The 70,552-nt window shown below is 43.5% G+C and overlaps 3 protein-coding genes and 5 non-coding genes across 14 annotated transcripts in view; 1 reads left to right on the top strand and 7 right to left on the bottom strand.

The window, feature by feature from the left end:
* Positions 1-912, bottom strand: part of ADIPOQ (adiponectin, C1Q and collagen domain containing) — a 2,669-nt gene extending 1,757 nt beyond the window's left edge. The window contains exon 1 of the mRNA XM_057739498.1: positions 702-912. Coding sequence (XP_057595481.1) covers positions 702-912 — 211 coding nt within the window. The remainder of the gene's footprint in view (positions 1-701) is intronic.
* A 32,644-nt stretch (positions 913-33,556) lies between these two features.
* RFC4 (replication factor C subunit 4) lies at positions 33,557-45,249 on the top strand. Of its 4 annotated transcripts, XM_057738570.1 has the most exons (12): positions 33,557-33,808; positions 34,766-35,013; positions 35,222-35,364; positions 37,217-37,295; positions 38,864-38,943; positions 40,823-40,942; positions 42,729-42,872; positions 43,065-43,185; positions 43,695-43,820; positions 44,728-44,808; positions 44,889-45,002; positions 45,093-45,249. In XM_057738570.1, exons 2-12 carry the CDS (start codon positions 34,939-34,941, stop codon positions 45,186-45,188), a joined length of 1,179 nt encoding a protein of 392 aa, XP_057594553.1. In that variant the 5' UTR covers positions 33,557-33,808; positions 34,766-34,938; the 3' UTR covers positions 45,189-45,249. The 4 variants fall into 4 exon arrangements, with proteins under 4 accessions (XP_057594553.1, XP_057594555.1, XP_057594554.1 ...); XM_057738572.1 differs by lacking the exon at positions 34,766-35,013; XM_057738571.1 differs by lacking the exon at positions 44,728-44,808.
* Positions 45,248-51,621, bottom strand: EIF4A2 (eukaryotic translation initiation factor 4A2). 4 transcript variants are annotated; one of them, XR_009054275.1, is made up of 12 exons: positions 51,501-51,621; positions 50,624-50,669; positions 50,408-50,540; positions 49,977-50,116; positions 49,029-49,197; positions 48,819-48,928; positions 48,428-48,571; positions 47,980-48,117; positions 47,640-47,729; positions 47,338-47,417; positions 46,779-46,889; positions 45,897-46,037 (listed from the first exon to the last, which is right to left on the bottom strand). XR_009054275.1 is itself a non-coding variant. In XM_057738568.1 (11 exons), exons 1-11 carry the CDS (start codon positions 51,527-51,529, stop codon positions 45,893-45,895), a joined length of 1,224 nt encoding a protein of 407 aa, XP_057594551.1. In that variant the 5' UTR covers positions 51,530-51,621; the 3' UTR covers positions 45,248-45,892. The 4 variants fall into 4 exon arrangements, 2 of the variants coding, with proteins under 2 accessions (XP_057594551.1, XP_057594552.1); XR_009054276.1 differs by having other exon boundaries at positions 46,783-46,889; XM_057738568.1 differs by lacking the exon at positions 46,779-46,889 and having other exon boundaries at positions 45,248-46,037.
* Positions 47,474-47,612, bottom strand: LOC130856220 (small nucleolar RNA SNORA4). The gene has a single exon (XR_009054512.1). It is a non-coding gene; the product is annotated as a small nucleolar RNA SNORA4 (small nucleolar RNA).
* Positions 47,797-47,928, bottom strand: LOC130856203 (small nucleolar RNA SNORA63). The gene has a single exon (XR_009054495.1). It is a non-coding gene; the product is annotated as a small nucleolar RNA SNORA63 (small nucleolar RNA).
* Positions 48,195-48,373, bottom strand: LOC130856235 (small nucleolar RNA SNORA81). Its single transcript, XR_009054526.1, has one exon. It is a non-coding gene; the product is annotated as a small nucleolar RNA SNORA81 (small nucleolar RNA).
* Positions 48,645-48,771, bottom strand: LOC130856204 (small nucleolar RNA SNORA63). The gene has a single exon (XR_009054496.1). It is a non-coding gene; the product is annotated as a small nucleolar RNA SNORA63 (small nucleolar RNA).
* LOC130856238 (small nucleolar RNA SNORD2) lies at positions 50,218-50,286 on the bottom strand. Its single transcript, XR_009054529.1, has one exon. It is a non-coding gene; the product is annotated as a small nucleolar RNA SNORD2 (small nucleolar RNA).
* Positions 51,622-70,552: the final 18,931 nt, after the last annotated feature.

The following is a 70,552-nucleotide window of genomic DNA, read 5'->3' as shown; positions in this document are numbered from 1 at the left end:
TTGTGACTGGCAGGAGGTACCAGTAATATGGCTGAATGCCACTGGATGGAATGGGAATTAAGGGATTAAGGCAAATAGGAATATGAGCAGACTGGGAATAGGGATGGATGAGGGTGGGGATGGAAAAGAGGGTGGGGAAGGTGGTATGGGTACTTGCTTTTTAAGGTACCTTGTGTGTTTACCCCGGAAGGCCAACCCAAAATCCACTCAGGTTGCTTATGGGTCACATTAAAAAGCTTTGTTTCTTCCCTGTGCACAGGCCTTAGTCAATAACTATTGCCCTCGGAGAGTTCTATAAGCCCTCCTCCACCCAGGAGAAGTCTGTGATGGAGGAAACTAAAGACCTTATTCCTTAAAGATGCAGATGTAGAGAACGGACTTGAGGACACGGGGTTGGGAGGGGGGGAGAGGTAAGCTGAGACAAAGTGAGAGAATAGCATTGACATATATACACTACCAAATGTAAAATAGATAGCTAGTGGGAAGTTGCTGCGTAACATAGGGAGATCAACTCGATGATGCGTGATGACTTAGAGGGCCAGGATAGGGAGGGAGGGAGGGAGTCACGGGAGGGAGGGGATATGGGGATATATGTATAAATACAGCTGATTCACTTTGGTGTACCTCAAAAACTGGTACAAGAGTGTAAAGCAATTATATTCCAATAAAGAGCTTAAAAAAAGAAAAGACCTTATGCTTACCTGGATCTCCTTTCTCACCCTTCTCACCAGCGGTGCCATCTCTGCCATCACGGCCTGGGGTCCCATTGTGGCCAGGATGCCCTGGGATGCCCACCATCCAACCTGGACAGGCCCCCTTGGGCAGGCGGACCAGGACTCCAGGCTCTTCAGTGGTTTCCTGGCCGTGACTGGGCAGGGCTAGTAGCAGTAGAACAGCTCCCAGCAGCAGCATCCTGAGCCCTGGAGCCCAGATCTGTGCTGTCAGCCACAAAAGAGTGGACCCCACACGGCTCACCCAGTCAGGACCCGAGCAGGACTCTGGCCAGCTCCACAGAGTCCACCTCGGAGACCTGCTCTCTCAATACTCACCTCTTCCAGGGAGACTCTTCTGACTCTTTCAGCGCACCTTGATCTCTCTCTGCCCTGAAATTTGCAGTATTTAGTATTATTCTTTCTGTGTATGATCTCCTTTCTTCCACCATCAGTGATGGTGAGACAACACTCCTCCAATTCCTCATATCTGAGCACAGTGCGAGGCACAGGGAAAGCTCCAAGTGTCAACTTGTCATGAATCTATCCCTTGAATTGTCCAAGAATGATGACTCGGATCATCCCATTCAACTTGCACCAATTTCCCGCTCTCCAGCTCCTTCCTTCTTCTTCTCTACTTCCCCTTTCCTCGTTTTCTATGTCTGTTCCTCCTCCTTTCTTTCCCATTCTCTTTCTTCCTCTCCCGTGGGCCACATGTTAGACCATTTGGTATATTACACACGTGCACGCACACGCGCTCACACACGCACATATACACATGTACACACACACACACATGAACAGTGCACGTGCCCACACACATAGCCTTAGTCAGACAACCAGAGACACACCGTCCCATGAGACTAACCGCCCACCTCTGCCTGGCTCACTTTTAGCTGCACCACCTCACCTGCCTGATCCTTACGCAGCCTTCAGGACACAGTGGGATGCCCTCTCTTAGGAAGTCGTCCCGGTCCTTGTTCCTCAAGCTGGGCTGCTGTTCCTCCTCAGTGCACCCCCCGTGCCTTCGCTTATCTCTAGCATGGCACTTCTTGCCCTCTTGCTCACCCATTTCCCCCATTCAACTACAAGCACGTTGGGGCAAAGCCTTACCCACCACCAGCACAAAGTAGGGACTAAATAAATATCTTTGTAGAAGAAAAAAAAAAAAAGAGCAAGAGAGCCAGAGAGAGAAGGGAAGGAGGAAGGAAGAGGGAATGAGGGAAAGAGGATGGAGTGCGTTTAGAATATGTATTCTGGGAGCCCTAGCGAAGAGCTCAAAGGGCACAGGTGGCCAAGGGACTCCCTGTCTCAGAACCGGCCCTCCACATCCCCTCCCGGAAGACAGTCCTTTACATGCATAGGGACTCTGGTCCCCACCCATCCCTGCCTCTGTTATTAGGTGATCTTAGCTCCCACCTCTGCTCACCAGAGTCTTAGTCTCCCCATCCCTCCTCACCAGGCAGTGGAAAGAAAGCACCACAAAGGGAAACAGGTCCCAGGATCCTGCATCACAGGCATCGCTAAGACCATCTGTGGAGCTTGAAAGGCAACTCATCCCAAGAACCTGACTCTAAACAAAACATCGTCCGTATGTATTTTTTTACCCTAAACACTCACTATTTTTCATCAGTTTGCTTGTCTCATAGATTTCACAAAGCTTCCAGAATTGAGTTTGGCTTCAGGAGACAGTTCCTCTGTGAGGGATGCAGAAAAGACCCTGATTAGCAATCTTACCCCCAAAGATATGTATGATGTCTGGAAACCCACCCCTGTGGCCCATGACCTGGGGCTCTATAACGTCCCCTCCATATGACACAACCCACTCATCTTCCATACATATATGTGAAACATCATATACATAAGTTTATATATGTTTATTTATATACTCACAAATAAGTTATATATAAACATATATATGATTACTACATACGTATATGCTCATATATATATGCTCATCTTTTATACACACACGTGTGTGTATCATTAAAAATAGTAAGATAGGGAATTCCCTGGTGGTCCAGTGGTTAGAACTCTACCCTTCTGCTGCAAGGGGCACGAGTTCAGTTCGGGTTCAATCCCTGGTCGGGGAATCCCGCAAGCCATGAGGCACAGCCAAAAAAAGAAAAGAAAAGAAAAACAGTAAGAGAAATACTTTGAAAACTAACTACAGAAAACAAAACAATCCCCATTCTCAAGAGTTTACCTTTATTTTTAAACATAATGGAAATAATCCTTTTACACAGAAATTTTATTCCCCAATGTTTGCTTTGCAATTTTCTAATTTTTATAACCATCATTTTAAATGTGTGTGTGCACTAGTCCATCAAGTGCTCTAGCCAAAATATATGTCAACATTCCCATTTTATTGAACTTTGAGCATATTTTCATTTTAAAACATGTTAAATCTGTAACAAACATCCTTAAGCATATAGCTGATCCCCAAATTATTATTCTGCTATGCCATATTCCCAGAAGTAAAATTTCTGGACCTAAAGGTATGAACATTTTCAAGGCTCACAACGCACATTCCCAAATTACGGTTTGTCACGTGTTTCCCGGTAGTGCGCCAGTGTGTATATAAAAAGCCTATCTTCACTACTCTTACCCACTTTGGGTATAATCATTACAAACATTTTTGTTGTTCTTAGTTAAATGAGCAAGAGAAGTGGTACCTCACTGCTCTGATCGTTGTACACTTTATTAAAGGCCTATTTCCTGATTTAAGTTCCTCATTTTTGATATCTCTGTTAGTGCTCTTATCGGTTAATTTATTAGGGATAAAATGTGCTTTTTGAATTAATTTGTGTGAGCTCTTTATACCAACCCTTTGTCACGTGTGCTATGACTATTATCTTCTCTAGGGTAAAGATCATTCTTTGGTTTTGCTTATCCTGATTTTTAGGTGATAGAAGTTTTAATTTTTATATAGCTAATTCTGGGGATTTCTTTCTTTTTTTTTTTTTTTTTGCTTCTAAGTATTAAACAGTCCTTCTCCATACTAGGGTTTGGTAAGTACTTTATTTTCTTCTACTGTTTGATATATTTTAAATTTCACTCTTCAATCCATTTCTGATATTTTGTGTTGGTGGAAGCTGTGATCTAAGATACTCAAATGATTTTTCCTACTTGAAGACTAGCTGTTTAATTAATTTAATGAATCTGTTTTCCTCTCTGTTGATCTGATATATTATTTATCAAATAGCAAGTTCTAATATCATCTTATAAGTAGAGTGAGAATTGAGAATGAGACAGGAGAGGAGAGAGGCAACGCAGCTAAGACAGGTGCCAATAGAGACAATTGCTGCTCCCTGGTGGTCATGAGTCCCTACACAAAGTTCTCTTTTACCATCAGCATGTACCTTTGTCCCCCTCTACTGGATTTGGAAGGTTCAGGGGTGTTCTCAATAACTGCTGGAGATAAAATGAAAATGAGAGATAGCTTAGGCTTGGCTTGTCCCAAGATGAGAAGAAAGAAGGGAGTTCGTTGAGAAGCCAAGGAGGAGAGACCAGCCAAGCCCCTTTTGTGTTTAAGGAGAATACCTGTTCTGAGACTTTTAAGACTTTATACGTCATCCAACCTCCCCGCAATGTGTCATCTCCATCCTTTTCCTCTATGGGGTTAGCAATAAAACTCCTAAGAAGACCACCAAGAGGCTCTGGGCTTGCTTTCTCCAGCAGTGAGGAGGGCTGTGTTCTTTTCCACAGGGAAACGGAAGGAGAGAATCCAGAACCTGAGAACTGGTGGAAGCAGCTGCAGAGGACCCCAAAGATGAAAGGTGAGTGGGGGCCTCCTCCAAACCATTGGAAGGAGTGCAAATTCAGGTCTCTAGAGTTCTGTTTCCTCCTCCTCTTTTAAAAATCAAGATTCTATTTTCCCAGCCCAAGGGAAGGTATTCTGTGCTCAGTACTTCAGTGTTACAGACAGATCTCTCCATTCATAGGGGCAACCAGTCTGGGTTCCATGACAGTGACATGGGGTGACAGTAATGGAAGGACAGATTGGGGGCAGATGGGCACACAATCCTAGGACGTGTCTGATGCTAAGAACAGATTCTGATTGAAGAAGAAGGTTGTCGTCTAACCAAGTTCTGGATGGAAAAAATTAGCAATTGATAACAATTGAAGGTCAGAGATGCCAAATTTTCAAACAATTTATTCCCCAATTATTTGTGCTCTCTGTTTAGATATAGCAATTATTACATTTCAATTTTGAAAGACCTCTCTTTCTAAAGGGGAAAGCATCATTAAATAAAACTGTAATCTAAGACTATATTCTAAGACTCCGTCTTGCCTACAAAGAAACCATTTACACGGGTCATGAAGCTAACACCAAGTCCCACCTATAATTCCCTGTCTTTTTAGAATGCCATTTGTAAAGTTCTCACCTCACTTCATATCTCACATAATCCTCACAACCATTTTGAGGGACGGGATGAGGTAGAATAGAGAGCACAGGTTCTATGACCTCAGTGGTTGGGTGAAAATAATTTGTTCTTCCTTGTAACATGTTTCAGTCATATGTTTGTTGGAGGATTAAAACGCACAATCCATGTGAAGTGCCTGGCACGTGTCAATGCTCAATGAATGTCACCTATGACTGTACCCATTCTAGAGATGGGAAAAGTGGGTTTCAGGGAGGTTAAGTGACTTGTCCAAGATCCCGGAGCTAAACGTAGAGGAACTGGAAATCAAACTCTGGTCTCCCAAAGCCCAACAATGGACCCTTAGGCATAGCCCAAAAAAGGAAAACAGGATCAAGGTCACACATCTACCTTTTAATATTCCACTCCATAGGATGGGGGATAGCAGAGAAAATAGTGTGGTGAACCCTCCAGATTATGGTGCAGTGACCCGGCTTCTAGTCTGGGCTGCACCATTAACTCACTGGGTGACTTACCTGTCCCCACTCTCCTCCCAGACCTCATGCTCTTTGCGAGCAAAGGTGATTATTTCTCTTTTTTAACTTTTTTTTTTCCTTTTGGCTGCACCATGCACAGTTTGCAGGATCTTAGTTCCCCGACCAGGGCATCGAACCCTGCAGTGGAAGCTCCGAGTGCTAACCACTGGACCGTTGGAGAATTCCCCAAAGATGAGTATTAATGAATTCATTCTTACTTAGCATATTTCATAATACTGTTGTGAGACAGTTGACTAAAAGTATAAAGAAGTATTTTATAAACTTATAAAGTGTCCACATGTATAAGTGAAGTGAAGCAAGCAAACATTTATGGACCACTTTCTGGAGCTCACCACTGTGCACCCACTGCCCCTTTAATTTCATGTCACCCCACAGCTCCTGAGGGTTAGGACTCGGTTCCTGCAAGAGAAATCCAAGGACCAGAGAGGTTTAGTAATTTCTGCTCAAGGATGACAAGTAAAAGACTGCAGAGGTACAATTTGAAATCCAAAGCCTGAGTTCTTTCTACTGCGCTAGCTTCCATGGTGCACTGTGTACAGGCCTGGATCTGCTTGCTTTCAAAATTAGACAAGGGGTCACCATGATGCTCTCTGGACCCTAAAGGGCCATGTTACAATCTTTCATTTTCATGTGTTAAGTGTATGAGAAATTCCACTTTGACCTGCTGGAATTACAGTACAACAGCAGAATCTTGTGAAATGCAAGGATAGGGTCTCCTTTGGGACAGGCAGGAGACAGAGTGGGATGGGGGAAAGAGGTCACCAAAGCTGGTGCCAACTCCTCCAGCAGGAAAGGGCACTAAGGCACAGATCACAGAGTCCCTGAGAGCTGAAAGGTACCCCAAAGTCACCTCACCCCTGCCCTGCCTTTACAAAAGGGAGGCTGAGGGAGAGGAAAGGGATGTATTTATTAGATCCTCATAGAAACCAGCTCTCCCACTAGGAGCTTTTACACATTACTTATGCTATTTGTTATTTATTTTAATCTTTACAAGAACTCCACGAAGCAAGGAAAATAACCCCTACTTTAGAGTTGGGGAAACTGAGAGATTAAGGAGAATGTCCCGGAGAGATTCCTGTCACATCACGCTGCCTCGAAAAAGGCTTCTCAGACTCAGCTTCATAACATGCTACATGAGATCATGAGGAAGATGAGAACACTTTGAAACTGGCAAGGCGCACTTCGGGGTATAAAGTGCATTAAGGCAGTTTCAGACTGTATTTCATTTAATCCTCCTCATAGCCCTGCTTTCGACTCCACTCTCTAGAAGAATCTGAGACTCGAAAAGACCAAGACACTGGCTTAAGATCATGCAACTCTTGGGTCGAATTAAGTAAAATTGCCAATTTTAAAGGTCAAAAATGGTAGAATATTGGCAATTTCACATGGTGCCACCTAATGATAAACGGCAGAACAGGAATCAGAGAGGCTCTGCCTGGCTCCCGGGAGGATGACCTGAAAGCTTTCACCCCGCATCCTCGTGTGCGCACGCGCACACACACACACACACACACACACTCTACCACTCTCTCTCACACACATTTTTAGCCTCAGTCTCTCCACATGAAGGAATTCCTGATGGAAAGCTTCTAGTCTCCAAAGCATCTGCCTTCTGACCTCAGCCATTTCTGGGGCCACTGGTCTCCCAGCTTGACAAGGAGTAGGAGGGAAGTCTGTCCCCACAGCCACCTTAGAAAGGACAAGAAGCAAGTCCTATGTCCCTCTTTACCACTCCTCAAGAATGAAGGGAGGGAGGCAACAAGGACAGCCAATTAAGCTGCAGGATCCCTTTCCACGGCTCAGCTTCAGGAACAAGACGGATGCCCCCACGCTCCTTTGGGCGTATTCTACCAGCATCAAGGCCCCCCTGTTCCCAACCTTGTCAGGAGGATCCGGCCTTACCCCTCATGGCACCAGGAGTGAGGTAGCTGCACCCCTCGTAAGGCTTGATCTGAAAACCAGGACTCCCCAGAGCAGGCACCCGCATCCTCAGACAAGGGCTAGCCTGACCTCTAAAATCCCTACCACTCCGGCCTATGCATCTGCGGCTGGAAACAGCCAGGATGCCTCAAGGGCAGTGCTCCCTGGGCTTGGCAAAGGCCGGGCAGATCCAGTCGTTTCTATCACAAGGTGTCTGCTACAAATAAGATTTTTCATAAGCTCTCAGTATACGCCAGGCCCCTTGCTCAGTTTACCTCATTTGCACTTATCTTGTGAGATATCCCCACAGCGGTATAGATATTCTCATGCTTACAGATACCCCAAAACTACAGATAACGACTGTGCCTCACCCATCTTTGTGCCTCACAAACCCTTCCCAGTATCTAGGCCATGGAATCTGTTCAATAAATCTTGCTCAGTAGGATCCAGTAGTAGAGTTGGATTTCAAACTTAGGCTGAGGTCGGAGCTCAGGCTTTCCCCGAGCTGCCTCTTCACATGCTTCTTTCTCCATCCTACCTGGTCAAGCTGAGAAGGGATTTTTTTCCCCTTCTCCTCTTATCTACTTGGACTTTGTTGCTGGGCCATTCCTCCCAATCCACTGACCCCAACCTTCTCTTTGGTTAGGCATCTTACCACGGAGTGAACTGGACACAATTCAGAATGGTCCAGGCATTTTGACTACAAGGAATGGTCCGTCTTCTGTGGGAGCCACGGGAAAATCCAGGAAGAAGGCGCAGGCCTGTCTGCCTCCTCCAGGGCTGCCCTGGCCAGGGTTTTGCCTTCATCCCTCCCTCTCCTGCTAACAGGACAACGTGGGCGCACCCCAGCCAGAGGCTATGGCAGGGCAGCCACTTTCACCTCTGACCAAGCACTTGAATCGGTTGTCCTTACCCTCAGGTGTGGAATCAGAGCCACAGACTTCAGTCAGGAAGGAAGTGAGGAGGAGATGGCCCAGCCTCAGCTGCCTGGTACTCATGGAGGCAGGCAGTCCCCACCTTACAGCTGTCCCTTCCCATTGGCCAGCACGGCGAGGAGCAGAGACCAATAGGCAGCACGTGCCCCTGGCAGGGCCTCAGGCCTCCACCCCAGGGAACCCGGTGCAACCCAGCGTGGGCTTGGGAAGCCAAGCAGAGCTTCAGTCATCACACTCATGTCTCCAGGCTTTGGCCCTTACTTTTGCCTCTTACAACAGCGACAGAAGACGGGGACAAGGGTCAAGACCAACAGCAGAAAAACCAGATATTTCCTTATGCGAAATGAATTGCCCGGTGGTCCAAGAGACCCCCTCTCCCCAGGAAACTGCCCTAATGAGTGCGGGGCATCCAATACCGCCATCACCTCCCGCTCACTCTGCATGACAGGGAACTGCAGTATAGCAAGAAACACAGCACATCCTCCACTCTCTGGCCTGAACCCCAGGTTGGAGAAAGACTTTGCATGTTAATTTTGAGAATTGAGATAAGGGGACGTTTCTGAGGTGGTGTGGGGCAGGGCCAGATTAAGATCGTTAAAGGCCCTGAATCCCAAATGATTTTGAAGTCCCCACCTGTATGTGATTCAACTTCAATATATCAGAAAACATATATTACCTAGGAGAGAATACCATCTTTCAAGAATTTTCTGGTTCCAAGATTCTGGAGAAGTTGTTGAAAACTAACTTTTTCTGCGTGTGTGAGTCCCCATTTTGCCAGCACCTTAAGTATGTGCCTAACTCACCTACTGGTGAAGCCTGCCCAGGCTGGGAGCGGCTGGAGCAGCTGTAACCCACATAGGTGCTCCTAGAAGGCTTAGGCTTAAAGTGGCAATACTCATCACCTTGGACTCTTTCTTGGCAAACACACATTCTGTTTTTGAAGGGCAGGATCAGGGCCAGTTCCTGCAATACACACACGGATTCTGATGCATTAAATCATGACTCCAGCAAGGACTCAGGATCCCAGCAATAACTTCTGCAAGACATTCGGAAACAGAATGTTCTCAGGCAGAGGCTGGGCAAGTATCTACCTGCCCCTAAACACCACCTTTGCCTAAATACACAGAGCCCAAGAGCCCACCAGCAAGTTAAAGTAAAAGTCTGATCTAAGGCTTAGTCTCTTGCTAATATGCAAATATTTCTAGAGAAGTCACATTAGGCCTTTGAGACTGGAGTCATGAGTCTCTTCCCAAGGGCCCACTGGCTTAGGTAAGGGGCTTATGAAAACAACGTTCTAGTTTACTAGATAGGTTGGACCGAGGAGAAAACACAAAGAAACTGCAACAGCTCTCACTTACTTCAGTATTTTATTTTTACTGTGGCATCTCTTATTGATTGGTTTGTGTTACTATCTGTCTCTCCTTTCTAGAATGTAAACTTCATGAGAACAGGTGCCTTGCCTATTCACTGTTTTATCCCAAGCCCCTAGAATAAGGTGGGCAATGATAAATGCTGAATCGAAAGTAAGGGATGATCATATTTAATCTTGCACTTGGAGGTAGCTCTGACTATCTCCTTCTAATTCACAGATCAAGTGCCTGCAGTTCAGTGAGGTTAAGTGATTTGTCCAAGGCACAGATCCAAGATTTGAACCAGGTCTGTCTGGCTACAAAACCTGTTTGCTTTCTAGTACATTACATCCCTCACCCCTCCTTATGGACTATAAGACCCTAAGATTCATTCACATACTTCAGGGTAGCTTTGGGGTTGGCATAAAAAGTAGTTTCTTCCCATCTTATGGGAATACAGCTGGTTACAGAAGACTTTAACTATTGCACAAGGTAGAATGACTTTAGTTTCCAAATCACATGAAGACTGTGCTGTTCTGGCCGACTGCCAGTGACATTGTGAAAGCCTGTGATTTTTAGGCCTCGGGGAAATCTGCCACTCACCACAAAGGCCATCATGTGGAAAGAAGCAATACTGTGGCATACTGGTTTAGAAACTGCAGCTGAAACACATTCAGCCAGAGATGCCTTGAGGCTAGTCTTTTTTCCAGGATGGAACTGTTACTATCTAAAATAAAATAATCAAATAAACGTGATCCTTTCCTCCAGGGTATCATGACTACTGTTCAATCCCCTGTCAGCACGGGAACTGGGTTAGTGACACAGCAGGTCACATGACCTCCCATAAGTATGTTTAAGGATTGCCATATACTTTTGCTTAATAGTGATTTTTTTAAAAATAATCTTAATTGAAATAACTAAGTATAATCACTGTGTTTTGAAAAATAATCTAGATTAAAGCAAGACATAGAGGAGACACACCCTGCTGCCTTCCTTCCACTCCATCCCCAAATACCTAGAAGGGGGGGGTTGGGGGTGGAGTGGGGAGGGCTTAATTCCTTTATCTCTTCTAAAGACTTGACTACAATTGCACTTTATCTAAGGCAGCCTCAGATACAACTACAAAAAACCCATGTGCAGCAACAAAGACCCAGACATAAAAAATTTTTTAAAAATAAATAAAATTTTTTTTTATTTCTTGCCTTTTAAAAAACATTTTATACAAAAATTTTTGCTTCCTATTTGTTTAGCCTAATTTTTTAACATTTTCCTTTGACCTCTAAATTTTTTTGTTTTGCCTGAAAGATTCCTCTCATTTAAAAGTATTCTTTAAAATATGTTTTCTTCCAGAATGTTCATGATTTCTTTTCCCTTTAATTCACTATTTGACCAATCTGTAATTATTTTGTCAAAAGGACAAAGACCACCCATAGAGTTAATCAAGGGCTGTTTATTCAAATCTTGCTGTTGTGAGGGGGTTGCTACCTTCTCTTTCATTCCAGTAGAGGCTGGAAGGAGGTTGAAAGGACTAAAAGGAGGAAGTCCTAAGACAGTGTTTGGTGAGCGTTCTTTTAGGGTCGGATTTTCTAGTTCTAGCAGGATGAGATTTTTTTGAGAGTGCAGGAAGCTTTCTGATTGGCTTTCAAGTACATATGGCTAATCAAAGACTTTTGATTAGTCCACTCTCTACCTGTAGATAAATGGGGTCTTCCCATGCTGGGTAGGGCCATATGGGTTATCTGCTTCAACTGACAGAAAATCTGGTCCTCAGTTTGGAATCCTGCATTAGTAATTCATGTTTTAAAAAATAAGGTAAAATCCAGCTTTTTTTTTCCCCTGTATTCTTAGTGAAACCAGCACCCACTTTAATACATATTTATCTTTTTAATTCTAATTTTAAATGTCTTTTTCATATAGTCACCTTTTAAAATGCATGGAGGGGGTAGCCTATTTTAGGATTCTCCATACTGTTCTTTGTGTGCATTTATTCCTCATCAGGAGTAAGTATTCTCTTGGCCAACAAGAGCAGCATGATGTAAAGCTCTAAGATGTAAGTATTAAAGTCATAACTGAAAGTTTATCCATTTATAAAGCTTGATACTAGAGTAAATATGTAATTGGGAGACTATATTTAATAAAACCTTCCAACCTCATACTCTGACATGGAGCCCAGCGTATAGGAGGACTCCATAAGCGTTGGCTGAGTCCAGAAATGCTAGTGTGGCAATGAGGACTCTGGACGAGGAGTTGGAAGACCGGGACTCCAGTCTCTGCTTCACTGCAAGCTGATTTGGTGACTGTGCTACATATTAACAGCCTGGTAGCTGGCAAATAGCCTCCATTGTTAGGGACTATAACTCCTACCACTCCTTGAAGCTAGAAGTTACCATTTCACTGATAGAATATGAGAGACTCAGCTACTCCAGGCCGAGTCTTAAAATATTACACATGTGATCCTTCAATTTCTTCCCTATCAGTGAACAGGAATGCAGATGAGCCTGTGATCCAGCTTTTGGGGGAGAAGAGTTTTTTTTTTTAAGAACCGCATGTTACTTTTTTTTCCCAAGTTTACTGAGGAATTATTGAAAAACATAATTGTATATATTTAAAGTATACAATGTGATGATTTGATATATGTATATGTATACATTGTGAAATGATTACCAAGATCAAGATAATTAACACCTCCGTCATAAGACAGTTAACTCTTTGTGTGTGTGTGTGTGTGTGTGTGTGTGTGTGTGTGTGTGTGTGTGTGGTGAGACTGTTTAAGATCTACTCTCAGCAACTTCCAAGTACAAAATACATATTATTAACTATAGACTGTGACCCAGTTTTAATCATACAGACAAAGACGATATTCTAGGGGACAGTGGAAAAACTAGAGGAAAGAAACCTAGGAATCCTGAATGGCTGTGTGGAGCAGAGCAGTCTTCTTACTTGCCCCAGACTGTTACTTGAGATAGAAATAAACCTACCAAGTCATTATATTGTTGGGTCTTTGTTGCAGCAGCTTTACTATTCTACCTGGCATATGGTATCCTACAAAGAAAACAGTTCTGTAAAGAGTCTGGGAAATAAAGGGTGTACTAAAAGTATGCAGGACTTCTCTGCACCTGGATAAATGTTTCCTTTTCTCCGATATATATCACAACTTGAGGGAGAAAATTGCTGATGTCTTCCCTTATTGTTTCTGAAAAGCACGTCTGGAAAATGCTGATTTAGATGATTTCTTTTTTCTCTGAATATTGCATAATGCAGGGCTAGTGTTGGTATGCATTCAGAACACCACTAAATTTTACAGAATCAAGGCTGCCTTCAGTCCAACTACTTCAGTCAGAGCATGCTATCTTCAGCAACAACAGGTAATACTATAAAACCATGGAGAATGTGAATAGTTCTTCCCAAAGTTTTAGAAAAAACAGTTTTGGGAGATTTTGATCTCATTGTTCTGTATTCTTTCTCATCTAACCAAAGGGAAAGACGACAAAGCTTTATCCACTGAGGGGTCCTTTTTTTTTTTTCTGTCTTACTTTCAAAGGGCTTGAAAAAGGTATTGCAACCACAATTCATTCAGTAGCCTGAGTGGCTACTGTCCGCAAGGCACTGTACCCATGGGGAGCAGGAGAAGGACAGAATGGACCTGTCCCACAGCACCTGGGGAGAGCACCCTCAGAACATCAACAGCGATGACTGGCCTTGAAAAGGCTCCACTGGCAGCCCCCCTGTGACAGGAGATTTGTGGACAGGTTCTTCCTGGGAGGAGGTCTGAGCACTTTGCATTCTGCCAGCACCATCAAGTGTGGCCATTTTTGTAGATTCATAAAACAACTGAGGTCCAAAAGATTGAGAAAGTTTCAGGTTGTTTCTCTAGTGGGCAAATGGCCAGTCAATGGTCAAAAGCATTCAAGGGGATCCATCTGATGTGTTTCCTGAGGCTACTAGTCAGAATCCTGAAGATTCTTCTGTCCAGATGTAGTTCTTACATATTCTCATTGAGAAATGTATTATTGTGCTTGATAAGATAATTGGAGAGACCAAAGAAGAGAAGTCCGCTTGGAAATCTATATGTTCAAGAGTGACTATATGAATGTGTATTATAAACAGTGTAAAAACATACCATCACACATTATGCAGGACTACACTCTCTTTTGACTTGGTAGATTGACTGGGTAGATTCGACATGTCCAATGCAGTTGATGCAGCAAAGGGCTCTGCATGCTTAGAAAAATCCCAATCTGTTGATCCACAAGCTTGGATTGGATCTAAAACAGGTCCCCTCTTTGGGAAAGGAGTCCACACAACCTTTCAAGGGTTTCTGAATGCAGGTGGAGGATGTTAGGACTGGTTTGCCAAGAGCCCACTCCCACCATCTTTGTCTACAGATCTGCCCTGAAAGATGGCGGTACAGGTCTCCTTTGCTCTGCTTTGCCTCCTCTGCAGCTGCACTTCACAGCCGGCTGGTCTCAACCCTCCTCCTTCCCTGCAGGTGTTTAAGGAGCAGCAATCCAATGGTGGGGGGGGGAAGTACTCACCTCCAAGGTTGAGTGGGAAGGAGTGAATGGACCAAGGGTAAAGCTAGGAAGAAGCTGGAGAATTCCAGACATGGCAAGCCAGAGGCTCTTGTAGACTGTGGTTGGAACAGTAAAGTCAGGAAGAGCATTGACTGCTGAGGTTGCCTACTAGCCTCTTGCAGACTGGCTGTGAGGACCAAAGGAGGCCAGATCTGTCAAGCACCAGGGCCAACCCTTAATGTTAGTGACTTGCTGAACCCTGTGGCCCAGCAGTCTCTGCCAATGCATCCTCCTCACTGTGCCTGTGCACAGGATGCCCTTCTCCTTCCTCTCCACCTGGAGAAAACGCTTGCTCCAGGAGATCCAGGTCAGAGGTCACCCTTTTCCTGACTACATCAGGAAGAGTCAGTGGCAGAGTTCTGTGCCCCCCTAGTATTTGTCACACTGGGTCATGGTGTTCTGTTTCCACATCTTTCTCCCCCAACTGGACTGAGCTTCTCACTCATCTTCATACCTCCTTGGTCTCTCCTGGTGCCAGCACCTTCCTTAGGATGGTGGTGCCCAAGAAATTGGTGTTGAATTAATGAGTGAATACATACGTACATACATACATATTCTTATGATCAAAATGGAACTACGTGGGTTGGAAAACAATGCAACTAGAAGGAAATAAAATTTCCCAAAGATCTGGGAAGAATTTTATTTTAGCGTGCAAATAATAAATATTGTGTCCTACCAATCTGAAACACACTCTGCCAAGACAGATACTTTGTTGTTAGGAAAGGGGGCATGAGAGGGTGGCCCCACAACATAGCTTAACTTTCTGAATAATTTCAAAGAAGAATACTCTGTTGGGCAGTTGTGCCAAGGAGCCCCTCCCTGATGGTCTGTCCCTTAGTCTCTGCCCTTTTTTGGCCACACAGTCAAAGGATTTCTTTATGGACACAGTATCTTGGTTTTCTTGAATTCTACAGTGATGTTCCTGAGTCTCCCAGGTGCCTGCTGACCCACTCCATTTCAGGAACAAATCAGGGGCCTAAGGACTCAGCCAGATCCCCCGTCCAGTGAAAAGTTACAATCAAAGCACCCTAACAATTCCAAAAGCAACTAAATCCAAAACTACCTCCAAAACGAAACAGCTCCAGAGCTCAGGGTTATTAGCCATGATGGCTCAGCTCTCTGCCCACCCTTCTGCTCTCCGCTTTGTGGTTGTGGACATTCAGCTCCTTTGCCAGCTGCTCCCTGTCAGGCTCCGCCAATAGGGCAGAGGAGCAGAGCCTGGCAGAGGGGAGAGGGCTGTGCTCCTCCCTGTGTGCCTGGGCTCCTGTCAGCATTGCCCTGGCAACTGGCCTTCACCCTGAGAGCCCCAGTTGGTTCCAGGAGCTACAGTTTACCATTTTCCCAACACTTCCATAACCAGCCTCATCATGCCCCTTCCTCCAGCACCAGCTGGCAGCGCCCCCTCCCCAGAGTTCTGCATCCAGTTCCCAAGCCCACCTTCAAGTTCCTGGGGGGCACTTGTTCCCAATGGGGTAATGCCACCCCCTCAGAGGGCTACCCCCAGCCATGTGGGGTCACCAACCTCTTGCCTTTGTTCCCTGAGCCCTTGGGCTGGTTTTAACTGCTTCCTGCAGTTAAAATTACCATTACATTCCAATATTTTTTGTCTGTTTTGCCTTTTTCATTCTCTAATAGCTGAGTAACAATTCTTTATAGTAATTTTTTTCTGCTATAATCTGTATGGTGTCTCTATCAATGATTGGACCCTGACTAACTCCAAAACTAAGCAATTTTTAAAAATAAACTTTAAAACTAAGTAAAAATAAAGAACAAAAATTTTTAATAAAAAAGTTAAGAAATTGACAATAAATAGCTCTGAAGATAATTTAAAACTAAATAGGTGAAAACCTACGACATTTTGAGAAAAAAAAACTGAAATTAAATCAGTCTGAAAATAAATAATTCAAAAATAACTAAAAACTAAATCATTCAAATATAAATAAATGTGAAACTATAGCTAAAATGACAGTAACTAAACAAGTCCCACTGAGAACAAATAACAAAATTAAAGAAGTCAAAAGTTAAATACCAAAAATAGACAAAAACAAAACTAAAAATAAGTAACTCAAAATTACAGTAACGGACGAGTAAATGAAAGATAAATAACTCAGACACTGTCTAAAAATAAATTTAAAGTAAACAATTCTCAAAGCTAAGTTAAAAACGACTGAAGATAACTGAAAACGGACTTTGAGAAAAGTAATTTTGAAAGTAAACTGAAAACTACAAAATCAAATAACTAGAAAACTAAATCGTAGCTAAACAGAAGTGAAAACGCAGTCCCGCGGGCTGCCCTGCTGCCGCCGGGACCAGTGAGGGTCCCCCCGCAGGCTCGGCTGAGCGCTCCGGGGCGCGGTCTCCGCGGCGCCTGCATCCCCGTCGGCTGCCCCAGAGCAGGCGCGTGGCCGCATCTTCAGCTTTCCGTGGGATCCGCTCGGAGTCCCCGCGCTCGCGCACGCGCGTGGAGAACGGCGCGAGGTTCCCCGCGGGGCTGCACCGGGAAGGGCGGGCTCCGCGCGCGGACGTGCACCGCTCCTCCGGCCCCGGGCAGATGGTCCTGTCGCCCCCGGGCAGGGCAGGGGATCCGCGGGCTCCGAGGCCCACTGGCTGCTTCTGCTTCAGGGCGGGCCCCCGCGCCCCCAGCAGCGGCTCCCCAGAACGCAGGCGGCCGCGGCGGCTCGGTTGTCTGGAAGGAGTGTCAGTTCTCTGCGCAGGGCGGCCTCAGGCCCCCTTCCCGCGCCCGCATCGCCTCTGCTCGGAAACTGGTCTCCCGCTCGGGGGCAGGTAGCCCAGTGGACATCCCGAGGCTCTCTTCAGTTTTGTTTGTGGCCCTGAAATTCCAAAAAGAGAGTCAAAGGAGCAAAGGCTAATAAATTCGCTTACTTCTCTTTACGCTTCACACTCACGTGTCCTCTTCTCCGTCGCCCTCTTTCTCTCCCTGGATGCTTTCTCCCTTTTCCCGAGCAGACTTGGAGGTTTCATAAGTGTCGTGCAACTGGAAAAGCCCCGAGAGCTGGAAGGGAAGGGACAGTGGTGCAGGGGGTGGGGGGCGGGGGCGGGTCAGGTCCACAGGGCGATCCCCGCTGGCTGCGCGGGCCCCCCCCCAGCGTTCCCACGGGGCCCCTCAGGTCCCCAGCAAGAGCCCCCAATTATGGCCAGAAACCAGCGCGACGCTAAGGAGCCGGTGACGCGGGGCGTGCTGGGCTGAGGGTCTGAGCCACTTTGCAGATCCGGTGACCTCGGCTTCCTGGATTAGGCCGGGTCCTTGTGGGTGAGAATCATGAAAAGGAGGGAGAGGGAAGGGGGAGAGGAAGAGGGGGCAGGAGAAGCTGATGAACAGGAATAAGGGAGAATATGAAGCAGGTAAGAGGGGTTCGTTACAGCACTATTTACAGTAGGCAGGACATGGAAGCAATCCAACTGTCCATCCACCGATCATTGGATAAAGGAGATGTGGCACAGATATACAATGGAATAACAGGCGTAAAAAAGAATGAAATAATGCCATTTGCAGCAACATGGGTGGATCTAGAGATTGTCATACTGAGTGAAGTAAGTCAGAGAGAGAAAAATATATGATATCGCTTATATGTGGAATCTAAAAAAATGGTACAAATGAACTGATTTACAAAACAGACATAGAAAACAAACTTGTGGTTGGGGGAGCGGGGGGAAGGGAGGAAGGATAAACTGGGAGATTGGGATTGACATATACACACCACTATATATAAAATAGATAACTAATAAGCACCTACTGTACAGCACAGAGAACTCTACTCAGTACTTTGTAATGACCTATATGGGAAAAGAATCTTAAGAGTGGATATATGTATAACTGATTCACTTTGCTGTACAGCAGAAACTAAACATTGTAAATCAATTATACTCCAATAAAAATTAATTTAAAAAAAAGGAAATAAATTACACTCAGAGCACTGCTCTGCTTTTCCAAATCTGCACCTTCACTATCATCAAAGGTGTCCGTGGAGATAAACTCCCTGATAGAGCAACATTAGAGAAAGAAAGGGAAGAATTTGGCCTGCTGTCCGGGAGAGGGAGAGGGAGGATGGACCACGCAGTCAATGGCAGGAGGTAATGGGCAGCACTGGTCCCCAAGAAACCATTCTCCCTGTCGCTCCCTCCTCTCCCAGGACCTGACTGCTTCACCTGGGCTGGGGGGAGGGGGTCTGTGACCTTCGGTTCTCTTTTCCAGCTGAAAATACTGCAACTGTGAGAAGACATGTCCACGAGGTGTTCATAGTCCTACCTCCTTGTCCTCAGGAAAAACAATCCTTATCTTTTTGGGCTTGGCGACCTTCCTGCCTTCCCTCCAACCCGCCCTCCTTTCTTCCTTGCCTCCTGCTCTACCCTGATTACTGCCCATTTCCCATCTCTTTGGCAGCCTCTGCCAAATGTCACTGCTCTCCCTGTGGGAAAATCAGAGGGATGAATACACCTTACCTCTCTTGCCAATGAATGAATTAATTAACCAATCGGCCTCACCATTGTGCACCTGTCATTGCCAGGGCTGTTAAAAACACTGTGGACACCAAATCTCCAGCCTGCTCTGTGCCTGCTAGGATGTCAGGCATTTGTCAAAAGTTAAGCCTCACACATCTGTGTAAGGACCTTAGCCCCATTTCACAGATGAGAAACTGAGACGAGAGAGAGGAATAATCACTTGGACAAGTTCCCTTGGCCTGTAAACACTCCAGCTGGAACCTACCCCACACTAAATAAGGCACAGTTTCCCAGATCAGGTAAGGGAGGAGAGCGTCTGCAGAAAGATCCCCCCTGAGGGAGCCCCAGGTAGAGTTCAGCTGATCTTGCAGGAATCTGAGTGTAGGAGAGAGAGTTTCAGTTTCGGTGAGAATTCAGGGGAGGGCGCCGTGGGCAGGGCCTGGGGAGAAGGGCCTTCTGGGCAGAGGACTGGTGGAGGAGAGGGAGTGGAGGGAGCCTGCACTTGGGGTGGGGTGGGGTGGGGCACAGTATCTCCAGGAGCAGGCAGCCAGCAAGTGGGAGCTCCCACATGCTGCCCAGAGGCCCGCCAGGCTGCGTTCTGGGGCCGGGGTTCTCCCAAGAGCAGGGCAGTGGGGCTGTTGCCGCTTCCTGGAGGCCTCCAGAAACGCTGCCCAACACTGGGGCAAAGCCTGGTGTCATTCCTGCTCCTGGGATGTGGTGGGGTGAGGGGAAGAGAAACTGGCTCTGGGAGGTGCCTCCCACTGCCCTCCTCCAGATGTGACTCGGGAGCATCTGCAGTAACCCCCGAGACGCCTTTTTAGGGCGGTCATCCAACCTGGGTCCCCTTAGAGCAGGAGCAGACAGTGAGGACAGACGCATGGCGGTCTTGCTGGAAGGCTGGTAGGGAGGAACGGAGAAGCCATGCCCTTGAACACCCCCCGCATGAACCGAAGAGCTGCATCTCCAGGGCTGTGGCCTCAGTGCCCCAGACAATGCCAGGTGCCAGGGACCCCACAGCTGCCTGCTGGGAGGCTGGGGATGGGGCTGAGTCCTGAGGCCTCATCAGCCATAGAGCACGGGCAGCAGCCAGGGGTGGCAGCCAGGCTGGGAAGAAAGAAGGGAACTGAAAGACCTGAGGACAAGGTCCAGCCATTCCCCGGGGTGAGTGGCTCCTGGGGTGAAATGATGAGCTGGGGCTGGGGTTGCTTTTCCCTCTCTCCTGTGGGTGCTGCAGGAGGGGTGGGGGGAAGGGGCTTCCGCCCTGCTCAGGGCTGGCACCGAGCTCTCGCCTACTTGGCCACGGCTTGACTGCATTATCATCAGGGCCATTCCCTGCCTCTAGATAAGGATTTCCCTGAATTGGAAAGAGGACCAGTCCTCAGCACTGTCAAGATCCAGATGCCACCTCCCTGCTGGGGACGGTCAGTGCACATGCGAGGGCCCACAGGTGAGGGTAGGGGCTCCTGTTTTAGTCTAGAGCAGGGTTTTCCTAATGTGCTCAATTAAGATATAAAGTTTACATCTGCACACAGCGTACACCCACATGCAGACAGACGCATGAAAACCAGCCTTACACAATATTACCCTCATTGTGATTGATACGCTATAACAGTTTGTATGGTGTTAATTCATGTCTTAAAATGCTGGTCCAGACCCACTGAGTTGATTTTATGACCTACTGATAGGTGAAAACCCACAGTTAGGAAAGCACCTTTCTAGGGCAGGGCAGAAGGAAAAAGAAAAGAAGGAGGAGCAGAAGGGAAAAGGTAGGGACATGGGAAAGGAAGACAGAGAAAGAAGATGAGGACAGAGTGGAGAAAGGGGTTTTGTGGAAGGTGGTGGAAGGTCACACAGCTGCCTGCCATGATGTCCTTTCGAGGCCATCTGTGCTCACCCTACTTTCCGCTCTGTGTGTGCCCTCAGCACGTCATTTGGCCCTGGGTGACTTGGTGGCAGGAATAAAATCTTTTCACTTCTGAAACCCCCATTGCTCCTAGCAGAGGAATTCTTAGAATCAGGCAAAACTTTAGAGAATTTCTCTTAGTCAAAGATTCTCATTTTCCAGGGGAGGAAGCTGACTTGAAAGGCTCAGCCAGGCAGTCAGTGATTATTCACTACAGTCAGGCCCTGGGCACCGTCAGAATTTGCTCTTGGTGGGTCACAAGCATCAGTTTTTCATCCAAAGTGAAGAAAACAATATTCACTTTAGAGGTTTAGTGGGAGGATTAGCATTAAGTATATCCATCAAGAATGGTGCCTGACACGTCATAGAAGCTCAGCAAATAGCACCTGCTATTATTATTGTTAGTAGTAAAAGAGTAAAAAAAAAAAACGAAAGTGTCGGAACAGCATTGGCCATGTCAGGTATGCTGCTGTCACTAACTTTTGGGGGCAGTTTGGCTGCCAGCATCTTCATCCCAGACAAAATGGAAATCCTCATAGACACCTAAGGAAATGACCTTAGAAATAAAAACAGGAAATTTGTACATACATACACCAGCAAAAACTAATTCAAACACTAACGGGCCTGAACGGATATTGATCTTGGTTACACCCACATTTTATGTTAGCGTATATTTTTTTACATGAATGGAATTATTTTATTTCCCTACTGACTTCACCCAGTATTTTGAGGAAGATATAAACCTCAGAGGCTCTGGGCTACTTCCAGTCTATGTGTCAAAATAAACGCAGAGTGCTTTGGGTCATATAAAGGGGAAGGTGGGCCAGAAAAATTCACAATGATAAGAACTTGAGAGCACTCTCTTCCGTCCACAGACAATCTTTGAAAGTCATAGTTTGTAAATATAAACATCTTGGGGAACTTAATTTTAGTGCTTAATGTTTAGAATTTTTTTTTGCTTTTAAAAAGTTAAATAAATCTATTAAATAGTGAAAACTGAAAAGAGTTTGTTATACTATTCAGAAAACACTTTTTTATTCTTCTACTTCTTAGCTGTATAATTTGGGGCAAGTTCCTTCACCTCTCTCTTCCTCTCTTACCTAATTTCCAAAATAGGAGTTAAATATGGAACCTATCAGTATTTCACGGGGTCAATGTAATGATAAGCAAAATGCCTATAAAGATTTCAGCACGCCTCTGGCAGACTGTAAGCCTTTAATAAATGCTAACTATTATGTTTTATAGACGAAGAAGGAAGAAGGAGAAGGAAGAAAAAGAAGGAGGAGAAAGGAGGAGGAGGGGGAGAGGAGGAGGAGGAGGAGAATAAGGAGGAGGAGGAGAAGGAGAAGAAGGAGAAGAAGGAGGAGAAGGAGAAGAAGGAGGAGAAGGAGAAGGAGGAGGCGGAGGAGAAGGAGAAGGAGAAGAAGAAGGAGAAGAAGAAGGAGAAAGAGAAGAAGAAGAAGGAGAAGGAGAAGGAGAAGAAGGAGAAGGAGAAGGAAAAGGAGAAGAAGGAGAAGGAGAAGAAGGACAAGAAGGAAAGAAGAAGACGACACTGTTTTGGCAAATCACAGCTATTGACAATAAAAATGTAAGCAATTATTTTGTTAGAAATTTCTGTTTTCCCTTCCTGTCCACTAGATGGCAGAACGAAACCACTCTGGATTGTGCTGGTTGGGGGGCCCCTCTTCCTGCACAGATTTTTTTTTTTTTTTTAATTTATTGGTTCTGTTGGGTCTTCGTTGCTGCAGGCAGGCTTTCTCTAGTTGCAGCGAGCAGGGGCTACTCGTCGCTGCTGTGCGTGGGCTTCTCAGTGTGGTGGCTTCTCGTGTGGAGCACAGGCTCCAGGTGCACAGGCTTCAGAAGTTGCGGCACGTGGGCTCAATAGTTGTGGCTCATGGGCTCTAGAGCTCAGAATCAGTAGTTGTGGTGCACAGGCTTCGTTGCTCCACCGCATGTGGGATCTTCCCAGACCAGGGCTCAAATCCGTGACCCCTGCATTGGCAGGCGGACCCTTTAACCACTGCGCCACCAGGGAAGCTCCCTGCACAGATTTTAAATGGTTAAACTATATTGTTTTTGTGGTTCCTTCCAGATTTTTCTTTCATCTAATGGAAAGAAAGGTAAGCATTGTATATTCAAAATTTAGGACAATTTCCAGCATACCAACAGAGTCATTCTGACTAGGGGGCTGGAGCTGCCTTAAAGAAGCCCCTGAACTTGCTCCCCTGAAGAAATATTGGACAGTACCATCGTGATAATGTGAATGTAAGTTACCACCTGAGCCAGGTACTGTGCTAGGAGCTCCAATGTACTGAATCCTCTTAGGGAGACTAAGGTGTCACCCCCATTTTGTAAAATTAAAGATTAAGAATTTAAGGCACATTGAGATTAGGTGACTTGTCCAAAGGAACAGAGCTGGGCTTGAGCACTTGCACTTAACCCTGTGCTACTGCCACCTATGTGACTCTGCCCAGTGGGTGTTAGGTCACAGAGCTAATTTCTGCCTAATCTGCCCTACTAGTAACCTAGATCTCAGGAAAGGAGGAGTCTCAGGATTAGTATGGGTTACTAGGCTGGATCAGGACCTTTTGCAAAGTTTTGTTCTGTGAACCAGAGTTTAAAACTTGTACATTTAGACCAGTATATCTCTGAAGTGTGATTTTCCTTTTCAAACCAGTCTAGAACCAAGAGGAATAAGAGTTACTAATAATCACGGAGAGGGCATTGGTATCATGTAGATAAACATCAAAAATACCTCGCAGTAAGCTAAGTGAATTAATAATCAACGTGAACTCTCAAAATATGATGCTTCTTTTAAAGATACAGATAGTATTTATGCAAGTCAGTGAGTTTTTGCATGCTTCATACAGAAGCTGATTTCAGACTGAAAGAAAAAAATCAGCACTCAAATTGAAGCCAGTTTTCATTTATTTTACACACACACACACGCGCGCACACACACAGATAAGCAAGTATTAAAGGAACAAGGCCACACACACATAAAACATTATGACCATGTACTTACATGTGTATGCCTGCAGCATTTGATCTTTTCTTCTTCTCACATGTGCAGAAGACATTTCTGCAGTCCTGGCTCACTTGGCCCTGGCATCCTCTCCCACTTCTCAGCCCATCCTGCTGTGTTGCCTGCCAGCCTTGATTCTGGGCCCATCCAAGTTGTGACAGTTAGCTCTGTTATTACTGAGTTAAGTAATACCAGTGAGCCCACCATTCTCCATTCTTGTCTGTATTTACCAAAAGAGAATACAGATGAGCCCAAACTGTATCAGTTGATGCGGCAAACTTACACATCCCTGGGTCAGTGATCACAGTCTCTGTTCGGGTGTGTTGTCCCAGTTGCTCCCACTACCTGTACCTGCATTAAAGCCAAACTCCTCAGCCTGATACTCGAGGCTTGCCTCCTCTCTCAACCTCATTTCCTTCCACCCACGAGCCTCTCTAGCCAGGCTCCAAGTCATCACTGAACACGCTCCCTTGGAGGCAGCTCAGTGATTTTCACAGGTTCCTGGGAGCACCTTTACTACCCATGTGACAGTCACGAGTTGCCCAGTTGCTAGGATGGGCCTGGGGCCTGGATTTCCTGCCTTGTGCTCTGGCTCTCTGCCAGGACTGGGGCTTTGCCTTGTACCACGCACGATGCTGCCCCTGCAAAGCTGCCTGCTGCCAGAGTCCCTCCCCGGTGAGCCTGATCTCCCAGTGTCCCTAGGCCTCTCGGTCACAGGTGGTCAGGCCACAAGGGAAGAGGCTGTCCCAAACCACAGTGTCTGCCGCCCTCCCTGACTTGCGCTGCTGTGTCCCACGCATCCAGTTACACTCTCCTCTCTCCAGCCCAAAGCCTCTCTGACTCCATAACTCCCCCTGAGCACAAGGCCCCTTCTGCCTGGCTGTCTCCAGAGGCCCTGTCTCCACATCCCTCAGCGGCTCCCAGGGCCCTTCCTGTGACCTTAGATGCCCTTGTCACTGGGGTCCTGTATGCCTTGCCCAGAGTTCACGGGGTTATCACGCTCAGCAGTCCCAGCGGTTGAAGGTGGGGTGGGGTGGTGTAGGAATGAACTGGGGTGATAATGCCGTAGGTGTGAGTGCTGGACAGGGGTGAGGTTCTGATGTTCCTGATGTGGCAGCCTTTGAAACCTCCCTCCCCTGTTGCCTGATACCCCAGAGTCTGTGTTCTGCCCTGGAGTCCCATCTCCTCTCAGGGACCAGCCCAAGGCCCCACTCCTGCTCACTCACCCACAGGAGGCCCCTCTGAATTCCTAGAGCCCTTGCTGTTGACATCACTAGCAGTGACATTTCACCAGACCCTGCTTGGTGAGCCAGGCTTGGGAGACCTGGTTCTGCTGGTGGAAAGTTGTGTGAAATTGACCCTCTGTTTGCCTGTCTGTAAAAGGAAGGAGCTGGGACCACACGTCTGGGGCTGTCTTCCAGTTCTGAGGTTTTATGTATGTAGACTTTTTCCTTCTTATCTGAATTTTATGCTCTTCACTCCCATCACAACCTAGAGCACTGTTCCAGGCTCACAGGGCCCCTATAAATGCGTTTCTGAATTGGCAACTGAATAATGGGTTTGTCCTAATAATATGGTGAAGTGATTTTCCAATTTGACACTCCTAAGTTTATATTTACTTTCCCCATCTCATAACAGCTGGATTGTTCTCTGGGAGAAGTTTAGTTAGGATACTGAATTGTAGTCAAGGCCACTGACTAAACCCTCCATACAAATGCAGATTTCCAGACACCGAATCTAGAGATTCTGATTCGGTAGGTTGGGCAGGGTCTGGAAATCCGCAGTAGTGAAAAGCCCAAGTGATTCTGAAGCTATGGTCCTGAGAAACATTACTCTAGGGAGAAGGGATCTCTAGGACAATCTGGAGAGTAGAAATTTGTTTCTGTGATGTTTTCTTTCTTCATGAGGAACAGGGTGGTAGGTCTCCTTGAGAGATGGTGCTCGAGGGGAGAGGAGTGCTCACCGGTTTCTGTAAACAGCAGGTTGGACTTTGAGCAGCACAGAGGCTAGAACAGCCCATGCTGTTGGACTTGTGCATAACCTCCATCTCTGCCACCACAGCCTCTCTTTTCAGAAAATTATTGTGCCAACACTAGGGTGGCCAAGGGCAGAGGCTGGCTGAGCACACCTGGAAGAGTCATGCTGTTTGGTTAATTAGTACCTCTCCCAGGGGAGATGCTCCCTGCTGGGTGTTAACGTATATTACAAAGATGTACACACTCCACGCCCACTGCTTTGGTCCATGTGCCACACACCTCTTCCCCAGACACCTTCATCCTCAGTCCTCCCATCTTTCTCCTTTCAAGTCTCTGGTCAACCAGCCAAGTACGACCACTGCCCATGAGTCTCTGGGCCCCAGGTGTCTTCTCTTTCCTGACAAAATGGATCACCAGATGCACTGCCTGTTGCTTTTGTTAGGAGGATAACCCTCCTGCTGTCCCTAGGAGCCACCCCGAGTGAGGCTGCAGAGCAGTTGTGGTCCATTTTTGTCTTGCAGCCACATACCACTGGCCTGTCCATGAACCGGACTTAGCCTCTTTCCTCCCCTTGTCAGCTTGTCATAGGAATCCTCCATGCAGTCTGAGGCAGGCAGATTCTAGAGTGGCCCCCACGACCCCTGTCTCCTGGTGTTCACTCTCTTAGGTAATCCCCTCCTCTTCAGTGTGGAAAGTTCTGTGACTTGCTTCTCATCAGTAGAATATGGCAAATGCAATGGGATGTACAGGAGAAAGTGTACAAGATACATGACATAAGATGGTAAGGCCCATCTTGCAAGGGCACTCCTGTGACTTTGTTTGCTTTGAAGGAGCAAGTGACCGTGTTATGAGCTGCCACTTGGAAAGGAACCAGTAACAAGGAGCTAAAGGGGGCAGCTTTCCAACAGCTAACAAGAAACTAAACCCCTCAATGTGGCAGTGGGCAGGGAACTGGATTCTCACAATAAGCACATGAGGCTGGGAGTGAATCTCTCCCCAGTTGATCCTCAGATAACATCACAGCCCCAGTCAATGCCTCAACTGCAGCTTTGTGAGAGCCTGAAGAAGAGGATCCAGCTGCATCACGCTGAAGTCCTGACCCACAGAAACTGTGAAATAACAAGTATGTACTAAAGTGAACGGCCAAGTTTATCATATTGCCAGGCAGCAATAGAAAACTAATATGCAGTCATAAATGTGAGCTGAGAAAGAGGCGCTGGTACAAAGTGGTAGGTGACAAGGGAGCCTGGGCCACCTGCTCGTGCAGCTTGCTTGTCTTCTCTGGTCCTGTGCATGCTGTTCCCAGACTTACCACCTACACCTTATGGCGGGATGCCGCTGCCTGCTCCCAGCCTTAAGACTTGGTGAATGTGACAGAGCCCAGCTCCTCATGGCAAATCTGGTCACTTCATGTCCCCTGGTAGGTGTGTAATTTCTATCAGGGCCCCTTAGCACAGGAGGGTCTCTTCTCTCAATGATTCTTCACCACAGATGGCATGGACTTGCGTCAGGACCCCAGGGGCCTATGCTGTGATTCTGCTCTCCTCCACGTGGCATCTTTTCTCACCACAGGTAACGCTGATGCTGTAGAGTCTACCTGCTTGTGTGGCCCTCTGGTTGTATTGCCCAGCGGCAGGGATGTTTGTACCTCCGTCTGAATCTGCTACACCGTACCCGTTCCTGCTGGCAGTTTTCCTTGTCACCAAGGAGGTGAGTGAAAGCAGTATTTCTAAATATGCTGCCTGCAGAATGCAGAAGACTTACCAGGCATCCTGCTTTCTTCTTAGTTGTGTGAGTTGTGAGATAATAATTTGTCCTAATGCGGTGGGGATGGGAGGATATGTTCCAGCTCGCTGAACCACTGGATCTCTAAAAACTTCACTGATGTGGTGACCCCCTGAATCTCCGTCTAGCCTTTATTCTGCCCTCTGGAATGTATGTGTCTTATCCCGTCTTCCAATGTATTTGCCGCTTCTTATGCATTTGATCATTTAAGATAGTAAACAATGTGATCTTCTGCAGTGTCCAGGGGGCCCAGTCCTTGAGACCGTGTTATGGCAAAGGGCAGATTTAGCATAGCTTCAGGGCAACACGGAGTGGATACTGTGTCCTGTCCTATTGGATGTGAACTGCTTCAGTCCTCTGATAAGAATGGAAAAAAAAATACATTTATCAGATTGATGGCCATATTCTATATATATATATATATATCTAAGGCCATTTTAATCTGATCTAGCAAAGATACCATATCTAGTTCACAGCTGTAATTGGGAGGCCACTACTTTGTTGAGTTTATGGTAATCCACTGCTATCCTCCAGGATATATCTAGTTTTTACAGGGGCCATACTGATGGATAGAAGAGGCATGTGATAAGGACCACCATTCCACTTTGGTGTTTGGGGGGGCGGGGGTGGCACTAATATTTGCATGGATTGTTCATGCCGTGTTTCATATGGTATTGTTCTTGATTTACCGTCTTGGCTGGGGAGGGTAAGATGGTTTCATAGGCTTCTACTTGGTTTTCTCTACTAGCCCTTACCGCACAGGACAAGGAACCAATGCGGGTATTGCCAGTACCTAAGTATGACTAGTCCAGTTATTCCTTTGGGTAGCAGGGAAATGAGTGAGTGACCTACCATGAACCAGCCCTGAGTCCCACTCCATTTATTTCCTGACTTCTTATCCACCCACTCCAACAAGGAAGTTATCAACATGCTTTGGGTCCCTGGATACCTTAACTCACACCTTGTATCCAATAGTTCCGATAGTCCTTGAAAGGTTTTTGTTTCCTTCTTTCCCTCAGTGTATAGTTTCATGCTTTGGGTAAGGACTGAGGAAATCGTTACTCATGTTGCTGAAATTTGGCCTCTGTACACCGGTGGTGGATTAAATCTCGGAGAAAGAGTTTCGGGTGAAGTACAAAGAAATAGCTTTATTGATTTGCCAGGCAAAGGGGACCACAGCGGGTTAATGCCCTCAGGACTGTGGGTCCCGCCATGGAGTGGGTAGTGAGGAGTCTTATTAGTGTTCAAGGAGCAGGGCGTGATCAGCTCATGGACATTCTTCTGATTGGTTGGTGGTGAAGTACTTGGGAGTCAACATCAACCTTCTGTTTCCAATATGTCTGGGGTCTATGTGCTTGTGGGCAGCATACAGTTAACTTCTTCCACCTGATGGAAATTTCAGTATCTGCAAACCAGCTCAAAGGACATGGCTCAGAATATTATCTATAGTCCTTGAGGAAGAACTAAGGGTCCTTGACTTTGTTTAATGGCTAAAGTATTATTATTTTTCTCTTGCTTGACTCTTTTCCTTTCTTTCTGCATTTTCTGACTTCTCTGATTAAATTTATTCTTTGACTAAAGTTTTTCTACAGACAAAAGGCATGTGGAGGACATGGGTGGGGGTCTATTCTGGGAAGGCTTCATATGGTCCTGCTCAGTTACATGCATGCCATGAGTGTTTGCAGGGCCTTTTTCATAAGGACCTCACTCTCCATCAGTCGGTGGAATTTGGGTCAGAGAACTGGCTCAGGTCTGGAAATTCAGAAAGCGATTGTGACTTTTTATTATCCTGGCTGCGGTCAACCTCCTCGTCATGCATCTTTGACTTGCTTTGGTCGTACAGACGGAGCAGTAGTCTCATTTGCCACCCATCATGTCCCTTGGGATGTGGTGCTGTATCATCCACCTCCCTAGCTCTCTCTGAGTCAGGCCTCCCTGCCTGCCTCTGACCTCGCCACTCATGATGACAATTGCACCCATCTCGGTTTTGAGAGTTAAGCATTGCCATCTGGCCTCTGTTATTTTGGAATTTTATTGTCTCCATTGCTATCAGCAAATCCTGCTCTGTCCCAGCATCAACTACCAGCAACCTTGGCCTACAGAGGATAGCCCACCACTAGGCGCTTAACAACAGTGGAGGCCGCCTCATCAGCACATTCCTTACCACTCTGGACAAGAACACTGTATCCCGAGAACTGAGTTGGCTAGTGGTTTTCTTACCTTACATAGTAATATCCTACTTCTGTGAGTCTTTTGACTTCTTCCCCCAGTGCTTGCCACTGTAGTCTGGCATTTCTAGCTACTTAGCGTGGGCCGTTGCTTTTTCCAAGCCTTCAAGGGCCAACCAAATACTATTACCTGGGGTCTTTGCTAAGCTATTAAATCCTGTGTTGTACGTTTATCTCCCTTTTCCAGCTGTGTATTCTGTTCCCCTTCATCCAGCTCAGTCCCATATATGCTCCCCTGCTTTGCCAGTTCACGTTGCCCAGTCCTGCAGCTCCTCCTATAGTCCTTTGCTACCTGTAGCCATCCCAGCATTTCTGCAGGTGGGCTACATTGTGACTTAATCCTGGCTATCGTTCTGGTGGTGGAGTAGACGGAGCGGGGAAGGGAGACATGTGTACAAGGCAGAAGCCTCTACATTATCAAGCATATACATACATCCCCAAGAGATGAGCATCAGCCTCTAACAGGGAAAAATGGGCTACTTCTGTAGATCAAAAGCATTTAGGGAAATAGGGAATTTTAAGATTTTCAAATGCATCAACCCAGATGACTTCAAGTATCAGCATCCCATTTTTTTTCCCAATCAAGGCCTTGACCTTCATGTGGCAGACTTGGTGGGGCTGAGAATTTAAACTTCTCTGGAACTCTGATACTCCTAAAATTTAGTTTTTTGGTCCAGCGCCAGATTTTTTTTGCCCTCTGGCTGCAGGATATGTGAATCATTTTATAAGCTGCCAAATAGATCCTCTTGGCTTTCACACTTGGTCTGAAATTGGCAATTAATCACCATCAGCCTTTCATTTAATAAATTAATGAGCACCACCCTCCATGGCCATCCAACTCCAAAGTTCTTACAATTGCTCTTTCCTAAAATATCTGGGATACTGCATCTGTTGGTACATTCCCTTCCACTGGCATCGCATTCCAGTTTGCCACTGGTGAACATCTTAATAATTGCCATACCATTCCAGGGGCTCTCAGTCCCCACCACCACCGAAGACGGGGTTCTCATTACCAGAATGCTGGAAGCTGATCCAACTTCAAAATCTCACCTTAGAATCTTTCCCTAGGACCACTTCTTGTACCAACCATAGGGGTTGGATTCCTTAGGAAACAGATTCTGAGATTTTGAAATTTGCATGTAAGTTTTTAATTAGGTGGTACCCTTAAGACCAACACCTGAAAGGGGTCAGGGAAGCAGGACTGGGCATAGGTTGTACTGTGATGCAAGTGCACAGAGATCTGTGGCTGTGGCTGGGACAATCCATGAGTTGTGCCACATGAGACAAAGTGGCTTAGCCTTTATAACCCTCCTAGATTTGTCCTTGGAGGTGGGCCACTGCAAGGAAGGAAAGTGACTTTGGGCAAAGAGGCTGTGTTTGGCTGAGGACAATTGCTGGAGAGCACTCAGCTGAGAGCTGTCAGCTGTTGACAGTCCTAGCAGCTACAGGAGTGAGTCTCAGTCCTGAAAGGTGGCACACCTGAAAGACGGCACACTATACCTGCATTTCCTGAATTTAATGATTTTAATTCTTCCCACTCCTGACAGCAATCTTATTTTTCATCAGAGTCTTTTCCTTTTCTAATGGACCCATAAATCATAATCCAGGTACAGTTCTGTCTTGGCAACATACTACGTAGAGCTGTACTCAACTTTTGAAAGCCCTCTTTTAACAATGAAAAACTTCACAAATCTCCACATAATGGTACCATAATAGTAACTGAATGCATATCCATTAAAAATAACAAAAGCTATTATAAATTTATTAACTGGTTTAATCACATGAGCACCCATGTATAGTACAAAAAATGTTATGTATTTTTATAGTGACATATATAAATGTCTTGTTCTGGTGACAGAGACAGTACTCGATGCACACATAAACTCATGAAATACCTGGGTTAGGATGCTACCTGTAGTTGTGTTCGAGAATGGAATAGAAAAAAAAAAAAAGAATGGAATGGTCAGCTAATGGGGCAAGTGGAGGCTGAAATTCAGCCCAACCTCTAATCACCTGGTCTTTTACCCTATCATAGGGCTGACTATACTGAAAGAACATGGGACTTTTTCTAAACTAATTGCCTAAACAGGCTACCATTTAGGTCTCCTTCTTCTACTTAGGATAAAGGTACCTCTATGCCAGCCTTGGACCTGCCTAGTAACTAGTTACAAGCCTTAACTCCAGAGTCAGGCAGTCCTATATGTGGATTCTAGCTTTGTTTCTTATTTGCTGTTAACCTCATCCATCTAAGGCTGAGTCTCTTTCTTTGTAAAATGTGATTGTATCTCACTCTGTGTGGTTGCAGTGTTTGTTTAGGTAGGAAATGAATACCACCTACCTTCACAGATCTTTGTTTTATAAACCTTATTTACGTATAATTTCCATAAAATAAAATGTAAAAACATTGGGTACATTTTGATGAGTTTTGACAATGTAAACCAGTGACCAGCTAGGTAAACTGTGTGCTTTTTACACTGTCCAGAGATGGTACCAGGCCCAACCCATGGGAGTTAAAAAGTAGCACAAAGCATCCTTAATCTGGTTAACCGCTGGATTAGGTTAGGCTTGGGATGTATGTACTCAGAGCCCCCTACTTCCTCTGCATAAGAAATCACACTGTCACTCTCCTAGGCTGTAAAGCTACCTGAAGGCAAGACCTTCCAGCTTGTTCTCTGCTGTATACAGCACCTCAGTGTATGCGCACTCCGTGGGCATTTGTGAAAAGACAAATGAATAAACGTGTAAAGTTAACGAGTATCATGTTGAGTTTGTGCCAAAGAAAACTTAGTCATTCACCTGGAGAAGCCCCAGATCAACCTTGTGGGTTAGGGTAATTAGTAAAGGCCTGCTGGAAGGTGGCATTTCGAAAGGGCCAGATTTCAATAACATTTAGGGAAAATTAGGAGCAGCGGGTAAAGATAAAAAGGGTGGCCTCAATCACTTGCCTAGAGCACACACTGCATGCACTCTGGTGGCGTGAACATTATCCATCTTGTATCTTTCGAGCGTCTGCACTACCAGATTTCCGGGCAGGGCTTTGGGATTAGCTGACCATAGCTGCACAGCAAGGTCCTTCCTCTCACCAGCGGGCAGACACCAAGAGAGAGAGAGACGCCACAGGCACCCAAAAGCGCAAGAAAGGAAAGGTTATCTTCTTGAGACGTCTCCGCCCTTAAAGCGCACACGGTTCGCTCCGCGACGACCGAGTCGGGGGGAGACGACAGGGACCTTCAGGGCGCGCTCTTCTGGCAAAGGACAGACTCCACCCTCCCCAATCCCCGTCCCTCTTTGGGGTGAAACAGGTGGCACGCCGAACTGTGTCGCCGCAGAAATGCCAGTGACACGCCCCTTGACTGCCAATGAATTAACAGCGCGGTGCAGCTTCTGCAGGCTCCTGCCCACAAAGAGAGTGGACCTCCGGGATCCGCAGCCCACACGTCCCTCCTCGGCCGCCCCGGCCGGTCAGCGCCCGCGGAGCGCCCCCCGCCCCCGTCCGCCGAGCACGCGAGTCCGCGGCCCCAGCGTCTCCTCGAGACGGCCGCTCTCAAGTTCCCTTGCCCTGCAGCCTCTAGTCGGAGGGCTGCGCGGAGACAAGGTGGAGCGTTATTTACGCCTCCACACTTACTCCCAGGCAGCCGCAGCGAGAGCCCGCGGGGCTCATCAGTTTGAGCCCCACGGAGAAGGCGCACACGGCTCCATTAAGGCGGGGCGCGCGCGACGCACCGGAAGTGACGCGTGACGCGCGGCGTTTTCCCGGCCTGCCCTTCGCCGCCGTTCGGTGGCGGGAACTCGGGTCGTTTGCTGACCGCGGCCCCTGGAAGCGTCTCCGTCCCGGCCGCTCGGGGCTTCCTGAGCCGCAGAATCTCAGCTTGGCGGACGGAGCTAAGACTTCGCGACCACCTCGTCCTTTCCCTGTCCCGGAAACCTGAGGAACGAGGCGGCGGTGTCCTCGCTGTCGAGACGAGCGGCTGAAAGGCCCAGGCGGTGCCCGGGACCACGCGCGGGGAGCCGGGGAGAACAGGTGACCGGCCGGAGAAATTGTGAGGCTTACCTTCGCCTTCCTGCGCCCTCGATGCCTCCTCTACTCCTTCGTCTTCCTCTGCCCCTGCGCCCTCGAGTGCAAGTGGTGTCTTCCCCTTTTTTGCGCGCCCCTTGGTGTATGGGTGGCCCAGCCCAGCATCCTTCAGAGCCCTGCTTTGGGCGGTATTACTGTGTGGCGCCTGTGGCAGGGATGGAGTAATCCAATGACATTAAAAACCTTAGTTATTGAGACGAAGCGAGAGAGTAGCACAGACATATATATACTACCAACTGTAAAATAGTCAGTGGGAAGTTGTTGTGTAACAAAGGGAGTCCAACTCGAGGATGGAAGATGCCTTAGAGGACTGGGGCAGGGAGGGTGGGGGGGACTCGAGGGGGGGGCGTCAAGGAAGGGAGGGAATACGGGGATATGTGTATAAAAACAGATGATTGAACCTGGTGTACCCCCCAAAAAATAAATTAAAAAAACAAACAAAAAAAAAAAACCTTAGTCATTTACAGATATTAACAATGTATTTTATTTATTGATTATATACCCATCTGCCAAGCACAGAGCTATGTGTTTGCACAGTTCTTTTATTTGACTCAGTTGCCTTATGAAATGGGCCTTAGTTTCTTTTACAGAAGGGAAAACTGAGTTTGACATGGTAATTCAGTCACCAAATCTCAGGTGCTGGAGACACAGCAGTGAAAAAACTAGAATTGCCACTGGTGCTGGGGATTTTCAGACAAACTATCCCTAAAACAGCCTTCTGCTGCCTGGGAGAATGTTTACCCGAATGTTAATAGTGCTTATCTTCTGGGTGAAATTTTGAATCTTTAAAACTCCTCATGCTTTTCTGCATTGTTTTGATTTCTTCAAATGAGTATGCTATCAGAAAAACAGATGTTTCCATTTTAACGACAGTGTCTCCTCTCCCCTCTCCCCTTCCCACAGAAGCTTCTGAAGGCAGACACCGGATCTGCCAGTAAGATAGGTTCTTGAGTGGCGCTCTAGGCCCAAGAGAAGTGAAGGTTTTCATTTGTGGTCCTGTGCTGCTCCTAACTGCCGAGTCCATTCCAGAGTCTGAGCTAGAGCTAGGCCCGTGACTGAAAAGACTGTCGAGACCCATGTACAGTTTGGCCATTAATGCCATCATATTTATCAAAAAGTTTGGAACTCCTTTGTTCTGTAACTCCCTCACTGTAAGTAGATTTTAAGTTTTTTCAGCATCTTGGCCTCTGTCCCTCTAGTCCTCAGTAGAATGCATTCAGAGGATGCTAGATCATGGGGTGATGTCCTTCATTTAGTATTTATTGAATGTCTTTGCACAAGGTTAAGTGTGCTTTCAGGCTGTACTTCCTCATGATGGTTTCAAATGAGTTTTTCCTTTGCCATCTTGCACCTGGTCAGGGTGAAGTTACCATGCAGGCATTTCTAAAAGGCACATCTATCAGCACTAAACCACCGTTGACTAAGGACCGAGGAGTAGCTGCCACTGCCAGAAGTAGTGGAGAGAACAAGAAAGCCAAACCTGTTCCGTGGGTGGAAAAATAGTAAGAACACTTGTGTTTTTGTGGAAATAGTTAATAAATTACCTCTCTGGCCAGTTTTGGTCACTTTTTTTTTTTAAGAGGAGGGTGATTTGCCTTATTTAAGTGTTGCCTTGAAAATCACCCAATTATATATCATTAAAACCTTGGAACTGAAATGTACCTTAGAATAATCTAGTTGAATTCACTTATTTTCTGGGTGAACTATGACCTCTGTAACTCAGGTCTATGGTTTTGGGGGCTGGGATACAGCAGTGAAGAAAACAAAGTTTCTATAAGGTGACTATAAGCTCTTAGGAGTTCTACTTAAGTCAAAATAATCTGTTTTTTCATTACTGATAGCTGGAAATTGTTGAGTTTTTGCTTATACGTTTTTGGCAAAAACAGCACCTGAAGTGGCTCTTAAATTTCAGTCAGCTAAGTGATATCATAACAAGTAGTTGTAACCCCTGGTGTACCCTCAGTTATTACCAAAGGATTGCAGATTACTTATAAGCCAAATAAGGCCCTCATAAGTTTTGTCTGGCACTAACAATGCTTTTAAAAATGGGAAATTTCACATAAAAGTCTAGAATCTTTTCATTAAATAAATTATACAAGGGGGGAAAATCTAGACTTTTAGCCTCTCAGGGAGGTTTACTTGAAAACACTTAGATGGACGTCAATACTACTCATTTTGGAAAGGTCATATGTTCCTCACTTCACCATAGTCTCTACTAGTGCCTCTTATCTTACACTCGCATTCTTCACTCTTGTTATCTGCCTGGACCCTGCAGGTATTGAATATGAAACCTGGTTTATAATGTACACTGGGGGACTTCTCTGGTGACTCAGTGGTTGAGAATCTGCCTGCCAATGCAGGGCACACGGGTTTGATCCCTGGTCTGGAAAGATCTCACATGCCTTGGAGTAGCTAAGCCCATGCGCCACAACTACTGATCTCACGTGCTGGAACTACTGAAGCCCGAGCGCCTAGAGGCTATGCTCCACAACAAGAAAAGCCACCACACTGAGAAGCCCGCACACCACAATGAAAAGTAGCCCCCGCTTGCCACAACTAGAGAAAGCTGGTGCACAGCAATGAAGACCCAACGTGGCCAAAAATAAATAAATAATAAATCTTGAAAAAAAAATGTGAATATACACACATGCTGGTTTTCCAAGATATTATCTGACATAAAATATCTACCTGGCATTGGCCCAATTATTTAGAAAAGTATAAATCAAAGAAGAGCTTTTGTTTAGTTAACTAAGCACAGAGCCTAACTTAGGGTTAGGAGTATAACTTAGTTTAACATCATTAGTTAACGATGTAAGACAAAAATTATACTTCATATTGGTTAAGCTTGTTATTTTGTTAACCCTCAATGAAGTGAATAGTTATGCATTTTTTTGTGCGATTAGATGATAGAAGAAATTGGTATTAACCAATTAACGTCATAGTAATGTGTAATTGTATTAACCAAAATTGTTACCTATCTTGAGGTTGCTAAATAGGTCTCCCTTTTTAGCTTAAGTGCATGTTGTCAAAACATAATATTACTTTCTAGTCAAGTATTCACCTTACATTTTGAACCAGTTGGCATGTGTGATGTTATAAAATAAAATCCTTTTGCATAATTTTTGTAAGCACAACAGATGCAAACAATGCATCTGGAAAAGTGAAAAATTACTCCATTGCTCAGTATGTATTTGCCTAAAGTAAATATGGATGGGATTTCCACATCCAATTGTGAAAGTTTCTCATTTCATTACTGATATGAGAGAATTATCATTGGTATTTTAGCAAAAGGAGAGGCTTCTGTGGCTACTATAATATACTAAATAACTTCTCTCTCTCTCTTTTTTTCTCTAGTCGCCCAAAATGTGTGGATGAAGTTGCTTTCCAGGAAGAAGTGGTTGCAGTGCTAAAAAAGTCTTTAGAAGGAGCTGATGTGAGTAGCAGATGCTGTCTAAAGTCTTTGGGAGATTTAAGACTTTATTCACTCTCTTCCTTCCTTTATGGCCTCCGGCCCCCTTCAAATACTGTTCTGTATATACAGTAGGCCCTTGATTACTATTTGTACAATGGATGATTAGTTCAAATATTTGTTGATCATCTCTTCTAGCCTATGGCATTGTTATATGATACTCAAGTAGAGATTGAGCAAGACAGACAGGGTCCCTTTGCTCATGAGCTTTTATTTTGGTGGGGGGAGAGACAGAGAATAAACATGTAAGCAAAATAAATAAGAGAATTATAGGTAATGATAGGTACTGTAAGGAAGAGTCAAAGAGTCTTTGAAAGTATGATTGCTCACCTAATTTTAGGATTTGGTTTGAACTACAATACAAAAAAAAAAATTGAGCATGTAATTCTGCTTGTAGCATCATGTCCCCTGCTGTGATATGTGGGATAAAATGTCCTTGAGTGACTTGCATTTTGGATTAATTCAGAGACAAGATAAACCTGTATGAAGAATTAGCAATTTAAAATTAATAAATATATAATAAAGTGTTTTAAGAGCTTCGTGGAGGAAGGGAAACAGTTGCAGACAGAAAGTGGGATGTGGTTTTTGCTTTATTCCCAAGATTTTCTTCCCTCCTCTCAACCTGGCTGCTTTGAATTAGAGGTTCTTTGATTTTTGCTGCAATTGTTCTCTTCCTGGAATTACACTGCAACAGTATATATTTTGAAAGAAGTTATATTTATAAAACTGTTGAAAATCTTTTTCTTTACCAGTATTTGTTTGGATTTGATCCAAATATGTTTAGCTTTTAATTTTATAATAATATACAATTTAAATTGCATGGTAATATTTACACAGATTGCGGGACATGATGTATTTTAATTGCTGGAATTCTCAACTCTTTAGGCAAATGTAGCGGGATTATGATCCACTTCTTGATTTTATACCATTTAATTTACGAGGCTGAACTCAGAACTTTCTTCTTTAACCACTTGTTTAATCATTTGTGTTTCTTTGCAGACTTAAAGTTTTTTGAAACTTGAAGTAATTTTTTTTAACTCTAAAGAGTAAAGGAGAATAATTCATTCAGTATGCCATTTTCACTCCTTTTTCCTCAGTATTGGCCAAATCCAATTTGGTTTATGTCCCTTTTGAAGCAACTGACATCTTTATAAAATGTAAAAACTTGCCCAGTCCTGAGCCTAGGTGTAGGATAGGAAACTGACAGAAGTCTGGAATTTCCTTCAGAAATAAGAAGTTTTTAATTCCAGCTTTGAAAATCCCATCTAAGTATTAGATGAGGTGTAGATCATAAATATTGATTCAGTTTAAGATATTAGAAAGACATCTTGGGGAAAAATGATAGTGTTTGTGAAAAAGCAGGATTTAGTACTGTTACTGCTATGATACCGGTTACATTAAGTAATCTTTGTATTCAAACATATATGCCCTATTAGGGAAGTGGTTGTACTCTTCCATAGGCATTTTTCAGTCACTTTCACCCATTTGTGCCAGAATACAGTTTTTTAAAACATAAAATGTAACTTCTACAGCTACCTAATCTCTTGTTTTACGGGCCACCTGGAACTGGAAAAACATCCACTATTTTGGCAGCAGCTAGGGAACTCTTCGGGTAAGTTGAAATCTCTTTCTCTCTTTTAAAGACTTGACACTAAGAGTCTGGTACTGCTTTTCTTTCTCTAAGACTTTGCATTTGGTTTTTCTGTGAGGTCGTTGGGTTTATTTTTGTTCTGAGTTTTTTAAGAATCCAGTGGGCCCATTTCCAGTTCCTCCCCTCCAGTAAATTAACTTGCCTGTAATCTTCTGTAACCTTTATTCTGAACCTTGTTCAAGTGTTTGAATGTACTACAAGGAGCCTTGTGGTTTTTTTCATCACTTTAACTCTTTCATTATGATTTTGGAAACCAGAGGACCCTGTCTCCAGTGTTGCTGATAGTTTTATCACTTTTAATGGTCATGTTCACATCCATGTCGTAGAATTTGCTGTTTGATGCTACTGATGTGCACCACTCCTTGAGTTCCTTCATGCTATGAACTTGCCAGAGCCTGTCTCTGGAGTGGCTGGCCAGCTTCTTGGCCTGCAGTATCCTAAGTGTAAGCAGAGTGTGTGGTAGTTGATGCAGTATTATTCCAGGTATAGCAGAAAATCTCTGTGAGCCACATTCTTAAGGGTCCTCTTCCTAGACTGACTGTCTGGGCTTAGCCAGCTGTTGTAGTAGAGGAGCTCTTTACCTAAGGTTAAAAGAATGTATCAGCTCATGTCTGATATCAGTGCAACATGCACCAACATAACAAAGGCTATCTTGAATTTATCCAGAATTTAATATCAGGCATATGGCCTAAGGGTATATCTGAGATCCTGCATATGAAAATAATTAGATGCCCCTGAAACCACCAAATATGTAAGGATAATTAGTTCTGTTGAAATGTGAAGACAAAAGGGGAAGGTGCTCTGAACCTAGTATTTTATTTGACAGCAATTTTCGTTTTCTCAAGGAAATTTTAAAAGAGCTTTATTGGTTATTCTATAACTCAATCACTTAGATTCGGTCTGAACCAATGTGGTCATAGTGAAACCGTTAAGTGTAGTTTATTATTAGTTCTAGAGTAGGTTAGTCCAGATTATATAACTTGTAAAATATGTTTTTTTGAAAATAATGTTTGTCTTGATAGACCTAAAGGGACTTAACTATAAATTCCACATTTAATAGTATATGTGATTTTAAATTAGAAAATACGTGCACAGAGCCTTCTAGATGTTTATACCCACAGAAAAATGCGTAGCATATCATGCTGTTTAGGAAGAATAAAGACAAAATCCCAACTCGTTTTTTTTTTTTCTATCAAAAGAATATATAGAAAAATAACTAGAAGGAAGTATTCAAAACAGTGGTGTGGCAGAGTGTGCCAGGTGTTATTTTCTTCTGAGTTCTCAGATGTTCCTGCACAGAGTTACTTTCAATAATTTTTTTTTAAACTCACTTAAAAAAAAATGTTCGTGTTTTGATCCGGTAATTTTCCTTATAGCAAGCTTTATGAAAATAATTCAAAATATGCTACATAGCAGCATTATTTAAAATTGTAACATATTTAAAACTATTGAAATGTCTGACAATAGAAGGATGTTAAGTAAATTAAGTAATCGATGGTACAGTCTTAGGTTGGAAAGTGATAGCTATTAAAATGGCTTTTACACTGTTTATCATGATATGGCAAGATGCTTGATACAGTCCAAAGTGGAAAATTGATTTAAAATTTAGTACATTATGTGAATATCATTTACCTACTTTTTTTTTAAATGCATGGGAAAAAGCCAGAATGTATGCCTTTGCAAAAGAGAAAATACAGAATTAATTGTGTACCTTCTATCCATATTGTTTACTAGGTGTGTTTTAAACTACTGAAAAATGTACAAATGTTAAAATATGGCTTAAACCTGGGTTACTTATATGCTCTATGATGTTTCATAATTTTTTTTCATTTTGACACAGGCCTGAACTTTTTCGATTAAGAGTTCTTGAGTTAAATGCATCTGATGAACGTGGAATACAGGTGGTTAGAGAGAAAGTGAAAAATTTTGCCCAATTAACTGTGTCAGGAAGCCGTTCTGAGTAAGTAAGCTTTCACCTTCCCTTCTCTATACCATGTTGTTGTATTTGTTTAAAATACATGTTTCTGTCAAATTTTCAACTTCTTTTTCATGTTAGATCATATTTTTATCTAAATTATTTAAACCTAGAAATGACCTTTCCATTATAGTAACTAATTTTAAGGTGTTTAGCTGTCCAGGGTTTTTAATCAATATTTTGTCTAAGGAGTATTTATTAATCAAATGTGATGGTTTGGTGGTACATTCATAATAAAAATCCTGATTTTTGCTATTATTTTTTAAAAGTCTGTCATATATATTAAGCTTCAGTGTATATTTCATAGTTAGGGTGACAATATAAAACCTTGTCCAAACTGGGACACTTTAAGAGAGAAAGAGGAGTTATTATTAATAATAATTCAATAGGGATGTTTAGTCAACTACATAAACTCCTTAGGTGGCAAAGTTCCAAGGTTAAATTTTTGGTACTTGGCATATAATTAAATTTATATCAGAGCACACTTAGGAATTTGTAGAAAGTGAATGACTCAGTTTTTGATATCTACCTTGGATTGACATTATATATAAATCATATACATGATAAGGGACTTAGATCAAGAATAAAGAACTGGGGCTTCCCTGGTGGTGCAGTGACTAAGAATCTGCCTGCCAGTGTAGGGGTCATGGGTTCGAGCCCTGGTCCAGGAAGATCCCACATGCCTCGGAGCAACTAAGGCTGTGTGCCACAACTACTGAGCCTGAGTTCTAGAGCCCACGAGCCACAACTATTGAGCCCTTGTGCCACAACTACTGAAGTCCATGTGCTTAGAGCCCATGCTTCGCAACAAGAGAAGCCATGGCAGTGAGAAGCCCACGCACCACAACAAAGAGTAGCCCCTGCTCTCCACAACTAGACAAAACCCATGTGCAGCAACAAAGACCCAACACAGCCAAAATAAATTAAAAAAAAAAAAAGAATAAAGAACTTAGAACTCAATAATAAAAAGACAGCCAATTTAAAAATGAGCAAAGGATCTGAATAGACATTACTGTAAGGAAAATATACAGATGGTCAATAAGCATATCAAAACATGCTCATCAACATCATGCGCCATTAAAGAAGTGCACATCAAAACCATGATGAAATACCTCTTTACACCCACTAGGATGGCTACAATCAAAAAGAAAATAAATATTAGCAAGGATGTGGAGAAATTGGAACCCTCATACATTGCTCGTTGGAATGTAGACTGGTGCAGCCATCTTGAAAAGTCTGGCAGTTCCTCTAGAAGTTAAACATAGTTACTATATGACCCAGCAATTCCAGTCCTAGAATATATACTGACAAGAAATTAAAACATATACATGTACACAAATGTTCACAGCAGCATTATTCGTAATAATCAAACATGGAAACAACCCAATATCCATCAACTGAAGAATGGATGAATGAAAGGTAGTATATTCATCCATTTGCCATAGTATTTGGTAATAAAAAGAAATGAAGTAATGATAAACTACAACATGGATGAACCTTAAAAACATTAAGTGAAAAAGTCAATCACAAAAGACAGCATATTATGTTGACAATATATATATAGGATTCCATTTATATGAAGTGTCCACAATAGGCAAATCTGTGGAAACAAAGTAGATATTCCTGATTGCCTCTGGCTGGGAAGGTTGGGAGAGAAGAGAAATGACTCCTAATGGGCACCAGGTTTCCTTTTGGGGTGATGAGAATGTTCTAAAATTAGATTGTGATAATGATGTGTGAATTGTAACTCCTGTGTGTTTCTCTGAATCAGCGGGAAGCCATGTCCTCCTTTTAAAATCGTGATTCTGGATGAAGCAGATTCTATGACCTCAGCTGCTCAGGCTGCTTTAAGACGTACCATGGAGAAAGAGTCTAAAACCACCCGATTCTGTCTCATCTGTAACTATGTCAGTCGGTATGTGTATCGCCCTAAGGGAGATGCTAGGCAGCCTTGTTTTGATAGCCCCAGATAGGGAGAGAAAAAATTTAAATGTTTCAAGGCTACATTAGTTTCTCCTTTGTCAAATCTTTTGTTCTTGATAAAAATGAGTTCTTTGGGTGAGTTTCTTCATTAGACACTGACTTATTTTTTTCCGCTATTTTACAGAATAATTGAACCTCTGACCTCTAGGTGTTCTAAATTCCGCTTCAAACCTCTGTCAGATAAAATTCAACAGCAGCGATTACTAGACATCGCTGATAAAGAACATGTCAAAGTTAGCAATGAGGTAATTACGAATTATTATTACAATTATTGTAAATTATTAATTTCTTTGATGAATGCCTGTGAAGAGGCCCTTCCTGAAAATCAAATGTGTTGCTTCAATTTCTGATGCCAGTTCTTCAGGCCAGTTAAACTCAATGAAAGACAGGGCTAGGAATTACAGGTTCAGCCTGCCTTTTGCTGTTAGAAGTCTGTTATCTGTCAGTATTTCAAAGACCCAAAGCTGAGGCAGATTCCGTGCATAGAATGCAAATTCTGCAGCTACAAATCTCTGCATAATGACAAGGTACTCCATTGCAAGAACTAATTTGGTATGATGAAATTCTGGTACAGTCATAGAATATATAGGCCCCTTATTCACTATAACAGAATTTAACCGTAATAACCATAATTTGAATTTTCTCTGCTGTCTACATGAATTCTACCTATTCTAGGCTAAAACAGTGCTTTGCTTTATTAAACTCGTCTTAATTGGCCATTAACAGCTTAAGAAAGCCACTTTTTTCTCTTCAGGGAATAGCTTATCTTGTTAAAGTGTCAGAAGGAGACCTAAGAAAAGCCATCACATTTCTTCAAAGTGCTACTCGATTAACAGGTGGAAAGGAGGTCACAGAAAAAGTGATCACAGACATTGCTGGGGTAAGAGCACTGGATATTCTGAAATTCCTTTATAATCGGCTTTTTTGTGGCTTTTAGAAAATTTTTAGTTCAACAAATATATACATGTGGAATGCTTATTATAAGCAGTCTTAGTCTCTTCAGGCTGCTGTAACAAATGCCATAGGTTGAGTGGCTTTTAAACAAAAATATCAGTTCTAGAGGGTGGGAATCCAAGATCAGGAGGCCCAGATTCAGTGTCTGAGGACATAGGAGGCCCAGATTCAGTGTCTGAGGACATACTTCCTAGTTCAGTAGACTCCTAGTTCATAGATGGCCTTTACCTCCCTGTATCTTCTTGTGGTAAAAGGGAGCTCTCTGAGCCTTTTATAAGGGCACTAATCCCATTCATGAGGCTTCCACTCCCATGACCTAATCACCTCCCAAAGGTGCCACCTCCAAACACATTAGCAATTTTTAACATGGACTTTGAGGGAATGTGACTGTTTAGTTTATAGGAGTTACCAGAATACTTCAGGCAGGCAGGCATGTGGCAGTTAAAATAGATTTAACAGGTATCCTTATAAATGAAAAAGTGTCACATCCAACTTACAAAACTCTCTTGCACCACACCCTTGTCTTCGTCCTGTCAGGGCTCACCTCAGGATCACTACTTCCAAAGCTTAGTTCTGATAAATCAATAAATGCATCCCTCTGGTTGCAGAACTGATCAGAGTATTTTGGATGCAGTAGCTTTCTGGATCACCTATCTGGAGCATAAGGCTCAAAGCTGACCCTTTCTCAGTTCTTTGCCCTCCCAACTCGTATGCATCAGGTAACAGTTCTGTGCTATAGGACACATGCTACTTCAAGCATGCAACACCAGGCAGTGGGCACAGGCTTGGCAGAGAAACAAGTCTTCACCCAGAAACTTAATTCTTTATTTTAGGTAATACCAGCTGAGACAGTTGACAGAGTATTCGCTGCATGTCAGAGTGGCTCTTTTGACAAGTTAGAAGCTGTGGTAAAGGTGAAGCGACTTCACTAACCTTGGAGAGGGTGGGGGAGGGGGGAGGGGAATCATACCAAAATCAGTTTTTTTTGTTACAGGACTTAATAGACGAGGGTCATGCAGCAACGCAACTTGTAAATCAGCTTCATGATGTGGTTGTAGAAAATAACCTCTCTGATAAGCAGAAGTCCATTATTACAGAAAAACTTGCTGTAAGTAGACATTTTCTACATTTCCACACAGCATACAGTAACACACCTTAAAGGGAAATTTTGTTTACGTAACCTTTCATTTTCTTGTAGGAAGTTGATAAATGCTTAGCAGATGGTGCTGATGAACATCTGCAGCTGATCAGCCTCTGTGCTACTGTGATGCAGCAGTTAACTCAGAATTGTTAACCATATATCCAATATGTATCTTTTGGTAAAGAATTTATAATAAAATGACGAAAGCACCCTTTAAAGTGAATATACAATTTATTTAACATTCAAACTTCATTAAGACATGTGCAATATGGCAATTTTACTGGGGGGTTTAACCCTACCTAGGATGATTGCTTGCTGGGGCTTAGCAACAGGGTCCAGTTCACACTTAGCACTAATTAAATACTTTATTGAATAAATATAATACCAAACAAAATGCATTCAAATGCTTTCTAAAAAAAAAAAAATCAATTTTAAAGGCCTTTCTATTCAGGCTAATGACAAACACAATAAAGGCAGATATGCTAGTTTAACATAATTGGCTGATTTTATACAGCACTTATATCTTTTAGTCCACAAGTATATTATTAAATGATAGAGAACATCTAATACAACCATTTCTACAGAACTAGGAAATAAATTTCTAAGAAAGAAAGATTTTACAGACCCCATCTTTTATACCCAACCCCAACAGTCTAACTCTAAAGAGGATAAAGCCAATGACTTTCCTCACAAGAGCTCACGACTAATGTCGCTTTGCTATCAAAATCTGTATTTCTGATCCGTTATGAGCATTGAGACAAGATTCAAATATTCCCAAAGAAAGAAGCACAATGCACGTTGTGATCGCCTATTCAGCAACAGCGAGCACTGCATCCAAAACAATCTCATCCCAGGAATTAAATAAGGTCAGCCACATTCATTGGCATTTCCTCCACTGTAGTATTGTAGAAAGTCTCAATGTCACGAAGAATCCTCTTGTCTTCTTCAGTAACAAAGTTTATAGCCACACCTTTCCTCCCAAATCGACCCCCTCTGCCAATTCTGTGTAAGAAAGAGAAATAAGCCATTAGAATATATCACTTCTCACATATGCTGTATGAACTACTGAACATGATGATCCACTTGTTAACCATCAGCTGCTGTTTACTTATCAAGGTTATAGTTCGTGCTTCTAATTGGAGCACTAGCTGCTAATCAATATCTAGAGAAAAAAATCTTCCTTTGCAGTTAGTGCCAAAAGGATTCAAGGCTTGTCTGGCTGCAAAATGAGATTTAATCAGGTATATCTCGAGCATTACTTTGTTTTGGTTTTTTTTTGTTTGTTTTTTTTTTAAAGCAGATGACAGTATCGTGTTTGGGGTAGTGAATTTAAAGCCCATACCAAAGTGGGCCAGCCAAGAGCAGATGTCAGCCTGGGACAGATGTAAAACACCAGGGATAAAGCAAAAAGAAGTTATGTAATCCACTTCGACGCACTTCTGGAACTGTAAACTGCAAATACAAATGCTGCAAGGTTAACTATTGTCTAAAACTTACAACTTTTTCCAGTGGGAAAACAAGTATTTGGTATGGTAACCCAAACTTATCACTGCTCTTTTGCTCAGTTTCACACGTTGTAACTCAAATTACTCAAACGTGTTTACCTCCAAAACAGCTTCCTAACCTTCCTGATAGAAACCAGACAATACAAACCACCTAAATAGGCTAGTATACAAAAATGCCTTGGCTGGAGCATCTTAAAATATCAAATAATCATGACAAAAGAAAAACAAATATAAATACCGACTCGCTCTTTATTCAAACAGTGTGCTGTTTCGCTTATGATTCCACGTCCTAAATTACGTCAACGCCGTTTCTGAGCGCCATCTCGTCATCAACTGCTGCTATCGACTCCTGTATTTTTTAAAAAGTCTTTTTTTACATCATATAACAAAGTACAATTCAATTTATTTAGGGATAAAGCCACTATAACTAAACCAGGGACTGCTCAAATTGCTACCAGACGACACCAAGAAAATCCCAACTACAAAGGAATCACCAAGAAAGCGCATGGACACAAGAGCATCACTAAAAATACAGCTCAAAAATAAGCTAAGACCAACAGATCTAAAACGACCTTATCTGTATGTATAGAGTCAACAATCTGGGCAACATTCACAACTGTTTTCCCACTGTGTATGACCAATCTTCCCAGATACAATTTTAATTACACCCTACCAAGTTACTATGTCCTATTACTCAATTCCCTGACTTGAGGTTACCTTTCAGACAAATCAGTCAGTAGAAAACCAAAATACGAATTTTACCAATACAATAGTAAGTCAAGATGCCATCTACTCACCTGTGAATATAGTTTTCACGATTGGTAGGTAGATCATAGTTTATAACCAATGACACTTGTTGCACATCAATCCCACGAGCCTGAAATACAGTGATAATGGTGTTCAAACTCTAAATGAAAAACCAGACACCTATGTAATGTAGGCCACAAAATAGTAATGAACTATACTAAGTGGTATAGCTCACTGTGGAGTGTGGTCTTCTCTTTATTCTCCCAATAGCCCAAAGTTGGTAAAGGTTATTAAAAAACCTTCCCCCAAAACAAACTTTTGGTGGATTAAAAACAGCAGTAAAGAGACTTACCAACAAGTCAGTAGTAATCAGAACACGGCTTGACCCTGATCGGAATTCCCTCATGATAACATCTCTTTCCTTCTGGTCCATGTCACCATGCTGCAAATTAACAAACCTATTAATTCAAAAATCACCAATCAAGTCAATATTTAAAAATCAAATCAATATGTATGAGACCAAGCGTCCCTGGCTGCTACGGGAGTATAACAGACAGGTATAGTTAAGAAACAACTTTATTTTGAGCAGGGGGAACGACAACACAGCACTTAGCAGCTATATTGTAGTCTAAATCCTGCTTTAATGAAAATACAGACTTCAATTACCATTACTAGGTTAGAATACCTCTTACCAGAGCAGAAACTGTAAAGTCCCTGGCATGCATTTTCTCAGTGAGCCAGTCCACCTTGCGCCTTGTATTGAGAAAAATAACAGCCTGTGTAATCGTCAGTGTCTCGTACAAGTCGCAAAGTGTATCCAACTTCCATTCCTACAGTATTTCAGAGAAAGTTAAGTCATTAACTGTTTCCAACTTACATGTTAGAAACTTATTAGATTGGTCTAAAGGCATATTGCACCAAATCTCAAGACAAAGGACACTGGACATTAAGAAAGAGGTCCACCCCAGTCTTTTACAATCTAGTGCAGTTACTCTTCTTCCTGTGTGTACTCTGCTAGCATTATTACAAAAACCAAGATGTGATCCTAGTTTCTGTAATTTTAGCACAGTGCTTATACAAGAAGATTAAAAAAAAAAAAAACCTGGCTACATTCTTATGTTTCACAATTAGACAAATTACCTCTCTTTCAACATTAATATAAAACTGTTTGATTCCTTCAAGAGTCAATTCTTCCTTTTTCACCAGAATTCGAATTGGATCTCTCATGAATTTTTTGGTCACTTCCAACACATCCGTTGGCATCGTGGCAGAAAGCAACACCACCTTAAAAAGATGATTACGTTGTCACACATTACACAAGTACTTAGCACAAGTCCTACAACACTCAAGAAAAAAAATGTTTGAGACCAAGCGTCTCTGTCTGAGCATGGAATTGTGCTAGACAGAGATAGTTATGCATCAGTTGTTTTAAGCAGGGGGAACGACAATATAACACTTCAGTTGTATTGTAACAGTACCTGCATTAAACCTAACCTCCAGCTATTTTAGGAGGGAGTGAAATAAAGCTCACCTGAATACTTGTATTTAATTTTTGGAAAATCTCATAGATTTGATCCTTAAACCCTCGGCTCAGCATTTCATCTGCTTCATCCAAAACAAACATTTTGATCCATTTTGGAGCTGTTAAAAAACAGTCATACTATCATCTCTAGATTCTCAAGCATGCTATTTGCTTTATTTGTAATAGTAAAAACAAACTATACTGGACAGCAATACTTACAAAGGTATCTTCTGTTTAACATATCAAATACTCTCCCTGGTGTACCAACAACAATATGTGGTGCTTCAGCCTGCAGTTTTTGCATTTCATTTCGAACATTGGTTCCACCAATGCAGGCATGACAAGTTGCTCCCATATAGTCTCCAAGTGCCAGAATTACCTTTTGGATCTGAAAGCCAAAAGCCTTAATTATTCTCTAGCAGAATTATAGGCTTTGTGACTTAACTTCCAAAGCATAATGGCAAATATCTGGTCTGCAAACAGCTTTAATGCATGCACAGCACTTAACTACTTACAAGCTTAAAATGCAGACCAATCTAACTGCCTCAAGATAAACTTCCCTGAAAACATCTTGTGCCTTCTCAAACTTGAGATCCTGTTGCCCCAGGTGTCAGCTAGGTTAAAGAACTACAAACATTTTCTACATTATTCTTCATTATGTAGAAAGTGTAAATAGTGGTAAAAAGATTAGCAATTATAGCTAAAACAAGTTACTACTTCAATTTTTCCCCACAGGGTACTGCAACTTATATAATCTTGGCCTTAATAAAGCATACAGGTGTATCAGCAAGGTTTTACTTCAAAGCCAATATAGCAGTGAGCTTTAAAAACACTGCATGCAACAGATGCATCAAACTACTGAGACAGTCAAATAACATGTCACTGCAGTTTTCATGTTGCACAACTGCATTCAAACTTAAAAACGAGATCGTGTCTAGTACACCCTAAACAAAAGAACCTTGTTTCTCAATCTGTTACACAACCCTGCAAACCATACCTGCACACCCAGTTCCTGTTTAGCTTTCAGTAAAAACTCCCTGCATGCATGGACAGTTAAAAGGAGGGCTCTGTAGGACAAATGTATACTAAGCTTTAAATTCTTCACAGTTGTGAAACCTGAAACCTATGCAACACGCAAGCAGTTTTTTTGAACTACACTATCAATACCTGTTGAGCCAGTTCTCTGGTGGGGGCCAATACTAGTGCTTGGGTCTCCTTGAACTCAATCTCCAACTGTTGCAGGATGGAAATAGCAAATGTGGCTGTCTTGCCAGTACCTGACTGAGCTTGAGCAATCACATCATACCCTAAAAAAAGTAGGATACACATTTACCGACCCCACATCAAACCGTCACTTCTAGTTCACACCATGTATTCCATTTGGAACATGAATTATGCCCAAATAATCAAGTGATCAGCAATGAGTATTCTCTTCATTTCAGGTCAGTCCCGAAAGATGATTGCCATCATTTCACTTTAAGGAATACAAATAGGTGCTAGTCCCCCACAAGGTAGTTTTCCCACAGTAAAGGGAAAAACGTCCAGGTCCATGCAGAACAGTGCATTCATTTTTAAGAGGCTCCAACCAGTTCCTTTACCTTTAATACACGGAATAATAGCTCTCTGCTGAATAGCTGATGGCTTCTCAAAACCATAAGCATAGATGCCCCGAAGAAGAGACTCCTTTAAGTTCATATCGTCAAAGTTATCAACAATCTCATTCCAATTGCTCTGAAAGTTTAAAAAATAATAATAATAAACGAGGTGAACAAACTCACCTATCCAGAGTTCCAAATTCCACACCCATTTCTTACCTCGATGACACCATCGGGGTCCATTCCCTCTGGGCCGCCATGTTCTCTGCCGACAAAAATACTGCAGTTAGAGAACATCCTCTCCCCAAACCCCTGGAACTGCACGTTTAGGGGAATAAGCCCTCTCAGTACCTGTCTCATCCGGCCGCCCTCCCCCGCACACGCACACTTCCCAAACGACCAAAGGAAGCTGGTACCGCAGGGCACACGCTGTACCGCGCGCCTGCTCAAGGTTAGGAACCGGGGACGCCCGGAAAGGCCCCACGGACGCCAGCCCTTCCCCCAGGCCCGAGCGCCAGGCGCTCCCCTCTCGGCGGCGGACCGTCTCGCGAGAGCTCTGCGCGCCGAGCTCCGCCCCTAACACTGCGCAAGCCGGGGTGATTGACGCGTACCGAGGCCCGACCAGGCCATGCCAACGGTTCGCCGGGACCCCGCGGCCGGCCGGGCCCCATCGGGCCTCTGGCCGCGGCGAGTGGGCGCCGCCGAACCCTGCCCCCACCCCACCTCCCGCCTAGCGCTCCCAAGCCGCGCCGCGGGCCGCGAATAAAGCTCCGGGCCCCCGTTCCACTGTACCCACGGCGGGCTGCGCCACAGCTTCCCCTCAATGCCGAGCACGCCACGGGCGGGGGGAGCGGCCGCGATCTCAAGGCGTCGTCGGGAAAACACACTTTTCCACCACCCCGCTTTCGCACCCTTGTCCCCCCACAACCCGAGCCCTAGCCATCATGGAAGCTTCTCGAAACACGGGGGTACCGAGCCCCGAGGCAACGCCTATGAACCGGGGCTCCCCGCCTCCTCGCCACTTCCTACCATTCCCTCCGGCGCCCTAGGACCCGCGCCGCCGACCACCACCACCCCTACCCAGGACGCGCCGTACCTGTTATAATCCGCAGAGCCACCAGACATGATCCGAAAGCCCCCTCAGCGCCCGACTGGAAAGACAGCCGGGCCGCGCCACCCGTTTTTTATAGGCTCGCGGCCGGAACCCGTTTTCTGCGGAGGAATTTTCCCGTCGCTCTGCGAACGGCCACAAAATCGTGATCCTAGGGTACTTGTCTCAGAAAATATCCTAAGCAGATGGGTGGGAAAATCCACATCAGGCTGTCTGTCGATATTACAGGGTGGTGGAAAATCCCACGCCCCTGGGGGAAGGTTGGGACTCTTTGCTCTGCGGCGGAAGAATCTTGCAGCGAGCGGTGGCAGGCCGCGCGTTCCCCGCCCGCCCTGCTCCTACGGGGTTTCCACGTCCCCGAAGCAGAGGCGGCCGGGGCGCCGGGCTGGACCGGGAGGCGGAAGCCTGGGGTGCGCCGGACGCTGGGCGGCCCCGGGCTCCCCGCCGGCGAGCGGGGCGAGGCTGGCCGGGCCGGCGGTGCTCGGTGGCGGAAGGGCAGGCGCGTCCGCAGTCTGCGCTGGAGGGAGATCGATCCGTTCCGCGCGGTCCCCCCGCTACTTAACTTGACGGTAAAGAGCCGCCTGGCCTTTGGCCCGAGCGTCTCACATCCTTCAGACCTTGACAGTGTGAACCTCCTGCTGCGGAAAATGTCGGCCACCCAGCTCGTCCCAGAAGATCCGGTTTACCGTACAGCGTGCAGGGCGAGAAGAAATGTGTAGTGTCCTCTGCAGATGTCTCTGGAGTAACAACTCCATTCTTCTCTCTAGCCTTCTCTCGCTCTCTTTTCGAAAGAATGCTTATAATTTTAACAGGTGTGAGAAATGCCTGATTAAAATCATTGTGATCTTTTGCAAATGTAGGGGGAATGTCCTTGTAATGCAGGAATTTAAATGGATGCTTCCGGCGGGTACAGCACCATGCTGCTTTGGGACTACATAGGTTTTGGTTCTAGTCTTTTTTTTTTTTTTCAAAAGGCATTTTGTGTTCAACTTTTTATACATAATGAATGTTGATATATTAAAATTGAGAGCAGTACAACCCTTGCTGCTTAAATAAACTGCATGATTCGTAAAGCTTCAGAGGTTTTCAACTGTAGCCCCAACCCAGACTCGTTAATAAAAACAAAAAAAAACATTAGTATGTTTAGTCATTTAACTTTAAAATACAATGCTACCCACACTGCAAGACATCACGAATACTCAACATTTTCTCATTAATTCAGAAGGCCAACCTAAAGTCTGATAACGGGGGAAAAAAAGACTCCATTTTTCTATATTTGTGTGTCATATTCAACATGATATTTAGTTCTAAATACCAGATTTTTTTTTTCAAAAAATCATTTATTTGAAAATTATCATGCTAGGAAACTGCCAAAAATCCTAGATGACAAAGTGTTCTTGGCCTCACTCTAGTGTTGGTGTTCCCTATCCATCCCTTTATAATGTTCAAATCCAGATTTGAGGTAATGCCAGACATCTTCTGAGAATGGAGGTCAGAGATGCTTGTTGGCTTATCCAAAACCTACTAAAAATCTCCTGGGATCCACGAGACTGAAGAAAATACTAAATCAGAAAAGTGGCCAAGAGTTTAGTCTCACTTGAGTCTACAGGAGGAAGGCAATCAACCATAGGGTGAAATCAATCAACAATTAACACCTAATTATTGAGTGTTTTCTTTAGGTTTAGCACTAGTGTTACAGGCTGTGGAGGACTTCCAGAGTCTCTTATCGGGAAATAATCAAGGGCTAAACTCTGGTTTAGGTGATAGTTGTTCAAGAGGTTTCAAGGTAAGAAAGCTTCCCGATCCAAAATTCAGCAAAAATCCAGACCCACATTGCCAGCAACTCTACTATGTATTTCTAATAAATGCTGGGCTGACCACATTTTCAAGTGCTTAGGAAATAGCATTAGTAAGTTAAAAAGGAGATAAAGATCGAAACAAAACATCACATTAACAAAGTTTTGTGTATCAACGCAGAGCATACTGTTAAAATTTGCTACATACTTACCTGAAATCTAAAATTAGATGGCTGCCTCTAAGTCAACTACAAATGTTTCTTTGCTAACCTGGAACATGTGAGGCTGTTTATACTGCAAACAACGCTAAAACTGCTTCTTTCCCTATGTGAGCCACCTAGTTTAGTGTTACTCTCCAGTAGCCTCAGCTGACAATTGTAAACCCATCAAGCAATTGTAAGCAAACATTCACCAGAGGAACCAAGGAATTGGTAAGGATTTGTCAGTGTGACATGAAAAAAACAGTAACAAAATCTTAAAAGAGTATGCTTTATGTTGGTAGTCATGTCTTCCTATGGAAAGGATCATGTATTCTCATCATTCAAGAAATGTGTACCATCTTGCCAATCTTACATTATTTAAGGCATCAATTGATTTTAAGTGATAGCTACACATTTAAAGCAGTGTCTTGATAAGCTATTGATGTGCAAAAGCTTGTTAAGGTATGTGTTTTGGATCTTTAATTCATTTATTACTTATCAATGTCATTTATTATTCAGTAAACACACACAGTATAATACATGCTGTCCCTCCATAAGGGTTTAAAAAGAACTGCCTCCTCCAAAATATACAAACAACATACAACTCAACAACAACAAAAAAAAACCCAATAAAAAAATAGGCAGAAGACGTTAATAGACATATCTCCAAAGAAGACATACAGATGGCCAGCAGGCATATGAAAAGATCCTCAATGTCACTAATTATTAGGGAAATGCAAATCAAAACTACCATGAGGTACCACCTCACACCAGTCAGAATGGCCATCATCAAAAAGTCTACAAATAAGAAATGCTAGAGAGGGTGTGGAGAAAAGGGAACCCTCCTACACTGTTGGTGGGAATGTAAGTTGGTGCGGTCACTATGGAAAACAGTATGGAAGTTCCTCAGAAAAGTAAAAATAGATCTAGCAATCCCACTCCTGGGCATATACCCAGACAAAACTATAATTCAAAAGGATACATGCACCCCTATGTTCATTGCAGCACTATTCACAATAGCCAAGTTATGGAAACAAACTAAATGTCCATTGATAGATGAATGGATAAAGAGGTGGTAAATACGTATAATGGAACACTACTCAGCCATAAAAAAAGAATGAAATAATGCCATTTGCAGCAACATGGATGCAACTAGAGCTTATCATACTACGTGAAGTAAGTCAGAAATAGAAAGACAAATACCATATGATATCACTTTTATGTGGAATCTAATATATGGCACAAATGAACCTACCTACAAAATAGAAATATACTCACAGACTTAGAGATCAGCCTTGTTGTTGCCAAAGGGGAGGGGGTGGGGGAGGGGAGCACTGGGAGTGTGGGATTAGCAGATGTAAACTATTACATATAGGTTGGATAAACAAGGTCCCACCGTTTAGTAGAGGGAACTATATTCAATATCCTGTGATAAACCATAATGGAAAAGAATATGTGTAAAAAAAGAATGTCTATATAACTGAGTCACTTTGCTGTACAGCAGAGATTGGCACATTGTAAATCAACTATACTTCAATTAAAAAAAAAAAGAATTGACTTGAGCTGGATAGGAACAGTGCTATTCACTTCTTTGTTATTCAGTTGCTGGAGGAAATTAGAAGCTAGATTCTGCTTGAATGTAGGCAATGTCCACTGAAGCAATTTGGAGGGTGGCACTCACTGCCACATCCTCACAATAACTTTTTTTTTTTTGGGATTCAACCCAGGCCCTTGGCAGTGAAAGTGCCGAGTCCTAACCGCTGGACCACCATGGAACTCCTCTTCACAATAACTTTTAAAACCATTTGTGTGAAAATAGGTAAAGACATTAATAGAGTTGAAAAAGTGAAAAAAATTGAGGACTATAGAAGGGGCTGTTGAACTATACAAGGATGGGCTTATACTCAGTAATCCAAGGTTATTAAATTCTACTGTATAATCAAGATATGGAGGTTTTTGTAGCTCTACCCTTATAAAGACTGAAATAAAAACACATTATTGTAAGGCTTCCCTGGTGGCACAATGATTAAGAATCCACCTCCCAATGAAGGGGACACGGGTTTGATCCCTGTTCCAGGAAGATTTCACATGCCATGGAGCAACACAGCCTGTGTGCCACAACTACTGAGCCTGTGCTCTAGAGCCAGCGAGCCACAACTACTGAGCCCACATGCTGCAACTACTGAAGCCCGAGTGCCTAGAGCCCATGCTCCACAACAAGAGAAGCCACTGCAATGAGAAACCCTCGCACCTCAACCAAGAGTAGCCCCCGCTCTCTACAACGGGAGAAAGCCTGTGTGCAGCAACAAAGACCCAATGCAGCCTAAATAAATAAATAAATAAATGTCTTTTTTAAAAGGTGCTTAAAAAAATACATTATTGTAGACCAAATCAGTGCATCTAACTCTGTGGTATGCATAAAAATCAATGGGAACACTCCCTCTTGCAAGAGCACCAGAATTACAACTAACTACTGAACAATCATCAACAGAAAAACACTGGAACTCACCAAAAAAGACACCCCACATCCAGAGACAAAGGAGAAGCCGCAATGAGACGGTAGGAGGGGCGCAATCACGTTAAAATCAAATCCCATAAATGCCGGGTGGGTGACTCACAAACTGGAGAACAATTATACTGCAGAAGTCCACCCGCTAAAGTGAGGGTTCTGAGCCCCACATCAGGCTTCCCAACCTGGGAGTCCAGCAACGGGAGGAGGAATCCCCAGAGAATCAGACTCTAAAAGCCAGCAGGATTTGATTGCAGGACTTCCACAGGACTTGTGGAAACAGAGACTCCACTCTTGGAGGGCACACAAAAAAATGTGCTCACCAGGACCCAGGGTGAAGGAGCAGTGACCTGATAAGGAGACTGAACCAGACCTACCTGCTGGTGTTGGAGGGTTGCCTGCAGAGGTGGGGGGGGGCAGCTGTGGCTCACTGAGGAGGCAGGGGCACTGGCAGCAGGGGTTTTGGGAAGTGCTTATTGGCATGAGCCCTCCCAGAGTCTGCCATTAGCCCCACCAAAGAGCCTGTGGGCTCCAGCACTAGATGGCCTCAGGCCAAACAACCAACAAGGTGTGAACACAGCCCCACCCATTAGCAGACAAGCAGATTAAAGTTTTATTGAGCTCCACCCACCCAGCCCTACCCACCATCAGTCCCTCCCATCAGGAAGCACAGAGGAGGCTCCTAGATAGCTTCCTCCACAAGAGGGCAGACAGCAGTATTAAGCAGTATCAGCAGTATTTCGTCTTGTGGAACTGAAAACCACAGCCACAGAAAGATAGAGAAAATGAAAAAGCAGAGGACTTTGTACCAGATGAAGGGACAGGATAAAGCCCCAGAAAAACAGCTAATGAAGAGGAGATAGGCACCCTTACAGGAAAAGAATTCAGAATAATGATACTGAAGATGATCCAGGACTTTGAAAAAAGACTGGATGCAAAGATCGAAAAGTTTACCAAAGACCTAGAAGAATTAAAGAGCAAACAAACAGAGATATGCAACACAATAACAGAAATGAAAAATACACTAGAAGGAACCAATAGCAGATTAACTGAGGCAGAAGGGCAAATAAGAGACCTGGAAGACAGAATGGTGATCATCACTGATGCAGAAAAGAATAAAGAAAAAAGAATGAAAAGAACTGAAGACAGCCTAAGAGACCTCTGGGACAATGTTAAATGCACCAACATTCGCATTATAGGGGTCCCAGAAGGAGACGAGAGAGAGAAAGGACCTGAGAAAATATTGCAAGAGATTATAGTTGAAAACTTCCCTAACATGGGAAAGGAAATAACTACCCAAGACCAGGAAGCTCAGAGAGTTCCAGTCAGGATAAATCCAAGGAGAAACACGCCAAGACATATAGTAGTCAAGTTGACAAAAATTAAAGACAGAGAAAAGTTATTAAAAGCAACAAGGGAAAAACAACAAATAACATACAAGGGAACTCCCATCAGGTTAACAGCTGATTTCTCAGCAGAAACTCTGCAAGTCAGAAGGGAGTGGCATGATATATTTCAAGTGATGACAGGGAAGAACCTACAACCAAGAATACTCTACCCAGCAAGGATCTCATTCAGATTCGATGGATAAATCAAAAGCTTTACAGACAAGCAACAGCTAAGAGAATTCAGCACCACCAAACCAGCCCCACACCAAATGCTAAAGGAACTTCTCTAAGTGGGAAACATAAGAGAAGAAAAGGACCTACAAAAACAACAAAACAATTAAAGATTAGAAAATTTTATAACACTTGGTGAGAAAACACATACTCTTCTGCTGTTGGGAGTTTAAATTAATGTATCCTCAAAATTAGAGGATATTTTAGCAATATGAAGAATTAGAATGCACATGTCCTTTGAACCAAAAATTTCAGTTAGAAATTTTACCCTGTGCATATAATAGCACAAGAACCCAGAACTCTACTCCCCTTGCCCACCTCTCTCCCCCTTACCACCCCTACCAGCCTCAATGAACATTTCTTTTCTCATTATTTTAATAGACAACCTAAATGTCTGCCAAAAGGAGATTGGTTAATAAATTGTATGCTATGCACATTACATAGCCATTTAAAACAATGACGGTCACTTCCACTTCTGGGAAGATAGAATGGATACACTTTTCCCTATTTCTCCTGCTAAGTACAATTAAAACCCTGCACATTACGTATATAGCAAACACAAGAACACTGAGAGGTGGAGAAACTAGAAACCTTGGGGTGGACATAGTGGTAAATTCCCTGGGTTTTCCTCTTGTGTCACATATCACCGATTGGAACTGAAGAAGTCAGCAACCCAGAGAAGTTAACAGGCACAGACCAAAAACAAGGTCCAACAAAGTTCGTTCTCTCTAGCCAGAGGCCTGAGAAAAGGGGCATCTTAGGAAGACAGAAAAGCTTCAGCCAATAATCACTCTATCCCAGCCAAACAGCGGAGAAGCATCTGTGGTCCTACCCACAGCCAAGCCAGCAAAGACCGACTTGGGGGCGCCTATAATTCCACCTCCACAAGGCTGTAATGTGGCGCCCTGACATTCCCACCACCACCATTGTGGTGTCACAGGAGACCACAGGGGAGCCTGGACTTCCATACTCCCCAGGCAGCAACCTAAGCTCTTTCCTCTCCCACTGGGGTGGTGGCCATTCAGGACATCAGGACTCTCACCATCACACAGCGGCAATGAGGACAGTTGTCACTGTGTCAGTGGAGAGCAACCCGTCAACTTTGTTGAACAGTGTTTAAAATAAGAACCAAGAAGACACAGTAAAGGCACTATTAGAATAGAGTTGATCCAGAAAAGCTTCTAGGAATTTGTGGATTTTAATCCAAAAGTGGCAAAGTGATGTTTTTGCCTCTTTTATTCTGAGGTCAAACTGATGAGGAAAAGATTTTTTTTTTCGGCAGTAATTCCTTACACATGTAGTAAGCCCTTAAGTAGTTTTGAAAGAATGAGTGAATAACTAGAAGAATAAATAGTAGAACTACAAAGATGAAGGGATATTATTTATTTCCTACTGTGAGTTGTAATGTTAATATGCTGTTTTAATTTCTTTTAAAGAGTAAAACTACTCCTGCTATTTATATTCAAAAAGAAAAAGGATACATCCTGATGTTCCCTTCAGCTGATGTGACCATTTTTATCCCCTGGACTTGTAGGCCTGCATTTACTTACTGAAATGGTGATGATTTACATAAAGGTACTTTTAAGAAGGAGTTGTTTTAAACTGTCTGGACTGTAAAACACAATGAGTTCTACTTGCAAGTTTTTAATCTTACTTTTTTGTTGCACAGACAATACTTTAAAAACAATAAAGGGCATTTTAAAAATAAAATTTCTCCTAACCCTACTACCTTAAGGAACAAAGCTCAGTATTTTCCGCCTCTTCACTGCTCCATCAGTTGCTTTGGTATTATTACTTCTGCTGATGCTGCTTGTGAATTTTTATGGTGAATTTGCCCGCATTTGAAAGTGGGCCTGGAGCATGGGCTGGGTGGTGGTGGTCCTTAGGTCCACTCCTTGCATCTGAAGCTGGGATGCAGTAGACGTAGAAGTGTAGCAGCATTTTATAGACCTCGTTTTCTTGGAATAAATCCAGCCATTCTTCAACTATTCAGGCTTCATGATTTTTGCCATACTTAAGTACCGTGTGAATTATTTAACTAATTTTGTATACGTTAATTTGCATTTACTTCACTTCAGTGAAATCATAGGTTTAATTTGTTGTCATTTCTAATACTGATTAACTACCTAAAAAATCAAAATACGTACTGTGTGTCAATATAGTTCATCTGAACTTTTCTGTTTGGGATACACTGTTTCAGACGGATTGTGCGCCTACTGAAATCTGTAGTCATTAGCCAGACCAGGGCAAAGGCAAATTAGATCTTGGTTTCCAGTTCTGAATTCTGAATGATAGGCCAGCTAAAGTCTGCGACAGATAAATATTAATCATCAGTTGTTTCTGATGAAAACTTTTTTATTATATTAATAGGACTTTGGAGGAGAAAAGGGGGAGGGCGGGGAGGCACTCTGCCATCTTCCTGACTCCCATAGAAAGGCTGAGGTGATGCCTAACTAGCTGCTGGTCCCTGAGACTGTCTCTGTTTGGGAAGGCCTTCCAGTCTGAAGAGAGAAGACAGTCAAGGCATAGTGCCCTTTGCTTGCTAGAGGCTCCTATTTTTTTTTTTTCCTTTAAACTCCTTTTGAAAAGTAACTTTAAAATTTTATACGTACAATTGACCCAAATAAAAGAAATTATATAGGCTGTAATGTCATTGAATAAGCTTGGAGGGGGGGTGGGGGGTCAAGAAACCTATTATGTTAAATAGTTGAAATTTTCAAAATGTTAAGCTGATCATCGTTCTCCACAGTAAATTAAAAAGCCAAGGACCAGGCATATGTACACTCTGGTGATCTCAGGAATAAGCAGACCAGAACAGTGGAGGAAAAACTTTATTTAATTATAATTTATAAGGCTCTGTCTCTTGCTACGTTCAATAAGAAACACCAAAAAGTTTCCTGAGATGTCCACTGTGGCTACCTAGCTGTTTTTCCTGAGCTGATCATTCACATTTAACTTCCCTTCTATTGCAAAACAAATACAACTTTGCAGTGTTTCTTTAATCTACAGAATATGTTTGCAGTATAAAGTGGAATTTGTTCACTTAAATTGTAGTTGAACTTTAATAGCCTTGATTTAATATGACCTATCTTTCTCTGTAACCTGATATCTCTTCTTCTGTTAGTTGCTGAGAAAACCACAGACCCTGTGTTTAGCTGTCTTTTTGCTGGCTGTGCAAGTTAAAAAAACAACAACAACAAAAAACCCCCACAAAAGATGATTCTAATATATTTAACTCTAAACACCTCAAAGCTTGGTTCCTGGACAAGGTGGTGCTGTGGTAAAGTCAGTTGGCAAACTCCCTCCATGAGGCAAGGAAATGCTTGGGACTGAACTCCCTGTTGTGCCCAAGGAGGGGAAAGACAGAAGATCTTTGGGGGCCTTGGATGGGAAGCTTCCTGTTTTTCCTGCTCTGTCTAATTTGGAATTAGCTGCTCAATCTGTTAGACTCACTGAAGTAGACAATGAAAGAAAAATCTATCAAATGAACTAAATGAGGTTCTGGAGTTAAAAAGCAGAGTCAGGGAGAACGTTTCTATGTGAGTTTGGATTAATCAGCTCAAAGGCTGTCTGATAAGATAGAGGCATATTTGTGGACAGTGGGAATCACTGAGGGGGTAGACTCTCAACAGAATACAAATTGAGGAATAGTTACTACATTTTCCTTTGGGGCACCTATTTTCCAATTTGGGTTGCTTTCCTTCTTTGCAGTGACCCTGGTTCCTCGAGGCAAAAAACTGTCAAGGGACTGTACAGAGATTAAATGATTTACTTCAAAATGCTTGCATTTGAATGCATACCTTGAGAGAACTGTGATGAGAACTCCCCCAGGCGGTCCCTTAGGCTAACTAGTGTGACCTGAGATTTCAAAGTTTCCCAGGCAACTCGGAATAGTTTGTGGATCTAGGTGGATTGTTAGGTTCCTAAGGGTATCAATGGCTCCGCCTTTGCTCCACCCCACCCTTCTTCAAATGGGGACTTTATAGTAACGTCTTGATTTTGGTTAAAGTTAGAAGGTTGATGTTTAACCTCTGCCGTCTCTTGAAAGCTCACTAAAATAATGGTAAAAAGTCTTGTTGAAGAGACTTAAACACTCAAGAGACAACAGCCCACAAAACGTAAATCGGAAAGTGAATGAGAAAATGACGAGAAAATTAGCAGATGGGAGAAAGCTTCATCCTAAATTCAGAGTGGGGAAAGCTGGTAAGCGACCTGGTTTCTATTGCAGAACAACCAAAAGACTCAGCAACTGGTAGCACCATGTTCTTTTGGATGCAGGGATGTGAGATTACAACATGAATGCTGGTTGAAAGTCTGTTGAAAAAGCAGTTAGAAACTGCCAGAGCTGAGAGGAGCAAACACATTTCTACACTCGGGCTGAGGCAGGAGATAGATGGTCTCCAGGCTAGGCATTTACAACTGGCCTCCTGTTCCCACCTCCTGGGGTGAGAAGAAGATGAGCTTCAGGCCAGACATTCACTACCAGCCCCCTATGTACATTTCCGGAGGCAAGAGACAACCGGGCTCTGGACTACATATTTATGACCGGACTCCTGTCTATATTTCAGTATCTGCACTTCAATATAAGAAAGAGAAACAGGAATAGGGTAGATAACTGGACATTGGACACGTTTATGGCAGGGACAGAGAGGGGCTAAACCCTGTCAAGAGATCAAGAGGTCATGCACTCCGCATCCTCGGGACAAGGGAGACATGACACATGCACAGAAAGGCTCCGTGGAGGTCAAAAAGAAGGGGGCACCACTGCATAACATGTGATGCTAAGACCTTGCCATAGGCCTCTGGGCTGAAATCCATCTTGGAAAAATGTTGCGCACACATGTTGGGGAGGGTCAGGTGTGGAAAAAGAAACCAGATAATTGGCCAAAGGTAAACAAAGACCTGGAAGAACTGCCCTATGTAAATGACTTCACCGCCTCTTTCCTGCACGTCTCCTCATTATGGGTTGGGGGGGGGACGCCCACACCCTTTCTCTCCGGGTGTACATCTCTGCCTTGCTTCTGTCTTTACTAAGTAAGCTGTTTCTCTGTGTGCTCACCCACTTGTTGTGCTATGTTTCTAACAATAAACTTCATCCGCTTTTACAGTTCTTGCCTCCGTGAGAAATGCGTTTTTCGTGGGAGCAAGAGCCAGGGAAAAATAGCTTCTAGCCTCTTGCCCTTGCTGGTCTGGTGGCTAGGATTCCCGGTTTTCATCCAAGCTACCCAGGTTCAGTTCCTGGGCAGGGAATTAAGATCTCGCTTCACCCCACCGCTCACTGCTGCCTCTCTGAGGTCGGGGCACCTCCAGCACTTCTGAATTCCAACAGGTCAGAGGAAGTGCCTGTGTTGCCCAACCCAGGTTCACGTGCATGATGCAGAGTGAGGCCAAACAAACGGAAACGTTGGGGTTTGGAGCAGAGAAAGGTTTACTACAAGGGCCAAGCAAGGGGTACAGGCAGTGGCTCGTGCGCAGAAGACCCTGGACACCAGCGCTTTGCCGGCCCTGGATTAGAACCCTGTGGTTGCAGAGAAAACTCAGGAATAGAAATAGAGAAACTGCCACTTCACGCTGAAATCACTGGCAACCCCCCAGGAAATAAAGGAGGAAAAATAAACCCAGGATCAGAAAAGCCAACAGGCCAGTTAATTAAACCTTAGAGTGACCAGGAAATCGGGAGTTTCCTATAAGAATGGGAATTTCTTGAATGTGAAGTGGTGAGAAGACGACTCAGGTATGGCCAAAAACAACTGCCCAGGGCCTCAAGCCCGGGGCATAAAGAAGAGTGGCAACAACGTGTCCAGATGCTCATAAATTTGCAGGATTTATGCTCCACTGTTCATGAGGCCAACCAGAGGTCAAGGAGCAAGCCCTGGCCCGGTCCTAATGGAGGGGCCCCGTCACAGGGTCCTGGGATACAGATGGTTGGGCAGTGTCTTCTCAGGTCCTCCCTGTGCACACGTGGCCCGCCTCCGGCCTCCTGAGTACCAGTCCCAGGCCTGTGCCAGTCACGTTCCCTTTGGGGAGCTGCTGTGCCCACAACTCCCCCCAACATGAGATCGACATGAAGAATCCTCAGGTGCCTGGGGGGGAGCCCTGGAACAGGAGTCCTCTGAGGTCAAGTACATTCCCGTTCCTTGCCTTTTTCCTAGCAGCCCCCAGCCCCCAGCTGCAGTCAACTTCCTCTGACTCTGATTCAGATCCTGAACTCAAAAGAAGTTAGAACCTGGATCCCAATTCCGTCTGAAAGACAATGAAATAGTGCACTTCTCTACACTCACAACTCCTTCCTTCCCCAGCCCAATGTAATGAGAATAAATGTGACATTAAATGAAGAAAAAAAGAAAAAGCAGACTTCAGGAGTTCCTCCCCTACTCCACGTAGTTAGGCAACTTTCTCTCCTTTACTCTGGCTAGCCTAGAAGTTTACTCTCCAAAGATAGTATTGATAAAATATTAGGTCTCTGGATTGAAGGCCCTCATGAAGGTATACTTGAAATTTGGTGGTCAGTGCAGAACCCTGTGGTTTTACCATCTCATACTGCTACTGGGGAACAACCATGTTCACACTCAAAAGTCTACCTACTGCTCCACAAAGAGGGTCCCCCCCCGCCCTGCCACCGCCGCCACCGCCATGCCATGCAGCATGCGGGATGTGGGATCTTAGTTCCCTGGCCAGGGACTGAACCCACGCCCCCTGCATTAGGAGCTCGAAGGCGTAACCACCGGACCACCAGGGAAGTCCCCATAATGAGGTTTTGCTAGGCCACAGTGATTTACTTTTCCATTTGCTGCTACATCACCAGGCCTGGTCAAGGCCTACCACAGGCGTATACTGAACAAGCTATCTGATACTTTTGGCACCAAATTGCGAGTTCTGTTTGGGCTATATGAAATTTGACAGCAAGCAGGGATATTGAACAGGCAGTTGTATATATTAGTGGGGGACCCAAGGCGGGGGGGCAGGGGTAGGAGAAGAAATCAGGTCATCAGGTCCTGAGAGCTCAATTTGAGAGTCAGGGCACATGCAGGACATTTAAAATCACTGCACTGAATAGTATCACCCATGAAGCGAGCGCAGAATTATAAGAGACTGGGTGCAAGACTTGAGTCCAGAGGCACTCAACACTTGAAGATCAGCGAAGGAGAGACCACAAAAAATTCTGAGAAGAGGTCACTGAAGTAGGAGAAATGGGAGGAGAGGGTGACAGACCAAGAGAACAAAGGGTTTCAAGGAAGGCATGCTCAACTGTTCAAATGCTAACAGAAGACTGAGTAGCTGACTGCTAGGAATTGACCACTAGGTTTGCAAGATGAATGTTATTAGTAAGGCTGGCTGGACCAGTTTCACGGGTGGGGATAAAAGCTTGATTTGTGTGGATTAAAGAGAAAATGGGAAATTAAGTTCCCATGTGTAGTGGACTGATATGATCTGAAAATCCACTTGTAATATCTCTCAGATATGCTAGATAAATTACGACAAAATTTATTTTAAATTCACAAATGAACTTGCAAGGCAAAAGGGATATTGCAGATACACAAAATGAAGATGGAAATGAACACAGGACCAGGAGGCATGCAAGCTGACTCCATGGCTACCTCAGGGTCTAACCTAGGGGCTTCCCTTTTGTAAAATCAACTTTTTATTTTGGAATAATTTTAAGTTTGCAGAAATGTTGCAAAGAGAGTACACAGAGTTCCTCCACAGACTCCTCACCCAGTTTCCCCTGTTGTTAACATCTTAGAGTCGAGTTCCTCATAGAGGTTTGGAGATTGAATTTCTTTCACCGACAAAGTCCCCCAACCCCAAGCTGAGAACTTAACATAAAAATGAGTCCAAGCCCAGTGACATCCCAAGACTCTTGTTGGAAGTCAACAGAGGACGGATCTGCCAGGACTCTTCTTCACCCGGGGCACGATGGGTGCTCTCAGGAAAAAGCGAGCCCTGCTACAGATCATATGTTTTGATCATAATCAAAACATACGTGGAAACAACTCACCATGTTGAGAGTCAGCACTTACAGCAAGCGGTAGGACTCTGTGGCCATGAACTTCAGGTATTAGAAAGACTATCTGAAAGAGAACATGAAATAGAACATTTAAAATGACTAAGACATTGGATAACTGAATACCTAAAATAAAGACAAAACACAGTAAAAGAACAATCTGGAAGGGGGATGAGTGGGTGGATGAACAGAGCACCTCTTCTTCTTCTCCAGTCTCCCCCCTCTCCCCTCCCTTGTCCCCTCCTTTTTCTCCTCCCCTTTCTTCTTTTTAACCACCATAAATGTGGGAGAAGAGCCAAAAATCCCTTTCTAGCTTAGTAAAGAAAATTCACGAGTATTTATATCTTTCAGAAAAAAAATAGACAATAATTTAATTACTACCAGACTAGTAACTTACTAAGAATGACAACCAGAAAGAAATCAAACTTTAGACTACAAAGGTGATAAGGAAAAATCATAAATTTTTCTATGGCAAGACAATCTAAGGCAAAAATTTAAAAAAACCCAACACACTCCCCCCTTTGTGGTGAGACTTTCCCAGTGTGCAACGTGCGTCTGCGTGATACATTAACCACACCTCCTCAAAGCAGGACAATATAATCAACCTTTGAGAAAAGGGGTCCTTTTCTTCAGACACCAGCAATGTAATTTTCAGATTAATATTTCTTTTTAATCCCATACAGCGGCTCACATTGACCAAAGGCTTGCTCTGTACACACATAACTGACGAAAACATCTCTGATGAATTTGATGTACAATGTTAACCTGTCAATGTGGTACATGAATTCTTTGTCTCAAGAATGTATAAAACTGCATGTCTGACTCTTGGCCAGTGGAACAGTTCTCACAGCTTCTGCAAATCTATGTCCAGGGTTATAATCCTCTTCTTAGCTTGATTATGCCTTGATTTTCTGTCAACAAAGGTAACATACGAGATACAACAACAGTCTCTGAACTAAAATATTTCCAACTTGCTACACAATTTTTCAGCTGCTAATTCCCCGAAAGTCCACCAATCCACTTATATAGCTCCCCACTCTCAGGGGGGAACAATCTGACAACTTATTTTTGCTTATAAGATTTTATCTTTCGTGATCTCAATGTTATGAAATCTCTCTGAGGGTCCTTCAATGTGAAGGTTTTTACAGACATCAGATCCACTGGCACCTCTTCATTCTTGGTGTCACAACCACTTTCCCCATTTATGTCGCGTTTATTCACATTCCCAAAGCTCCCCTGGCTGTATGTCCAGAGTCTCAAGAATGGCAGCGGTATCAACGTTTGCCCACCCGTATCTTCTAATCACTCTCAATGTCACTTCTAGCAATATCACTTTTCCTCTTTTTTTTCTTTTTGGCTGCACTTTCATCTTTCTTGGACAATTCTCTCTTTCCGTTATTCATTTGTAAAATGTCAGGTGGGTTTTATCACCGGAAGGCAAAGCAGCAACTGCATGCTGAGTAACAGATGCACGGTGACTAGTCCTCAGTAGACTTTGAAAGAATTGATGTGATTGGTTACAGATCGTGATGCACATCTCTTACTTGCCTAGTGTTTTGAGGGTAGTGATGTTTGTCCTGTGTCATTACTCGCAGGTAATGTGCTGTGGTAACTGAAATTTGCACAGTGTTATTGGGGAACTGGTCTTAATTTAGATCACTGTGGCTGAAATTGGTGCATATCAGAACTGTACAAAGCGAGGACTGCCTGTACTCGTTTTCTGGCAAGAAAGTGATCAAATTGGTTTCTGGCAGAAGAGGTTATCAATGTAGAGGCTCTATGTTAATCATTTTGTAGTCTTTGGAACGGATTCACTCAGGTCAAAGGTGAAACCTTGATGCATAGCAAAGGTTATGTCAGTATTTAAGAGAAATGAAATATAATCTATTTCTTGGAAACAAAGTTTGAACCAAGACCTTCTTGTTAACAAGCAGGCAGGTTGACTGTCCCACTGAGAATTTCCTGATCTCCATTAGTTCCTCCCTTCTCCTTCTCCCCTCTACCTAGTCATCAAAACATTTCTCATCAGAGGTTTTTAAAGTTTAGCCTTCAGAATCACCTAGGGCTTGTGAAACACAGATCGCTGGAAATACACATGTTCTGACAAGCTCCCAGGTGATGCTGATGCTGCGGGTCTGAGGACCACACTTTGAGAACCGCTGCTTTTCGTGGTAACTCAGGAATGGAACTGAAATCTCTGCAATTAAGTGGCTAATCACAAATTTTTTGACTAGCAAAAGCTTATGATCCATTGATGAAACATGAACACATCCCTCAGGCCATAATTTAAGTCCTTTAAGCCAAATCCACAATTCTACAGATGCCACTTTTTCCAGTATGAATTCAGTTTGCCTTATTGTACATATAAATGAACACTTAAAAATCTTCAGAATACTATCTTGCTATTTTGAATATAAAAAAAATTTGTGAAAAAAATTAAAATCTAAAGACAAAAAAATACAATGTGTTTTGCTGTGTAACAGAAAGAAATAATGTTTGTGTTCTAAATGGCTTGCTTTTTGAATCAAGTAGGTTTTGAAACATAATTTCAAAGCTCACAGGAAGTCATAATGAAGTCTGCTGTGTAGTATTGTACCAATGCTAATTTCTTATCTTTGATAATTGTAATGTGATTATGCATCCCCTAAGATGTTATTAGGGGAAGCTGGGTAAAACGTGGTGTACGAGAACTATGTATTATTTTTGCAATTCTTCTATAAGTCTAAAATTATACCATAATTTTAAAAGTTTAAAAAAACTCATAGGAAGAAGAGCACTCTGATATATGTATACTTATACATCAAAAAAAAGTTTTCATCTGTGGAAAATTACTTGGGTTGCTTCATTTAGCTCTACAGAATAGTTCAGTTGCCATGTTCTTTCTATTTTTCATAGTCTCAGGATAATTTCAGAGACAGTCTAAATGGATTTTGGGGTTTTTCTTGGTTGTACTGGGTCTTAGTTGCAGCAGGCAGGCTCCTTAGTTGCTGCACGAATATGGGATCTAGTTCCCTGACCAGGCATGGAAGCCGGGCCCCCTGCGTTGGGAACACAGAGTCTTAACCACTGTACCGCCAGGGACGTCGCCTTTACGTGGATTTTATTGGGATACACTTTGGCGGAGGTGTAGAAAATGCCTATGGATGAGGTTTTTTGAAACTGGTACCATTCCACTATTATCCTCTTTAAAAATTTTTTGTTTTTATTTTTTTGTAACTACTCGTTGGCTTGCTGTCAATTTGCCTACCTCTATTTTTCACGTTATAATAAGAAGGACAACAGGTCATTTAATGAAAGTTAAATTTTCCTTTCTCTCATCTAAAAATGTTTTTGAGTGTTTATATTAGAAGACAATAGACATACTCTAAATTTTCATTAATAATTTAGTTATCTTTATATCGTAATTTACATGTTTTAAGTTTTATTTTGGTCAGAGTTTTAACTCTCATCTAAACTTAAACTTTTCCACTTGGAAATCACCTTTTCCTAGGAAAAAGACCTTTTAAGTTTCAATTTTCTGAAGACTAAACGTTAACCTACTTGATGCCTTGCTATGAGCCATAGAATGCTAAGTTTCCTGCCGGCCACTTGCAGACAGAGTGACAGCCCCGTATTTACCTTTCCTCACAGCCTGGAGATTTTCCCCTCAGGCTTAATGTGAGAATCTTTATGATCCTTTCCCCTAGACTCATAAAATCTTAGTGGTCTTTTCTGTCACTGAGTATAGAAGACTCATTGAATTTGAGATATTATACTGCACTTTATTTTCTAATTTCCTCCACGGGTGCGTCATGCTATATAATGCAAAGGCTTCTACCAAGGGAGGCTCTCGTCCTCTGTCTTTGGTGGCATATCTACACCAGTCCTCCAGAATGGAAAGATTTTACTACCAAAGGCTTCAGAAAAGCTAGGGTCCCTTTTGGGGTCCTACATCTTCCTGGGTACATATGGACGTTCACACAGAAAAAATAACCATGGCCAGGTAACAAAAGGAATCAGTAAACTCTGAGGCAAACTGAAGTGATATAGCAGCCTTGTAAGAACAGGAAAAGAAAGGATGCAAATATACTCATGAAGGAGAGAAAGCACTTTTTCCCAGTGGCCTCGAGTTTCCTATAAAGACCTTCATTTCTTTCTTTTTTTTTTTTTTTTTGAGGATTGATGGTCTACAGTGGCATTTATTTTTTTCTTTTTTTCTTAGAACTTTTACTGAGATACAGTTAGCATACAATAAACTGCATGTATTTAGAGTGTACAATTTGGTATCCCAATCTCCCAGTTCATCCCCCCCAACCCTCCCCGCTTTCCCCACTTAGTATCCATGTGTTTGTTCTCTGCACCTGTGTAAAGACCTTCATTTCTGTATTTATCCTCTGAGGGGCAGCAGTTCCCCATAAAAGAGGAAAGTTACCCTTGGGGAAGGTGACGGCCTCTTGCTGTCATTCACTCCGTTTCTCATTTTTTCTGGCAGTGAGAGAAAACTTGCTTCTTACTGGGGCTGGACTCTCACAAAGAATCCTCACCTACTTGAACAAGATTCAAGCTGAGTCAGCTCTCAAATGTAGATACACTTATTCAGAAAGTAAGAGCTGTCGTGAGTCAGCCACTCCCTGATGGGTCTCCACCTAGTTCATGGATCCACCTTTTGTAACAACAGCCACAGGCAAGATAGTAACAGGAGCAACAAATACCATACTTACCGAATTTTCTTACCCGCTACAGGTTTTCAGCCGTGTATCATTATTACAAGTTATTCATATATTTATCACAAGTATGAACGAATTTATGAAAATCAAATCTATGAGCATAAAAAATGGTCATGATACAGGTTGAGTAAAAAATAGAGATTATATGTTATACTCACAGCATGAGTTCCTTTTTGGAATGTGCATACTCACAGGCATTTGG

Source organism: Hippopotamus amphibius, chromosome 6 (genome assembly GCF_030028045.1).
Source record: "Hippopotamus amphibius kiboko isolate mHipAmp2 chromosome 6, mHipAmp2.hap2, whole genome shotgun sequence".
NCBI lineage: Eukaryota > Metazoa > Chordata > Mammalia > Artiodactyla > Hippopotamidae > Hippopotamus > Hippopotamus amphibius.
This window is presented reverse-complemented; position numbering and strand designations above follow the sequence as displayed.

Coding starts and splice junctions, on each gene's coding strand:
- RFC4 (XM_057738570.1), top strand. CDS start 34,939: ATGTACAGTTTGGCCATTAATGCCATCATATTTATCAAAAAGTTTGGA. Junction 44,809..44,888: donor AGTTAGAAGCTGTGGTAAAG/GTGAAGCGACTT, acceptor TTTTTGTTACAG/GACTTAATAGACGAGGGTCA. Junction 45,003..45,092: donor TTATTACAGAAAAACTTGCT/GTAAGTAGACAT, acceptor ATTTTCTTGTAG/GAAGTTGATAAATGCTTAGC.
- EIF4A2 (XM_057738568.1), bottom strand. CDS start 51,529: ATGTCTGGTGGCTCTGCGGATTATAACAG. Junction 48,929..49,028: donor GTTAAACAGAAGATACCTTT/GTAAGTATTGCT, acceptor GTTTTTTAACAG/CTCCAAAATGGATCAAAATG. Junction 47,418..47,639: donor TGATTACTACTGACTTGTTG/GTAAGTCTCTTT, acceptor ACTGTATTTCAG/GCTCGTGGGATTGATGTGCA.